Genomic DNA, 71,223 nt, shown 5'->3' with positions numbered 1-71,223 from the left:
ATTACCGTACAATCCAGCAATTTCTTTTTTGGGTATTTATCCAAAGGAAACGAAAACACTAATTCAAAAAGATATCTTCACCCCCATGTTCATTGCAACATTATTTATCATAGCAAGAGATGGAAACAACCTACGTGTCCATGATGGATGAATGGAAAAAGAAGATGTGATATATATATCAGGGGTGCCAAAAAAATGTATACACAATTTAAGAGATGTTATCTATGCTCAAGCAGTAGTTCGCCATAATCAGAAGTGTCTGGACGCTGATGGTAACCACTCTGAGCACCTCTTGTAATGGCAGAAGTCAAACGTGACTTATATTCGTCTTTTATTATTGGTATATATTGACTATTACAATTAATACAATTTTTTCCTTTCTTAAAATGTATATACACTTTTTTGGCACCGTGTGTGTGTGTGTGTGTGTGTGTGTGTGTGTGTGTGTGTGTGTTGCAATATTATTCAGTCATTAAAAAGAAGAAAATCCAAGGCTGGCCGGATGGCTCAGTTGGTTAGAGCATGAGCTCTTAACAACAAGGTTTGCTGGGTCAATTACCACATGGGATGGTGGGCTGTGCCGCCTGCAACTAAGATTGAAAACAGCAACTGTACTTGGAGCTGAGCTGCGCCCTCCACAACTAGATTGAAGGACAACTACTTGGAGCTGATGGGCCCTGTAGAAACACACTGTTCCCCAATATTCCCCAATAAAAAAATTTAAAAAAGAAGAAGAAAATCCTACCATTAGCAACAATATGGATAGACCTTGAGGGCATTATGCTAAGTGAAATAAGCCAGACAAAGAAAGACAAATACCATGTGATCTCACTTATATGTGGATTGTAAAAAAAACAAAACAAGAAACTTGAACTCATAGATACAGAGATCAGATTATTGGTGGTTTCAAGAGGTGGGAGCTGAGGGGTAGGCAAAATGGGTGAAGGTGGTCAAAAAATACAAACTTCAAGTTATAAAATAAATAAGTCCTGGGGTAACGTACAGAATGGTGTATTGTGTATTTGAAAGTTGCCAAGAGAATACATCTTAAAAGCTCTCATCAAAAGGAAAAATAAATTGTAGCTATGTTTGGTGATGGATGTTAACTAAACTTATTGTGGTGATTGTTTCACAATATACACAAATATTGAATCATTATGTTGTATACCTGAAATTAATATCATGTTATATGTCAATTATATCTCAATGAAAAAAAGGAAAAGCTTTGTAACATGCTCTTCAAACTATAGGAAACAGCCCAAATTGTTATCTATTGTATCACTAAGTGATAAAAGTATGTTATAAATACTATGTTCAATATAATTCTGTTTCATAAATATGTACATACATTGTAGGGTGTGTGTACATGTAATACACATTGGAAAAATCACAGGAAAGGCATACACAAAAGTGTTAACAGTTGTTTTTCCTAAGTGGCACAATTAAGGCACTTTAAATTGTCTTCTTTTTGTCTATTAGTGACCACATATTATTTTGTATTGGAAAATAACCAAACATTTTTTAAAAAGCGTGTTACCTCAAGAAAGGCTGCCTAAGCCTGAAATTACAGAAGATTTACCCAAAAAAGACTAAAAAGAGCAAATGGCTATCAATATTTAAGAATGAATTTTACACTCAATTCTGTGAGTTTGGTTATTTTTTTTTTTTTTTTGAGGTGAAATTCATGTAACATAAAACTAACATTTTTAAAATATACAGTTGAATGGCATTTAGCACCTTCACAACGTATAGAACTACCACCTCTGTTTAGTTCAAAGACATTTCATCACCCCAAAAGCAAACCTCATAGCCATTAAGCAGTCACTCCCTATCCCCTTCCTTCCCCCCAACCCCCAGCTATCACTATTCTGCTGTCTCTGTTACGTATTCTGGATTTTTCATATCAATGGGATCATGCAATATATGACCTTTCGTGTCTGGCTTTTTTAACTTGGAGTGACATTCTCAAGGTGTATCCACTTATGGCACGTCTCAGTACTTCATTCTTTGGCATGGATGAACAATGCACCGCTGTGTGGACAGACCACATTTCGTTTATCCATTCATCAGTTGATGGACATTTGGCTCGTTTCCATCTTTTGGCTGTTGTGAATGAAGCTACTATAAACATTCATGTGCAGAAAGAAAAGGGAAATGACACCTGACAGGTAGCGCCCACTGGCTTTCATTCACTTATTTGTCCATTTGCTCATTATTTCATGTCTCTGTTCACTAAGAAACCAACTATGGAACATAACTTTATGCTTAGCACTGAGCAAGATGAAAAGGTCAGCACCAGGTCCTGTTCTGCAAGGGGTTTGTAGCAGGATGTTAAACATGAGTGAGGAAGACAGTGCATGAGAAGCCCCTCATCCCATCACAGCACCCCAACCCCAGCACACACACATATACTCAGAGCTAAAGGAAGAAATGCGACTTCAAGGGTGAGGAGGATTTAGAGAGACTTGTAGAGGAGAGGTCACATTTCAGACATGGAAACCATGTTTCCAGGGCAAGAGGCGCCAGGCCTGCCTGGGACAAGAATGTGCTGGTGATGGGGGGAGAACTGGTGCCTTTGAGAGGTTCTGTGCTGTGCGTTGTGTCCTGATTTTGGTTAGAATCCTCACTAGGAATGAAATGGAAGCACAGAGGGTTACAGGATGAGCCCCCCATCCATATCCAACAGTGTACTATGCTAGGGGTAGAGCTGCCCTGACCCCAGGCTGAGCCTCACTTGGGCTCCATCCTGGCCAGGATGGAGGCACGTAGAAGGGCCAAAGGGAAAATCCCCTCCCTGGAAGGGAGAGTTCGAGGTTGCCCATCCTTGACACACAACGGTGAAGGCCATGAGAGCACTGGGGTGGGGGAAGGAACACCTTCAACAACAAGCACCTGTGCCTCCCAAAGCACTAATCTGGCATCCTAGTATTCCCCCAAAGATCTCGCCCTGAACCCTAATGCCACCTGAAGGGAAGCTTTACGGACCAGCAGTTTGGCCAATCTTAGTTGTACTAAAATTTCTCCTCTCCTTGCATCTCAAATTCATTCATTCCATAAGTAGTCACTGAGCTTCTACTATGTGTAAGGCACTGTCTTAAATGGGATACAGTAGTGAGAGAAACAGAGAACAAATCAAGTCCCTTCCTCATGGAGCATAAACTCAACGGCATAGAAACAGATAATACAAATTAAAATGTATACCAGTTGGTTTATTAGATCACAATAAGAGTCACCAAGGAAAGAAAGCATAGAGACTGTTGGTGCGGGTGTCTTCTAAGTGGGGGAGGTGATCAGAGAAGGACTCACAGAGCAGGTGGTCTGCGAGTAAAGCTGGGAGGGTGAGAAACAAGCACAGCGACCTCTATGGGAAGAGCAGTGGCAGGACCCTGAGCAGGCAGGGGGCAGAGCGTGGTGAGGGACCAGGGAGAAGCCAGTGTGGGGATGAGGAGAAGGAGGTGAGATCAGAGAAGTAAGCACATGTAGAGGGGCCCTGTGGGCTGCGATAAGGGTGTGGTTTCACTCCTGGGGGTACTGTCTCACTAAATGCTTCTGAGAAGGAATCTTGGAGGTGCTGAGGAGTACAGAAATTGTCTCTGGAAATACAATCCCCCAAAGCAGGGTCCATGTCTTACTGGCCCTCCAGGACACATCTGGGCATCACCACAGTGACCGTGGCACCAGCCTCCACCTCTACTCAAGGGTCTCTCTTCTCAGGCCCATCTGTCCTTTACAGCAGGTCCTTGGGACCATGTGCTTCAGAATCTGCAGGGGAGGTTGTCATAAGTGCAGACTCTCCCACCCGGACCTACTTGGGTCACGATTCTGAAGGTGTTCCAAGCTCTTCAGTAAATTCTCCAACCCAAAACAGTCGAGTGACTAAAGTGCCTTGAATTCAGGAGCCAGTGTGGAACCTGGTCCTCCGGCCCGACAACGGGCTGTTCTCTCTCCAATCACCAACCAGGAGAGAGCTGGGATTCCCTGAGAGCTGGCACCTGGAATACCACCCTTCTTCTGAGTCCACTTCCAGGCAGCCTTCCCAAGCCCCACCCCTTTCTGCTGGGAGCCACTTTCTGTCCGTAAAGGACAGATAGACACTTATTTGCTTGTCCTCGTCCTACAAAGCCTGGCAATGTTCCCTATTCCTTCCAGCTTAAATGTTGTTAGTTTTCTTCCTCCTTCAACCAAAATGCAAATTCCAGAAAGAGAAAGACCACAGTGGATCCCGCGATAGGCCCAGCCCAGTCCCATGGTGGTCTCTTCATCCTTGTTACTGGCTCATTGAATTCTCCTTTCTTGCCAATGAGACCCAGATCCTCCACTGTGGGGCAGTACTACTTGGATAATACCCTTAATAACAGTACCTGTGGAAAGCTCAGAAGAATTCACCTGGCGGGTACAATAGGAAGATGCAACTTCATCCTGAAGTCTCAACAAAGGATAAAGCCTTGGCTCAATTATTTGTCACTGGGCAAATCCTTTTGATCAGGCTTGAGTCTGGGGCCACAGAGCCTCATCCTTTCCTACCCTTCATGCAGTCGAGTTTAATTAGACATTTAAAATATTTAACACCCTGCACAGGAACCATCTAATCAAAATGTACAACTGCTAAGTGCCAGACCATGGTCCTAAAGGGCTCCAAATACCAGTCATTTACCCATATTTGGGATGAAAAAAAAAATCAGAAAATCCTAGGGGAGGAATCAGAGCAGCTGGGTGACAGAGGCAGGCACCTGGGGGCTCAGAGCAGTCAGTCATTTGCCAACTGGTAAAGCAGTGTTTTAAGTAAACTGAATGTCTGGGGGATTCCTCCTTCCCAAGGAAGTAGGTTTCCATCTCCAAGTCTTTCACAGCAGAATATCCAGAGTTAGTGGGTCAGTTACAATTCCAATGCCCACCCCTTCTCACCAGGACAAACCCATGGTCCCAGCTCTACCTGGATCTCCCTTCTCGCCCCGGGGGCCTTCTCTGCCATCCCGTCCATCACGACCAGGCAGGCCATTCTGCGCGGGGCTACACATGACCAGGGTGCAGGCACTGGTCATTATTTTCTGGGACTCGTTCTTCATTTCCACATCCTGTGACCTCAGAGGTCCTATGAGCAGGATCAGCGTGAAGAGGGGGAGGAGAATCATGGCCTAGGCAGTGAACAGAAAGAGAAAAACATGCTCTTGGTTCTGCAACATGGGTTAGGGCTTGGTCCAGCTGCTGGAGCTCAGGAGAGGCACTTCCCTACCTCCTCTCCCCTCCTGTGGGGTGAGAGCAGCAGGACTCTGAAGGCAATTTAGGGACAAGGTGGGCATACAGTCTGGCATGGAAGAGCATGAGTTACCTAGGTGGAACTCTGATGGGTTCACAGCATCATCTAACCATTCTCCAATGCACCATTTTGTCCCTTCTAGTGCCTTCCCTTGGACACTGCTATCAGCACAGTGGCTAGGATTTAGAAGTCCTCATCAAGGCCATTTGTCACATCAGAAGGATTCACTGAGTGCCTTTGGGCAGGACCTTTCCACTCTTTGAACTGTGCTCTCCCTGTCTGTATCATTAAAGTGGTTGGCTTAGCTCCAACAAAGCAAACCTATTGCCTCTCACTTGTTGCCCTGGATAGACTAGCATTGGTGGTCTGCAGTGCTGGTCTGAAAAGGAGCCAGAGTCCTGAATGCTGAGTAACATTTGTCCTGAGCTCAAGATGGGTACATGGCTGCATGTTTGCCAGGAGATTTGTCATTCCTGGACTAGATTCTGTCTCCATGGAGAAAGTTCCAGATGGAACCCAGGTGAAATTTCTCAGAGATACTAAATTAGCAGCTGGAGAGAAGCTGGGACACCTAGAGTCCTGCCCAGATCACCTGAGAGGACTTGGAAGAGGGGTCTCATGGAGGAGGGGGCATGTGAGATGGGCTCAGTCAGGGTAAGTGTAGAAAGAACAGATGTCCAATAGGGTACCCACTTACCATCTGAGACGGACTTCGGAATTAAGTGAGACTGGTGAGTGTGGGAACCTGGTCACTCCCAGTGTTGGGCTTCTTTCCTCTCTGAGAGAAACTGTAAAGTTATGAGCATGGAAAGAGCTCACAGGAGTTGCAGAGGCTGGGAACAAAGTCCAAGGGACCTGTGCAAAGGAGAAGGGGGTCACCAGGCAGGCTGAGGTGGTGGCAGGGGAGGGACTTCCTGGACAAAGAAGTGCCTTCTTCTCCAGTTTCTGGTGATTCTGGGCAATGGAGGACCTTATTTTGCACTAGCCTCTTTCCATTTTGAATTTGTGAGGTGTGATCCAACAAGACAGTGAATGTTTAAATTTAAAAAAATTTATTATAGCAAAAGACACATTGTCATTAATCCCCCTCAAAATACTCCCCCTCACTTCAAACACACTTATGCCATCATTCTTGCCACTTTCTGAAGCAGTTCTGGAAGTCCTCTTTCATGAGTATCTTTAGTTGCACTGTCATGGCTGCCTCCATGTCCTGAATTATGTTGGCTTTGGGGAAGAGCCAGAAGTTGCACGGTGCCAGATCTGGCGAATAAGGTGGATGAGGACACACCATAATGCTTTTATTTGACAGAAATTGCTGTACCAGAAGTGAGGTGTGACACGGAGCGATGTCACAATGGAGGATGATTTATGGCACACTTTAAAACACACCTTCTCTCAACCGTAGCTCACACCCGACTGACTGCACCGAACAAGTTGAAACTTGTCACACGCTGTTACTAAGGTTCAAGGCACCGCTTCCTGTATTGAAGATCCCTGCCTTTCTGTTGGATGGCACTCAGCAGCAGCGTTCACCATATGATCACAACGGAAAGGCTCCATGTCACACATTGCTCCTGGTACAGCAATTTCTGTTAAATAAAAACATCACGGTGTGTCCTCATCTACCTTATTCACCGAATCTGGCACCGTGCAACTTCTGGCTCTTCCCCAAAGTCAAAATGACCATGAAAGGTAAACGTTTTGAATCGATTGAGGACATCAAAGCAGCCACGACAGCGCAACTAAAGACACTCACAAAAGAAGACTTTCCAGAACTGCTTCAGAAAGTGCCAAGAATGATGGATTAAGTGTGTTAGAAGTAAGAGGAGTATTTTGAGGGGGATTAATGGCAATGTGTCTTTTACTGTAATACATTTTTTAAAAATGTAAACATACACCTTACTTTTTGATCACACCTAGTACCACTTCCTCGGACATCGTGGGAGTCTCTAGAAACACCCACGTGAGCTCACAGGCCAGCAGCAGCTGCCTTGCTGCACTTGCTGTGGCAGAATCTCAGTCATGAGCACTGAAGGACCCAGGCCAGAGCAAGTGCATTGTCCCCTGGTCTGCCACTGCCTCAATTCTGGGGCCCGGAGCCCAAAGCTGGGGAACAATAAAAAGCAGTACATACTATGCCCAACAGCTCAAGAAAGCACAGAAGGCACCACAGTCCATTGTAGCCTGAAGAGGCCTTGGAGAGAGCTAACTTACAGGTTTTCGGAACTAAGATTCAGATGACGCATCTTAGCTGGGACTATAGAAGGAGTGGGCAGAGCCAAAGCCCCTCAATTCACATAGTGTTCAGTTTATGCCAAGCTTTCAGACTAAGATTTCATTGATAAAAAAACAAAACAGACTCCTTTGAAGACTGGTTGGAAAAATCAGTGACCTAGTCTAATAAGTATATTTTTTAAGTAAAACTTTGAGGCTAATAGAAAAGCATGTTTATCCATGTCCCACAGGCAGTTGGTACCAGGATGGGCTTAGAACCAGGCCTGTGACTGTCTGGTCTGTTTCTCCTCCACCACACTTCTTTCTGAAGAAATAGCAGATGGAGAGGAACCGAGAGAGAAAAGGAATTGCATTTCCCACTGAGGCTTCCAGACAACGGCATCTGGGGTCTGGGTGGGTATCACATCCTATCACCCACCCTCTCTCAACCCAGAAAGCAAATCTCCCACTGAGCAAAGCAAGCAGAGTGAGGGGCAAAAGAACGCTCCTTATTACCCCGCTATGCCCCCCACCTCCCACCCCCATACCTCCTAGACCACAACAGCTACATAGACCCTTCCTTCCTCAGCACCAGTAAAATATACCACCCATAGTGGGGCAGGGGGTTATGCACTGGACATTGGGAAAACAAAATGAGAGGCAAGGACAGATACACTCACAGCTGCTTCTTCTAAGACTCCAGGATCTCCAGGCGAATTAGCCTTTCCTTGGCAGGCACTGTCTATTTATGCTGCCCTGTAATCTGAGCCACCTGTCCAGGTCTTCTGAAGAACTCTTTAAGAACCCGCAGTTTTCTTCCTTATTGACTCAGTTACTCTCACCCCAGCTGGATTCTGGAAACCTGCCACTGATATTCCTAACACTACACATATTATCGCCTTAGATTCACAGAGCACCCTCAGTCCAGGGTCTTATCTGCACCTCACTGCTGCTCTGTGAATTAAGGGGCATCATCAGTGTCCGCATTTTACAGATATCCAGGATCCCAAGGTACTGAGAAGACCAGCAAGTTGCACAATGACTTGCAATGATTGCAAAAGCAACCTGCAACTACAGATTTCAAGAGCCATACCTGCTATGCCCGCTTTTCTTCCTCCTTCACCCCAACATTACCACCCAGATCCTGGGAAAGAGCTGGAAGCTTCTTGGCATTTCTGGGCAGGGCTGGGGCTGGTGGAGGGGCTGCAGAGGCAGCAGCCTGTGGGGGACGTAGCTGGGGAGCTACCACCTGGCAGAGGTCACTCTTTTGCTTCCTGCTCCAGATCTTGGAGAGCTCTCCACTTGCCTTTTGTGGGATGGACTTCCCTTAACTTCCTTGGCCTCATCTCTCCACCTCCTTAACTACTCTAATGACCACTTTGCACCCCTGAGCTGCTGATACACTTTTGCAGGCATCCCCAAGGCAACTCTTAACTTCCAGTGACAGTGGGGCAGCTGCCTGCCCTACCATCCTTGCTGTCATGTCTGCTTGCTTCTAGATCCCTGTGACTTCATCTCTTGCAATAACCCTTTGGTCAGGTCCACATAACAGCAGCCCCATGCCTCCAGTCCTTTCCTTTGCCCGTCCCTTTGGTGGTGCTTCCTTGCTCCTGGCTTTTGATGCTTCTTGTGGCATCTTGTGTATACTGTAGAATCTGTAATGCCAGATTTCCTCAACTAGTAGGAAAAGGTCTTCTGTTTCCCGTATTGCAATTTTTGAAGCAGGATCCCTAATGATAAGGCTATTTCATTATTGACATAGAGCCATCCCCATTCTAGGATGTTCATGAGCCACCTAGAGATCAAGATCAGCATGGAGGCTGAACCAAACCATTGCTCTCCCCTCCCCACAAAGCCTGCATATCAAGTCTTAAACGGTGAGCACAGTGGCTTTCACGCAGAGGACCACTAGACCAGCCTATCTTCCCAAGATAAGGTCCAGGATGACCACACAGTTGCTTTGGGAGTTGGACACTGATGCTACTGCAGTGTGGGGAGCCATGGTTGCAGATAACTCTGAGCCTTATAGAATGGCTCGGTTTATGCTTAACCTAAGGCATTGTCTCTGCCTGCACCTGGAGGGTGCTTGCAAGCTGCTAAGGAATGTGGTGGGAGCGGCCAGTTCCCAGACACAGAAGACTGATGGCAATTCAGGGTAATTGATAAGATAATTACTTTTGGGAGTTTCAGTGATTTTGTATCCTCTATGAAAAAGTTAAAATTGACATTTGTTAAGGTAATGCATGCTTTCTTTGTTAAGTTGCACGTACTCAAACTGCATATATTGGTGAAGAAAAATAAACTCGGGGCTTCAGCATCACTGAAGACTGGCCGCATCAGCATTTGTATGAGTGTCTTTTATCCATTCCCACTCCCCCATTTAGATACTGATCGACTTGTGGCGGCTGGCCCGTCACACTGCAGCCTCAGTGATATCTGCAAGCCATGGTGGACTTCATTAGCTGCACTTTTGTCAGCGCTAAGCTGTGGCCTCTGATATTTGGCTTACTGGCTGCTCACCCACATCGCTGTGGAAACTCCGAGCTCTGCGGGCCCATTACATGTCTTATTTCACTGTTAGACCATAATGGGAATTTTGGACACTAGTCCAAAGACAATAGGATTCAAGACAATAGTTCTAGACTCCCCACCTTAGTCTGATTTGCTTTAGTTTGACACTTGGCCCATGACCTTGACTTTAATTCTTGACCCATGGGTGTCACAATATTGTTGTTCTCGGTTCCTCTCCCTGATTTATGGACCTTGATGCTTCTGTTTCTGGCTTGATAACTCCCTCTGACTTCTAAGCTTATCCGATTTTTGGAGAATTTCTGGTCTCTATTCATGGCCTGGACTATGGGTCTGAAACCCAGTCCTGACATTCACCTGAGTTTGAACTGAGCCAGTATATCCTAGCTGTGTGTTTAGTGATTAGACAAGGAAATGGGAATGGATATACAGCATGATGAAAACCTGTTCAGCCTGACTTCTTGGAAATGGATATTTCAATCTACATGTTCTAAAGTCACCAACAATTGCATTAACACTAATCCACTCCTTTTCACTACCCTTGATGTAAATTTCACTGAATTGCATACTGACGTATCCATTTCTTATCCCCCGTCCACAAGCGAGTCCCCAACAATTCCAGTCCAAGATGACCACGCCGCCTCATTTTCAGTCACTCTATGCTATCTTCTTCTGTGACTTGTGTTCTCACGTTCTTTCCCTGCCTCCTCAGTGAGACTATGAGGTGATTTTTTAAACCACTTCGTTGATGTATGATTGACATACAAAAAGCTGCACATTTTTAACATAAAACAACTTGATGAGTATCAAATAAGTATACACCTGTGAAACCAACGTGACAACCAAGGCTGTAAACGTGTCTATCATCTCCAAATTTTTATTCTAATGTTTTTATGGTAAGAACACGGAAGATTTACCTTCTTAACGAATTTTAACTATACAATCTTAACTGTTGCTACCTGTAGGCCCTATGCTGTACAGGCCGCCAGGACTTAGTCATCTTGCATAATTGAAACTTTGAACCCTGTGAACAATACCTCTCCCTGTCCTCCTCTACTCAGCCCCTAGCAACCACTGTGTACTCTCTGATTTTGCTTATCACAGATTTGTGAATTTACCAATCTATGATTCATAAATCATAGTTTTATGAATTTGACCGTTACAGAGTTATCATAAAAGTGGGATCAGGAAGTATTTGTCCTTCTGTGTCCGGCTTATTTAACTTAGCATGAGGTCTTCCAGTCCATCCATGTTGTTACTGGCAGAATTGCCTTCCCTTTTTAAACCTGAATAATCGTTATACATATATATATATATATATATATATATATATATATATACACATAAATACGTAACGTGATATATATATATATATATCACATTTTCTTTTTTATCCAGCTTTACTGAAGTATTGCATAATTGAGAAATATGATTGTAATACATTTTAAATGTACAATGTGATGATCTGATACATACATTGTGAAAGAATTCCTATAATCAAATTAATTAACACAAACATTGCCTCACATCGTCACTGGTTTTGTTTTTGTGAGAATACTTAAGATCTACTCTCAGCAAATTTTTCAATTATACAACACATTATTAATTATAGTCACCATGTTATATATTAGAGCCTTAGAACTTATTCATTTTATAACTAAAGGTGTGTCCCCTTTAACCAATCTCTCCCCTTTTACCTCACCCCCAGGCCCTGGTAACAACCGTTCTACTCTCTATGGTTCAGCTATTTTCTTTTTTTTTAGATTACACATATAACTGATACCATTTAGTATTTGTTCTTCTCTCCCTGGCTTCTTTCACTTAGCCTGATGCCCTCCAGTTTTATTCATGTGGTCACAAATGGCAGAATTTCCTTTTCTATGTCTGTATATTATATATAACATATACAAATTTATATATATATATATATATATATATATATATATATATATATATATATATATATGCAGCCCACATTTTCTTTATCTGTTCGTCTGTCAGAGGACATTTAGGTTGTTCCCATATCTTGCCTATTTGGAATAATGCTGCAATGATCATGGGAGTGCAGATATCTCTTCAGGATATTTGCACATATATACAGATGTCGGATTGTTGGATAATATAGGAGTCCTATTTTTTAAAAATTTTTAAAGGAACTTCCATACTGGTTTCCATATGGCTGTGCCAATTACATTCCCACAAACAGTTTACAAAGTTCCCTTTCTCCATCTCCTCACCAATATTTGCTATTTCTTATATATTCTTTTTTATTGGGGAAGGGGAACAGGACTTTATTGGGGAACAGTGTGTACTTCCAGGACTTTTTTCCAAGTCAAGTTGTTGTCCTTTCAGTTTTAGTTGTGGAGGGCACAGCTCAGCTCCAGGTCCAGTTGCCGTTGCTAGTTGCAGGGGGCACAGCCCACCATCCTTTATGGGAGTCGAAACCGGCAACCTTGTGGTTGAGAGGATGCACTCCAACCAACTGAGCCATCTGGGAGCTCAGCGGCAGCTCAGCTTAAGGTGCTGTGTTCAATTTTAGTTGCAGGGGGCGCTGCCCACCATCCCTTGCGGGACTCGAGGCATTGAACTGGCAGCCCTGTGGTTGAGAGCCCACTGGCCCATGTGGGAATCGAACCGGCAGCCTTCGGAGTTAGGAGCAAGGAGCTCTAACCACCTGAGCCACCGGGCCAGCCCTTCTTATCTTTATTTAAAAATATTTTTCCAATTTTATCAAGTAATACTTGAGAAATTGTATATATTTAAAGTGTAAGATGTAATGATTTGGTATAATATGTATTGTAAATGATTATCAAGATTAAGATAATTAACACATCTATCACCTCACATAGTTAACTCTTTTTTGTGTGTGAAAACACTTAAGATCTAACCTCAGCAAATTTCAAAGTACATACTACTGTATTTATAACCATAGTCACCACGCTGTACATTAGATCCTCAAAACATATGCATCTTTTCTTTTAGTACTAACAGGTAAAAGACCTAGCTTTAAATTTATGAGGCAACAATGAGATTTATGACCTCCAGGGTAGGAAAGGACTTCTTTAGTCCAACAAAAAGCCACACACTCTAAAGGAAAAGACTGACAGAAAAATGCTCAGCTTCATTAATAATTGAATAAGTACAAATAAACCAGCACACACCCATATGATAACCAACAATTTAAATGTATGGAGGTGGAGAGGGGGAGAATAATAAGAATGAAAGAATATAGAAAGGCAGCATCAGGTTAGTATAAGCATCAATTGTTAGAACCACTTTGGAAGTGATTTTATTATTTACAATCAAATTGAAAGTTCACATAACCTTCAATACAGTAATCAAATAAAGGACACTTGAAAACAGTAGAAGGTTTTGTAATGAGTTTACATGAATGGCTTTAAAGAAACAGGATTCAATTACATACTGTCTACAAAAGATTCATTTTAGATCTAAGGACATACATAGACTGAAAGTGAAAGATGGAAAGAGACATTTCATGCAAATGGTAACCAAAAGAGAGCAAGGGTGGCTGTACTAGTATCAGGCAAAATATACTTTATACAGAATATAACAGTTTTCAACTGTTATAAGAGACAAAGAAGGACATTATATAATGATAAAAGGGTCAATTCACCAAGGAGAAATAACAAGTCTTAACAAACTCAAGAATATTGAAATCATATAAAGTACATTTTCTGATCAAAATGGAATGAAACTAGAAATCAATAGCAGAAGGAAAACTGAAAAATGCACAAATCTGTGGAAATAGATTTTAACTCTTGTTTAACTCTTAAACAACCAATGGAGGGTGGGGAGGAAGGTAGCTGGTTAGTTCAGTTGGTTAGAGCGTGATGCTACTAACACCAAGGTTGCCAGTTCAATCCTGCATGGGCCACTGTGAGCTGCGCCCTCCTTAAAAACAAAACAAAACAACAACAACAAAAAAAAACACTAGGTCAAAGAAATTACAAGATAAATTAGAAAATACCTTGAGACAAATGAAAATGAGAAACATAACACCAACACTGAGATGCAGTGCTGAGAGCATTTTAAAAGATCCTAAATCAGCAATCTAACTTTACATCTCAAGTGACTAGAAAAAGAACAAACTAAACCCAATCTTAGAAGATGAAGATTAGAGCAAAGATAAACAAAATAAAAAATAGGAAATAAAATTAAAAGATCAATAAAACTGATAGTTGATTTTTTGAAAGGATCAATAAAATTGAGAAATCCTTGGCTAGATTAATGAAGGAAAAAAGAAGATTCAAATAAAAATCAGAAATGAGAACATTACAACTAATGCTATAGAGATAAAAATTATTATAATACTATGAACAATTGTATACCAACAAATTGGATAACCTAGAAGAAATGGATACGTTTCTAGAATAACGCAACCTTCCAAGACTGAATCATGAAGGAAAAGAAAATCTGAGCACCAATAACAAATAAGGAAATTATTGACTCAATCAAAAACCTCCCAATAAAGAAAAGCCCAGGACCAGATAGCTTTGCTGAAGAATTCCAGTGAACATTTTAAGAAGAATCAAAGCCAATTCTTCTCAAGCTCTTCCAAAAAATTGAAGAGAACACTTCCAAACTCATTTTATGAGGCCAGCATTACCATGATGCTAAAGCCAGACAAAAATACTATAAGAAAGCTGCAGAACAATATCCTTGATGAATATTGATGCAAAAATCCTTAACAAAATACTAGCACACCAAATTCAACAGTGTACTAAAAGGTTTATACACCACGACAAAGTGGGATTTATACCTGGAATGCAAGGATGTCTCGACATACCCAAAAAAAAAAAAAAAAAAAAAAAAAAAAAAAAAAATCGATGTAATACACCACATTAACAGAAAGAATAAAAACCATATTTTCATTTCTATTGATGCTGACAAAGCATTTGACAAATTTCAGCACTCACTTATGATAAAAACATTCAACAAACTAGGAGAAGAAGGAAACTTCCTGCACATAAACAACCCACAGTTAACTGAAAGTTTTTTCTCTAAGATCAGGAACAAGGCAAGAACGTCTGCTTTCACCAGTTCTATTCAACATAGTACTGGAAGTTCTAGCCAGAGCAATTAGGTAAGAAAAAGAAATAAAAGGCATCCAAATCAGAAAGGAAGAAGTAAAATTATCTCTGTTCACAGATGAATGATATAATGTCATATGTAGGAAAACCTAAAGATTACACACACACACACACACACACACCTGTTAGAACTAATTAACAAATTCAACAAAGTTGCAGGATACAAAATCAACACACAAAAATCAATTGCATTTCAATGCACTAACAATGAACAATCCAAAAAGAAAATTAAGAAAACAATTCCATTTACAATAGCATCAAAAAAATAAGATTGTTATGAATAAACCTAACCAACTTGTTATGAATAAACCTAACCAAGGAGGTTAAAGACCTATGTACTTAAAATTACCAAACATTGCTGAATGAAATTAAAGAAGACACAAATAAATAGAATGATATCCATATTCATGGATTGAAAGACTAAATACTGTTAGGACGTCCCTACTACCCAAGTGATCTACAGATTCAATGCAAACCCTATAAAAATCCCAATGGTACTGTTTTTGCATAAATAGAAAAATTCATATGAAAATTCATTTGGAATCTCATAGGACCCTGAATAGACAAAACAATCTTGAAAAAGAAAAACAAATTGGAGATCTCACACTTCCTGATTTCAAAACTTATTACAAAGCTACAGTGATGAAAACTGCAGTGCTGGCATAAAGACAAACATGTATACCAATGGAATAGAATAGAGAGCCCAGAAATAAACCCTCACATATATGTCAAGTCTTTTTGACAAGGGTGCCAAGACCACTCAATGGAGAAAGGATAGTCTTTTCCACAAATGGTGCTGGTAAAACAGGAACGATATTGGACCTTACGCGTACACAAAAAATAACTCAAAGTGGATTAAAGAGCTAAATGTAAGAACTAAAACTATAAAATTGCTGGAAGAAAACAGGGCAAAATCTTCATGATATGAGATTTGGCAATTATTTCTTGGATATGACATCAAAAGCACAGGCGACAAAACAAAAAAATAAGTTGGACTACATCAAAATTTTAAACTACATCCAAAGACACAATCAACAGCTTGAAAAGGGAATGGGAGAAAATATCTCCATAGCATATCTGATAAGGGGTCAATATCCAGGATATAAACAGAACCCCTACAATTCAACAACACTAAAACAACCAACTTGATTTTCTTTTCATTTCTTTTTCTTTTTTTTCTGGGGAAGCCCTATACACCAAGAAATACAGCAGAATGGAAATCAAAATACCATTGTATTTACAGCTGAGCAAGTAGTGGAAAGCCCTCATGTTTAATCAAACCTGACCTATATCATGGGACCTGGAGGCAAGTTCAAGATCATCTAAAAAGAGAGAACTTGAGTGAACAAGAAATTGAGAAGAGATCCTAGAAAAAGAAAAAAAGAAAAATAGAGGAAGGTAGTTGGATTTACCAATCAACTTGATTTTTAAAATTGGCAAAGAACTTGAATAAATATTTCTCCAAAGAAGGTATACAAATGGCTATTAAGCACATGAAAAGATGTTTAGTATTACTAATTATTAGGAAAACACAAATCCACCATGAGATACCACCTCATACTCATTATGAAGGCTATTATTAAAAAGTAGGAAAAAACCGTGTTGGCAAGAATGTGAAAAAATTGGCATTCATGTGCAGTGTTGGTGGGACTCCAACCATAGGGTGTTTTCATAGGGTGTAACCACTATGAAAAATAGTATGGCAGTTTCTCAAAAATTAAAAATAGAATTACCATAAGACCTGCAATTCCACTTTGGGGCATATGCCCAAAAGAAGTGAAAGCAGGGACTTGAACAGAAACTTGTATGCCCATGTTCATAGCAGCATTATTCACAGTAGCCAATTGATGGAAGCAACCCAAATGTCCATCAGTGGATGAATGGACAAACAAAATGTGGTAATACATACAATGGAATATTATTCAGCCTAAAAAAGAAAGAAAATTCTGACACATACTACAACACAGATAAACCTTGAGGATATTATGCTAAGTGAAATAAACCAGTTACAAAAAACAAATATTGTATAATTCCACTTATGTAGAGTAGTCAAATTCATAGAGACGAAATAGAATGGTGGTTGACAGGAGCTGAGAGGATAGGAGAATGAGGAGTAGTGTTTAATGGGTACAAACTTTCAGTTTTGCAAGATGATAAGAGTTCTGTGGATGGATGGTGATGATGGTAGCACAACAACGTGAATGTACCTAATGCCACTGACCTGTGCACTTAAAAATGGTTAGGATGGAAATTTTTCTGTTATGTGCGTTTTACCACAATAAAATAATCCAAGAAAATATTCCAGAAATAGAAGACCTGAATATAGACACTGAATGAATTCACAGTGTACTGGAGAAAACTGATTCAAAATGATTAACTCCAAGATATATTCTAGTAAAACTATTTGACTAAAGATAAAATTTCCTCAGGGTCTTCAGGAAAGGAAAAAAAAAAAAAAAAGAATAACTTACAAGCCAGTGAATTAGAATATCAGATTTATCAAAAACACATAAATTAAGGCAACATCAGTGCAGAATTTAAGAAGTTTAAGGAAAGAATATATGAACTAAAGATACTATGAGTCAAGCTGTGGGAATCAGCCTCCTTCCTTATCTGAGACCCTGGCAGGTACAGTGCAGAGAATCCCATGTCTGGCCTGAAGGTTAGATATGACCTCCATCCTCTGCCTCTTTCCGTTCATACCCTTGGGTCTTCCATCTTCTGCTACTTCCTAAGGTAAAAGGTAAATAATAACTTCCCTATTCCCTTATATGGAAATTATGACCCTTGGAGCAAATAATTTATGGGAGAGCCCTCTGTCTCCAAGGGGTGACATCACATGTTCATGGTCACAAGAAATGGAAAAGGTTTGTCCTAGAAAGGTGAATTTTGCAAAACTGGGGCTTCTTTGCCTAATTGCCTCCTGACTTTTTCTGATGATTGTGGGGTTGGGCTCAGCAAAAATGAGATTAACATTTGCTGAGGGTTAATTAGTCTCGTTTGTGCAAGGATCACTCCATACTGTCCTCATTTCCTAATCTTCATTGAGGAAACATTTAGGGGAACAGGAAGGAATTTACCATTATTTGTGTTCACAGTACATGCCTTGCCCACATAGTAGCTAATCTAATCTTCAAATGCCAGCACATTGAAATATTTGAGTCTTATTACAGGTTGTAAGCTATTCACACTAGGCAACCCCCTCACTGCCGACTGAGAGGCTCTGAATCTGTCTCGTCGCTTGCAAAATGAAGAGGAGCTCTTAACAAAGTGGATTTAGAAATTCCAGGATAATTTTTTCTCTGTAAACGGTTCTTATTCTTTGTCAATTGCTTTGGGATTACTTCAGACCTGGTTAGGGAAGCCACAGTCTTCTTCCACAATACTGAGCTGAAATGAGGAGAGAGACAGCGGGGTCACGTCTCTTCCATATCCCAGTCTTGGAAAGTTCCAAATTATTTCTGAATTTCACGGAATAGCAAATCACTTGTGAACTAGGGGAAAAAAAACCCAGGGCCACTTCAACAATCTTTCAGTATAGCGCTTTTTTTTTTTTTTTAAGATTTTATTGGGGAAGGGGAACAGGACTCTACTGGGGAACAGTGTGTACTGTGTGTACTTCCAGGACTTTTTTCCAAGTCAAGTTGCTGTCCTTTCAATCTTAGTTGTGGAGGGTGCCATTCAGCTTCAAGTTGTTGTCCTTTCAGTCTTAGTTGTGGAGGGCGCAGCTCAGCTCCAGGTCCAGTTGCCGTTGCTAGTTGCAGGGGGCGCAGTCCACCATCCCTTGCGGGAGTCGAGGAATTGAACTGGCAACCTTGTGGTTGAGAGCCCACTGGCCAATGTGGGAATCGAACCAGCAGCCTTAAGAGTTAGGAGCATGGAGTTCTAACCGCCTGAGCCACCGGGCCGGCCGAGTACAGCGCTTTTCATTTGCGGAAGGTTTTTGTTTTGTTTTCTTTTACTTTTTAATCCTGTTAATTTAAAAACATACACAAAAGTAACAGAGAAAAGTATAATGAACCTGATGATTCTATCACTCAACTCTAATATATAGCAATACATGGCTAATCTTATTTCATCCGCCTACCCAGTCCACTCATCTCAACACCCCCCTCTTTATTCTGAAGTGAATTCCAGACATATTGTTTCACCCAAAAATACTTTCCTATACAGTAAGTTCTCACTTAAAATTGTCAATAGGTTTTGTGACTTTCAGTGAAACTATGTTTAAGGAAGCCAATTTTAACATAGACTAATTGATATAAACAAGAATTAAGTTCCTACAGAATCTCATCAACGTTATAACCAAACTACGTTGAATGAAATATTATTCGAGGAGCTGATGTATATCTCTAAAATATAAGAACTCTTTTTTCTTTTTTCTTTTTTAACTTTTTTATGCATTTTAAGTGTGTTTTTCCAGGACCCATCAGCTTCAAGTCAAGTAGTTGTTTCAATCTAGTTGTGGAGGGCGCAACTCACAGTGGCCCATGTGGGAATCGAACAGGCAACCTTATTATTAAGAGCACCACAGTCTAACCAACTGAGCTAACCGGCCGCCCCAGTACTCTTTCTTTTAACCAATTCCATATTATTGGAGATTTATTTAGGTTGGTTCTACTTTTTCTCCCCCACCCCCAGTTTTATTGAAATATAATTGATTTAAAAATCCCTTTAAATGTAAACAAAAGTTTATTTTTAAATTCCTGAGCCCCTCAGAAAATCCTACTGCCCAATTCCACTCTACGGAAGCCACAGACAATTACATCAGTGACACGAGTTCTCCCCAGCCTATAAACCTGCTCTATTAAGAAATGAAAGCTGTGGGGACAGAGTCCCAGAGAGCAGTTTCCAGGCTCTCTGCCTCACGTGGAAAGGTGCTGACTCGGGTAGTAGATGGTCATCAACTGTGACTAGTTGTCCATCAGCTGTGACTAGTTAGCCATTGGCAACTGATATAACTACCGTGGCTGAACTAGCAAGCGTGGCTTGCAGTTAACAAGGGGTTCATTGGTTGGCAGAGAAGCGGAAGGAGGATTGTGTATTGTGTGGCTCCTGCTTCCTGTGTCTCCAACCCAGCCGCCATCGAGAATATAGTGGTATGACTCCCCTATCTGTGGCTCTGTTGGTGTTCCTTTTTGGCCTCAACACATCCTGTGTTCTTGTGTGGGAAGCAGGACTAGAGTCCCTGCATGATAAAAGCTCAAACCCCTACAAAACTCTAGTACATCAGATAGGCTGCATCTTACCAGAGAAACTCACCATTGGAAGCCATGTTGACTCTCTAGTCTGGGGTCATTCTGAGTGATAAAGTCATTACCTCTGGAATAGCATTAACATACTCTGGTGCCGACCCCAGACACACCTCCCTCACCCCCACACACAACTGTTGATCACTTTACCTAATCCACCTTTTCAAAACCTAGCTTTCATTCATTGAGCACCAAATGAATCTAAGTTTCTTATTTAATCCCAATAACACCCTTATAAAGTAGGTACTATTTTATCCCCATGTAACTCGAGGACACTGGAGCACAGTGGTTTAGACCACAGGGTGAGCCTCTGACCTCATGCTTGTCACTATCACCTTATATTGTAGACGACAGGCAACCGTGAGGACAGCTTTGTTAGGGCCAGAGATGATCCACATTACTTGATACATCATGACGAAGGAATACTGAGATTGGAAGTAGGAGAGACCAGAAACTAATACTGACTAAGGATTATGGACATTAGATCATTTGCAAATTTACCTTATCCTTAAAACAGTCCTTTGAGATAACCCACATTTACCTTAACCCAAAACAGTCCTTTGAGATAATCCATTTTACAGATAAGCAAACTGTAGCCCTGTGGGGACAGAGCCAGGAGTGCAGTTTCCAGGCTCTCGCCCTCACGTGGAAAGTTGCTCACTCGGGTAGTAAATAGCCATCAACTGTGATTCAATGGCCATCAGCTGTGGCTAGTTGGCGTCAGCTGAAACCAGTGAGCCATTGGCCACTAATATAACTGCCCTGGCTACACTAGCAGAAAATGGGGGCTAGCAAGAAGATGGTGGCTGAGCTAGCAAGAGCAGGTTGCAGTTAGCACGGTGGATTGCAGTTAACAAGTGAGGTTGGTTGGCAGAGAGAAGTGGTCGGCAGGTTGCGGATCCTGTGGTTCCTGCTTCCTGTGTCTGCAACCCAGCCGCCATCGAGAATATAGCGGTCTGACTCCCCTATCTATGGCTCCATGGGTGTTCCTTTTTGGCCTCACCGTATTCTGTGTTCTTAGGTGGGGAGCGGGACCAGAGACCTCACATGACACCCTGTATGACAAGTCCTTTGGAGTTTTTTTCACAACTAAAGGACTTTTCATCTTCCCATTTGTGGGAGAAGGGTTTTTTATGCTCCACATATGGAAAATACAACACATGCTTGACAGCTATTTCAGATGAATTCATCTGAATTCAGAGGGATCCACATATCCCCTTTCTATTTAAACAAATTGCTACAAATTTATGTGACAGGCCCAAAGAAAAGATCATTCATATATTACCTTACTTAAATCTTGTAGTGGCCCTATGTGGATATATATTACTTACACTCATTATACGTATGTAGACACCGAAACACAGAGAACTGAGGTTAAACTCTAAGAGGAAAAAGCCTAGAGGAACACAAAGCAGGTGAAAGTAAGGTTTTTGACTGGGGAAGTTAATGGCTGAGGTGAAGATGACAGGAGAGCCCATTATTCTGATTTGATTCCAGCATAGATTATGCCTCACCACTGAAAATGAAGGAAAACAAATGAGGAACAGACTTGATGGGCAGATGAAATCATAGGAGGTCATGTTAATGAATGTGGACTGTAGAGGGTCCTATGCTATCAGCTTGGGGTCAGAGGCCTTGATAGCTTAACAAGTCTTTTGGGTAGTACCAGGTGCTTTGAGGTAGTCGAGGGGAATATTTGCAGAGCTGGAAGTGTTGGAGGAGTTTGGAAATGAAAAGAGCAGAGTAAACCAAAATAAGGTTGAACCTGAACTAATTTCCCTAGCTTTTTATTCCCCCACAGTAATCCAAAATTCAGATATGCTTTTTTGGTTTTATTTTTTTCTCAGTACATTTAATTCACACTAGGTGGCGACCTTCTCAGTTCCTTCTCTTTCAGGCTGCTTTCAAAAACCATTTTTACCAGACCTTCACTTCCTTGCTTTACATTCTTTTCTCAACTCCAGTCAGTCTTGCCTCTGTTCCCACTCCATTGTCTAGACGTCACTGGCAAAGGTCCACAAATCAGCCCTTAAATTGCCCAGTCTTACGGTTAATCTTTCTCCCTAAGTCACCAAACTTTTATTTTTTTCTTGAAAACTCTTACTTTAGATTCTTTATATTAAGCTTGGCTTCAAGGGATATAGACTAAGCCCTTTATGCTTTTTAAAAATACTTCATAACAATAAGAGCCCAGTATATACCAGATGTGTACTGAGCCCTGTGATACAGCTGTGAACAGTAAAATTCAGCCTCTGCTCTCAGAAAACCAACATGACATGAACTTTAAGAAGTTCTTAACTCCCGACAATCATCGGCAAGAAAAAGTTAGAACTTACTAGAATGCCTAACAGGGAGTTTCATGACCTGGCTACCACTTCCCTTTTAGCTTCACCTTTGAGACTCTGTGCCCTCCTGCAAACTCTTAGCTCCAATTAGGCTATGTCATTTCCAGCTACTGAGATACTCTCTGCCATCCTGGTCTATACGTCTGCTTCAGGTGCTACAAAGAAGAGTTCCAGGTGACTTTAGAAGAAAATCATTTAGTCAAAAGCAAGCTGATCAACACAGCAATTTAATTAAAACAATCTGGTTAAAAAGAAAAAGGTGGGCCAGCCTGGTGGCTCAGGTAGTTGGAGCGCCTGCTCCTAACGACAAGATGGGCAGTTCAATTCCCACATGGGCCAGTGAGCTACACCCTCTACAGCTAAAATTGTGAACAGCAGCTCTCCCTGGAGCTGGGTTGGCATGAGCTGCCGTGAGCAGCCAGAGGTTGGCGTGAGCAGCCAGAGGTTGGCGTGAGCCAGACAGAGGTTGGCGTGAGCCAGCCAGAGGTTGGCGTGAGCAGCCAGAGGTTGGCGTGGGCTGCTGCGGGCTGCGGTGGGTTGCTGTGGACTACCGTGTGCCACCATGAGCGGCTGGCAGCTGGCGAGAGCTGCTGTGAGCTGCCCTGAGCAGCCAACTGACAACCGGTGACCCAACCCCTGGGGAGGGTGGTAGGGAGCAAGGCTCATATAATACCAGCATGGGCCAGGGAGCTGTGTCCTACACAGCTAGACTGAGAAACAACGGCTTGAACCAGAGTGGGGGGGAGGCAGAAGAAGGGGGGAAAGAAAAAAAAGGCAGCAATAACAACAGGTGAATTTAAGAATTTGATGTTCTGTAGTTTTGTTTTGCTTTAAGTGTTTTTCTCTGAGTCCCCCCCACCCCACCAAGAATTTTGGAATATGTCCCCCACATTTTGGACTCTATGAATTTCTTTATTCATTGTCTCCATTGTGATGTTAAAAGTTAAACTTAAATGCCCCCCATATATGGTTAGTCCTCAGTTTGTCTACTTCAAAAATGTAACATTTTCCTTCTATACAGATGTTTGAAACAGAATATTTCTTTCATTTATTCATTTATTCAATAAATATTCAATTATAGCACCCTACCGTGTGCTATAATTGCTCTATGCAAATTTGGGTCGTCTTTTCCTTGTTTTTTATTTTTACAAAGATGTTGCATTTTCCTCTACGTGATACTCTTTTCTTTTTCTCTCCCAATGTATACGTTCAGTGGAAAACTACTAGGCATTTTCACTTCCTTCCATCCCTTCCTGTAGGGACCTGGCCCACAGGCAAATGAGCTGGCCGGCAGTCACAAAATGCTCTTTGCTTGCTGGACCTATATCACCTTGGTTCTTCTCTGCCTGCATGCGGGTCACTACCCCTCCGGCTGGCCACCACCAGAGATTCTCCCTGGTCTGTAAGTCTCAATAAACCTATGTCTCGCACTCAGCCACCTGGTACGTTCTTTGGGCTTGTGGCTTCTCAGGCACAAATCCTGGAACAACTCAGACTCAGTCCGAACACTTACCCTATGCTGAAATATTGGTTATACATGAGAAGTCCATCTCTTTTGAATTGTATGCAATGTGCAGCAGTATTCTATAAGAAAGAGTAAAATTATTCATGCAAGCATTAGAATGTCTGGGAGGCACAAGCTTGCTCCCATGTCCTAAGGCACAAGCTTAGTGGAGGTAAACCAAGACCAGGCTGAAGCGCCCTATGGGAGCCCCCACACTAGCACTGGAAGTCAACACCTGGATTTGTGGGAGTAAAATGAGGGTTTACTTTTTCACAGCTATCTCTAATCCTAACTAATACAATATACATACTACCTGAGAAATCGGCTAAAACACCTTTAAATATTCTAAAAGTCAACAAAACAGGAAATGACATGTTAAAAGAATCACAAAATATAAACAGTAAAGTCACCCGAAGACCAAAAGTAAACATGTCTGACAAAGCTATTTAATATCCCTACTGAAGCATTAAAGCCACACTCCAACAATTTGATGATTTTGGCAAACAGATGATTTAGCAAACTGGTTTTGTACACGTTGGTTTTGTTGAGATGATTTTATGTTATTACTCATTCAATGACTTGTATTTTCTCAAACTGAATTTTAGTGATCAGTTAGTCCTTTTCTCCCATATCACAGCACTCAGTTCACTAACGTGTAACAACAGTAAGAAGAATAGTTAACATTTATTTTTACTTTATGCCACCTCTAAATTAATCACATCTCAAGCACATATAAAAAAATCAGTGCCCTTAAATCCTGCACAAAATCTAATCATCATCATAATTTGAAGATTTTTAGGCAGAACACCCTGTTTCCCGCAGAGTTTCACCCCTACTGGATTATCTCTGCCCCTTTCACTCATTTGTTCATTTAATGCACTGAGGACATTTCTGTCTGTAACCCCTGAATGCAGGATCTCATACTCTAAGTTCAAAAGGGTCAGTGCATTAAAACATTGTTATGCTGTCTCTAGTCAATCCCTATTGATTTGCCTGTCATCAGAACTACACTGTGCCCAACCTGAAGCCTGGACTGCATTTGTCTTATTTACTGTTGTATCTCCGGGTCCTAGCAGTGCACCTGACACTAAATGGGTCCTCAGAAATATTTTTGAATATTTGAATGAATGACCTAACCTTTGCTCCTTCCCTATACTACTTTATCAGCCTTTCGCCTTCCCTGCTTCCTAAAATTTTACCTCCATCCAACACACATCAGACATTTTCACTCCACTGATTAAAAAAGAAAAGAAAAACTCTTCACTGACTCACCTTGGCTAAGGGAGCATTTCAAAACTTCTTAGTCTGACACCTAATGCCATTCATGACCAGGACACTACCTGCCTTTTCAGCCTCAATTTCCTTCACTAATTTTCAATGTTCCTTCTTGCAACAACAAGTTGCTCCTAATTCTCTGGACACACAATGTTATCCATATTTTCATAAATTTGTTTAGATTGCTCTCCTCCCACACGCATGATCCTAGAAAAGTGTGGGGGTTTTTGCTGCAGCAGCACATGCCCATCCCATGCTAGTCATTAGAACTTCCCTAGGGGGACTATTGTCTCTGTACCTCATGATACTGTATTATTTTTTTGGGTGTTGAGTAGAGGGTAGAATTTAAAATATTTTTTCCAAACAGATAACCAATCATCCTAAAACAATTTAACAAATAGTTCATTCTTTCCTCCTTAATTTGAAATGTTAGCTGTATCATAAAATAAATGCTTGGGTGTATGAAAGATCTACCTCTGGAGTATCATTTTCCATTGACTTGTGTTTCAAATACCAAATGCTTTTAATTATAGTTCTTCATAGTGTCTTGCTACCTTGTAGGCCAAAACAGAATCTTATTTTTGCTCTATTTTGCACATCCCAAATTGCCATTAAGGTTGAACATCTTTTCATGTTTCTTGGCCATTCAAACTTCCTCTTTTAAGGATGTTCCATTCATATCCTTTACTCATTTGACTATTACATATACTGAAGAATTACTTTTTCCAAGTCCCTCAACTTTATGGTGCCTTTCATCAAAATGAAGTTTTAAATTTAGATGCAGTTAAATTTTCAATCTTTCCCTTCTATGGCTTGTAATTTTAATAGCTTGCTAAGTTCCTTTCCCCTCTGTCAAAGGTTGTAAAACTCTTCTTCCGTATTTTCTTCATTGTTTTCAATGTTTAGGTGATTAATCCATCTAGAGGGGAGAGAGATAAAGTATAATGGGGTGAGAGATTTCGCTACCAATCCAGAAGGGATGGCAATACGGATACCTAGAGGGTAAAGAATGTAGCCACTCCTGTCACATGTGGAGAGGGTGTCAGAAGAGAAATTAAGGCACAGACAGGTTAGGTTAACCAGCCTAAGCGTACGCAAAAAGTTGGTGGTAGACCATGGCTTACACCCAGGCAATGTATTCCACAGCCCCTGTTCGTAACTGCTGTGCCCCATGGTGCGATACATCTAATGAAAAGGAAGAGCATTATTTCTCAGAGCACAGCTGAGCTGAAGCTCAACAATTAGACTCGTGGTTATTAGACTAGTGCGTAAACCACCACCTGTTTCCGACACCTTTATCTTAAACCCAGGAAAGTGACACTCAGAGGGGGTATCCCTTGCAAGATGATGTCCAGCCGGGCAGCCCACGGTCCAGCAAGTCTCGCTCCCCGGGTTTTGGAACCGGAAGAATCTTCTCCCTCCTCCGCTGAAGGTGAAAGGGAGTAGCGCTCGCCGAGGCCCCGCCTCCATCTCCGCGCGAAGGGGTGCCCTGCGGCGCTTCCCAAGGCGTGTGCTACAGCGATGGGGTCGACAGGAAGCGATAAGGCTTACTTCCAGAGGGGAAGTCTGCTCTGGTTCGCCGTCATCACCCTCTCCTTCGGCTATTACACGGTAAAGGCAGGGAGGGGAGTGAGCGCTCCTTTCAGCGCAGGATTTGCGCCCGCCAGCGAGGACAGGTCGCGCAGGCGCAATTCCAGCCCCCGCGCGCTCGGAATCGCGGGAGAGGGGACCAGACCCAGGAAGATGCTGGCGCATTGGTCGGCCCGCGCCTTTCGCCTGTGCCCAAAGTCCTGAGAAACCGGCTACTCAGGCTTTCCCTGTATGGGGGCGGGGACGGCTCCCAACCCGACGACTCTGTGTTAGATCGCTCAAGATGGTGGTGGCGAAGTCGGAGGCCGGCAAGGCTGGTACCGCCTACTTCCGTACAGCCAGACCCTTGCCCTCGCTTGTCACCGTGCTGGGGCTGGGATATTTTGCGGTGAGGCGTTGGAGAGGGCGGGGCATCTGTGTTGGGCCCACCAGGCCCTCGTAGGGCAAGGGGCGCTGTGGGAGCGAGGTCTTGCGCTTGCGCGCCTGGCGGTTGCCTAGGTTACTCGTGTAAACGGAAGTTCGATGGCCTCGCGGCTTCACAGTGTTTCTGCCATTGGGTTCTCGCCCCTCCACGGTTACCACGACTTAACCGAGTCTGAGTGGAGCTCACCCAGGAGAAAGCCAAGTTGGCAGACTTTTGTAGGCCTTCGAAATCAGGATAGGGCTTCCGAAGCGGAATGTTTAGAATTGCTTGGAAAACGGGGATAAACCTAAAGGATGGGTAGGATTTAATTGGTAAGGGATAGAGAGGATATAAATGTTATGGCGTAGATGTGGAATCAAGAAGGTAGAGGATTCTCTACTGAGAGGAGGAGCTACTTTTGTCTGGCTGACAGAGTTCGTTTAAAGGATAACGGGAAAGACTCCCGGAAAAGTAGGGGGACTAAGTTGTTGTAATTTTGAACGAAGGCAAAGCTATTTAGATATTTGCCTCGGAGATCCTGGAGATTGGGTATTAGAAGTGTATTTGTCCTGTCCACGATGTTGTTTGTCGTTGTGAAATCCGGCCTGATTCCCTTTGTCCTGATTTCCCCATATATAAAATGGAAGCGTTGAGCTGAAAAAGTGCATTTCTGTTCTGTGATTCTGCGTCTCTGATTAGTTAGAATATAGATGGAGGAAAGCTTCAGTGACTTCAGATTGGGATATTGTGGAGTTGGGAGATGCTGCCCCTTCCATTCCCCTTGGTTTTGGAGGATGCAGTGATATTTTATGCTATATTTAAATGTTAGGCGTGTAACAACATAATGAGAGAGATAAGACTGTTCTTGGCTGAGATCTGAATGGGACAACAAATTTTGGACCTGTTGGGTCTTAATTATTCTCAGAAAAGCCTAAACTGACACAGGTTACAACACAGACTGAGGGAAAGTTGGTAAAATTACAAAAACCTTATATGATTAAGTAGTTGCTGTTAGCACTTCACGAGCCTGATCTCACTTATTTTCCAATTTTGTACAGTGGATCAGTCCCAGTTTTAGAGGTAGAAAAAGTGAAAGAAGAGAAGGGGATTCTAAATTAAATGGGAGTTTGGCTCAAGCCGTAGTTTCTGCAGTCAAGAAGCTAGCCAGAGCACATAAACTCTTAAAATTTGTTAATAACTTATATAAAATAATGTTTTTGGTAGAATTCATTCATTAAGAATAAAAGTCATCCAACCTGGGCACTGAGTCTGAAAACCACAGTTTCCTCAGCATAAATCTCCCACCAGAATAGCTTTTAGAAAATAGAAGTTGAAAGTGGAAGCCTAGATGATTTAGTTCAGAGTTTCTTTGGTCTGTTCTTATTCTTGTAGAATCAGGATTATTTCATAGCCTCTCTCAAAAACAAACATTTTCTGATTTAAGTGACCTAATAAGTATTCTGTGCCTCTGGTTCTCTTTCAGTGGGTTGTCTTCTGGCCTCAGAGTATTCCTTATCAGAGCCTAGGGCCCCTGGGCCCCTTCACGCAGTACTTGGTGGACCATCATCATACCCTCCTACGCAGCGGGTAAGGAGAGCTGCAGAGTGGGCTGTGGACACTGCCGCTCCAGGCTCACTGTAGACCTGGGAGGCCTGCACTTGCCTTTATATATCTAAGAGTGGTTGGTGCTAGTTCACATTCAAGCACCTTTCTTTTTGAGGTTTCTGTGTTCGATTTCATCATCAGATAACCATCACCTTAAACTAGATTGACCTTTGTTTCAGGTATTGGATTGCTTGGCTGATTCACATTGGAGAGTCATTGTATGCCATGGTATTGTGCAAGTAAGTGTTTTTAATAGGTCTTTGTCGCTTTTCTCTTGGTATCTGATATAAGTTGAGAGTAGCCACATTTAAATAATTCATGCACTTGTAGGCTGAGAGCACACTCAGGGTAGAGTTGAATCCCCACGGCTAATACGGAACCTAGCCCAAAGGTGTACCCAATAAATATTTAATGAATGAATTCATTTCATTTGTGTTTGTTAATCGGTTATTTAGTTACTTCATTCAGATGATTTTTCTTATTTTTTTAAAAAATTCTCTGCCTAGTCCCAACTAGAACAAAAGATTAGGAGGCTGACATCTAGCTTGAAAAAGCGCTGAGTTATAAACTGAGGCCAATGATTCTCAATTCTAGTTTCACACATGAATCGCCTGAGGAGCTTTTTCAAAATACACAAGTCTGGTTTCCAGACCCACCAATCCTGATCTGATAGGCCTTGCTTTAGAAGTGGGAATATGTTATTTTTACAGGCTCCACAGATAATTCTGCGATGCAGTGCAAGTTCAAAACCCCTTGACTAGAAGCTACTCAGCAGACGCCAGTGTAGGTGAATACTATGTGAGAGTGCTAGAAAGATTCTCTTTACACCTGTACCTTATGTAGCATACAGAGAAAGTATGGTGTAATGAAAGAGTTGGTTATAGTAATGCCAAATTGCTTTGCATTTTTTTTCTGGTCAAGATTAACTGTCACCTCTATTGTTGTATTACTTCTAAAAATAGAAAATGAGGTACTTTATTACTAAAAGGTGTTTTAATAAAAATAATTAATGTATATTGGGTGAACAGTATGCCAGACACTGCTAAGTGCTTTAAATAGATTATGTTACTCTATCTTCTGGTTGATTAAACAAGCTGGACTTTCCAGGAGAGGAGCAGAAAGCAGTTTTGTTCTTTCTCACCCCTCTCCAAGAACCCTGTTTCCACGAACATAAGACCTAGCCAGACAATCAGCTCTATGTCTTTTGGAGCAAAAGCCAGTCTTATATAATATAAGACCGGATCTTATAGTAAAATAAAACCGGGTCTTATATAAATTTTTGCTCCAAAAGACACATTAGAGCTGATTGTCCGGCTAGGTCTTATTTTTGGGGAAACACGGTAAATTCACCCTGTGGGTTGTTGTCTGCCTCCCACCCCAACCCTGGATGAAAAGAAATCTTAAGCAGTTCCGTAGGTTTTCCTGTGCTATTATCCAATCTAGTCCAATCTATTCATTGAAAGTATAAACTTAGCTAATTCAGAAAGTCTGTTCTCATCCGCTGGGACTCTGGAGCCTGCTATGGGGAAGAGAGCACATTTAATGTCTTCTCTCTCATTCCACCTTTTTTCCCTACTCACTAGCAGCTGCTTGTGGCCCCTTGGGATGGTGAGAGTGGTTAGGGGAAACAGGGTACAGTCTTGCCTTGTAAACAGGCAGCTGGGTGCTGTGGATACTGCATACCCAGTGTTGGCTCTTCTCTCCAGAAGTGGATTTGGGGAAAACCGCCCATCACTAGGGATCTCCCTTCTGCACTTCCCCTAAGGACCACTTACAGTTTCCCCTCAGGATCAGTGATCGGGATGGGGGGAAGCTCCTTTATAGAGGTCTTTCCTACCCTTAGGTTAGGCCTCTGTGGTGGGGTCCCTTTTACGCCCACCATGCCAGTGCGCTTCCACAGGATCTGTATGGCTCACAAAAACAGCTTTTTTGTCCCTCCATGGGATAAACCTACCGGCGTGTGCAGTTCCCAGTACAGCCATGTATCTTCGCTCTCCCATCAGGCAAGCAGACCAGTCTTTAAACTTTTGAAACAGATGTTATTCCCTTCCCCCAAATTCCAGGGGACTCATGTCAAGCTCTCCAACTGGTTCTGTTGAAGCTGTTCTTTGGACTTGACTTGTGATAAGAAATGCCTCAGCTTTAGTCATTTACTAAAATGACCTCTGTCCAATGTCCTCTTCAGCCTCTCAGTGAAATCTCAGCTTGGAGGTGTGTGGTCCAGCCCCTCAACTTACATTGTTGGACTGCCTGACACCTGTTTTGTTACTGTTATTTGGAGCCTCCAATGAAAACCAAATGACTCAAATTGAATATCCTGCTCTCCAGTGTTTGAAGGCAGAGGGCAAGCAGGCATATAGAGGTTAGGGCACTATTGTCATGTCCTTGAAATCATTTCTTTATGGTCTAACATGTTGCAGTGTAACATTGGTCACTATAAAACAGAATCAATATTCCTTTTGAATTACGAATGAATAAATTTAAGTGAGTGATCACTACACAAAGACATGTAGTACATTTGTAACGTCCCAAATCCCACTATGCAGCAGCAAAAAGGAACTGATGAATTCCATTTAACCAGAGATAAGATTGGACTATATGTTTGACTTTATAGCCACCATAATATATCTATATATACATATAGATATAAAATATGCCTATTTTTCCATGTCTACCTATAAGATTACTCATTCATTTTATTAGTGCATAGTATTTTGTCCTATGGATGTGCCTTAATTATTTACATATTTACAAATTCCCTTCTGATGGGCTTTTAAGTCTAATTTTTACTATTATAAGTAACACTGTGTGAACATGAATTTCTCATGCATCCTGGCCCACTTTGACATATATTTCATTTTTTTATTGTTTGCTGGTAGAATGTATGAATGTAGTCGATTTTTATCTATTGACCTTACACCCAGCGGCCTTGCTAAATTCATTTGTGAATTCTAATAGTTCATCTGTCGATTTTTGTATTTTCTAGGTATATAATTGTGTCTAGAAAGAAAGACAGTTTTATTTCTTCCTTTCAATTCTGTGTATCCTTTAATTATGTGTCTTTCTTATTGCACTGGCTAGTGCCTCCAGCACAGTGTTTATTAGAAGTGGTGAGAGTAGGCATGCTTGCCTTATTCTTCATCAAAGGGAAAGCTTTCAACATTTTGCATCATGTTTTTTTCTAGAGTTGTGTAGATCTCCTCTATCAGAATAAGGAAGTTCCTTTCTATTTCTAAGTTTGCTGAGAACCTTGATTCAGTATGGATGTTGAAATTTATCAATGCTTATGCATTACTTAAGATGATCATAGGATTTTTCTCCTTTAATTTGTTAGTGTGGAAAATTACGGTTGATGGGTCCACTTATAGGCTAATTTTTTTCAGTGAATACAGTCGGCCCTCCATATCCACGGGTTTGGCATCCATGGATTCAATGCAGATGTGGAGGGCCGACTGTGTGCATTGTTCTACGTCATTTTATATAAGGGACTTGAGCATTCTTTGATTTTTTTTTTTCGTATCTGCAGGGGGTCCTGGAATCAATCCCTTGCAGATACTAAGGGCTGGCTGTACTTAAGTTTTGGGGGAGTTGAAAAGTTAAACGCGGATTTTCAATTGTGTGGAGGGTCACTGCCCGTAGCCCCCACATTGTTCAAGGGTCAACTGTATATCGTTTTTACATATGTTGTAGTTAAATTTTGTTTTAAATTAAAAGTCATCCATATGAGGCTTATTTATATACAGATGAGACTGTAAAAATCCATTCACTTCAATTGGGTCATTTTCTTTTGAGCTTTGTTTTAAGCAGTTGAGTACAGGTGTTTATTATTACTATATGCCAGGCCCTTTACTAAGTATTTTGTGTATGTTATTTTATAAATCATCTCAAAACTTGATGAGATAAATATTATTATTCCTATTTTTCAGACAAGAAACTCGTTCTGAGAGAGAGTGAGTGATTTGCCCAAGGTCACAGCGGTCCAAGCTGGGCTTTACATTGGTCTATCTTTAAAACATTTGCTCTAAAGCCATCCCACTCCTTTTTTACCTCTATCCACTCATCAAAATCACGCTAGAAACAGTTTTATAATACAATGCTCCGGGCAGTAGCCAGACTGCTTCTCAGGGATGATTGTGCCATTCTAAATGCACACACAAAAAATGAAAATAAATGAACTAACCATTCGCGTTAAGGAGCTGGAAGAAAATGGCAAAATAAACTCAAAGTAGATAGAAGCAGGATATTTTTTTAAAAATTGAAGGCAATAACTCTTCCGAGGACATAACATTCAAATTCTGGTGGTTAAATTTTTCTTTTTGTTTTTTAGGTCTAAAGGCATCACGGATGGTCGGGCTCGACTCCTCTGGTTCCTGCAGACTTTCCTCTTTGGGATAGCCTCCCTCTCCATCTTGATTGCTTACCGACCAAAACACCAAAAACGAACTTAAAGAAGATACACAAAAGCTTTCTCTGCTCTTTGATATCCAATCTCACCTTTTTTTTGGGGGGTGCTGTATTTATTCCATCTTTCTATCTTCTAGAAAGTTAAGATCCTCTAGCTATTGATTATATCATATGCTCTGATTGAACTTTAGTAGATAACGGGAAAAGATTTTAGCTTTTCTAATCTGCACACTAGCCTATTTGGCAGAGGGCTTCCAGCTACCTTCCTGATTTCCCAGGCTATGTTGGTGCTCTCTCCCTATCATCTGTTTTAAGCCATCTACTAAATTTGCTTATTAGTAGACCTTTGCTCCCACCTTCTGACCAAAACACGGTACCCTTCCCACCACCATCTTAGCTCTCCTTTCCCAAAATTTTTTCTACCTTTCTGGACCCAGGTGGAGTGACCCGTCTTCCACACACATTTATTATTAGCACCTGTGAGGCAGGATCTTACCATCTCAAACTTCCATTTCTCACACTGCCGAGAAAGACAAGGAAGATAAGCAAGTCCCTGGAGTGGGGTGGGCTGAGCATTTACACACAGTCACAAAGGACAAGCTGACACCCAGGAGGAGAGGACTCAGGAATGCCTTTCCTGATCCTGCCAGCCAGAGTGACCCTTCCCTCCACTTGTCCCCTGGGACAAAGTGCTGTGTAGTGTACAGGGCTCTGGTGGCCACTGCTGGATTGCTGCTTCAAGCCAGCACCACATCTCAGTCAGCTTTATTTTTCCTCTAGCACCTGCCCCATGGCCTTGCACACAGGTGTTCTATCAGTGTTTACTGAGCAAAGGAGGGAAACTCTGATTTCACTTTCCAGGATCATTCCAATTTTTATGTGAAAACTGCAGAACCCATTCAGGGTACCCTCATCTCAAAGAAAAGCAGGGGACAGCTCACGAATGGTAGCACCAAGTTGCTTTGGGTTCCCTGGTGGGATACCTGTATCTTTTTCACACTTTCCTATTCTTGGTCCCTTTCTCCAGACTCTGTAGATGTCTCCCTCCAGCTTTGTCTTACTCCAACTCAGACGTTCCTGTCCTAGGGATTCTAGCCCATGGGTGATCGAGCTGGTTACTGTCTCTCCCATTTACCTCATTATACCTTATTACTACTGATTGGTTGGGGCAGGAGGTTCATTGACTCTGTCCCCGACCCTGGTAGAATGACTGTCACCTCTAGGAACCATGAGGGCTCCTTTCCTGGAGAACCACCTGCTTGTTCACTAGGGACTAGACCTTTTCCTTCCATGATGCAATAGGGCGTGTTATTTTCTTAAGCAAAATTCATGAGAAACAACCCCCTCCCCGTAAAAAGAGGCCCCAAGAAAAAGCACAATCCTGAAAGGTTATGGACTAGAATTGTTTCTGGTGGAGATCAATTTCTACAAATCTCAGTCTTTCTCTGTTTCTCTTATGATGAAGGGGTTGCTTTTTGATAAGGGAAAAGATTTTAGAGTTAAACATCATGGAAGTCCAACCCAGATTTTTTAAAAGTATGGTCCTTTCCAAGGGAAATAATGACAATAATATTAATGGTTCCAGGAACAATATGGCCGATTATTGAATGAAATTGATTAACTTAAATAAAATGCTATGAATTGTCTCTTCAATCAGTGCTGTTTTTGTGTGTCAGTTTGGATATATTGTCACACATCTGATTCTGTCTTTTCTCAAATAGACACTATTATGGAACTGTTAGTCCAGTTTAGATACCAGGGATTTTTTGTTCACTGATAAATGCAGAATGCCCTAGCTGTGGGGCAGACACTCCTCATGCTTATAGAGCTGTCTGCAGCCCACTTAAGTCCACACACACACAGCTACAGGTGGACATGAATGTCCCCTTTCGTTGTAGGATTGTCCTCTGGTTTCCATTTAAATTTCATTCAGCATTTGACACAGTCTAGCAGCAAGTGAGAGGAGCAGCCTTGACTTTATAAATGCCAGGAGTGTAAAGTCCTGTGATCTCGTTTGGGGTATGATCATGGTTTACAGCAAAAAGGAATCTTGAGGGAGCAAATGGTGCAGGTCTTGACGCATGAACTGCATCCCATCAGGTAAAATAACATCACAGAGACAGCCCAGTCTCTAACTGATCGTGTGTTTCTCCCCTCCGTCACAGCTCATGAGTTTAGAAGTAAGTCTGTGAAGCAAGAAATAAACAGAAAAATGGAGACATCTTGGCTTTGTATTGCAGTCACAGTGGTGATATAGTAGAAACATCTTTATGTTGAGTTTGGATGAGAAAAGGCCAGAGGCATTTTGGTGGAAACAACCATGGAGGCCAAATAAACTAGACTGTTTTGTTTCCCACCTCTTTCCCCCACCCCAAAGATGTCAAGAGCATGTATAGTTTGGAAGAACAAAAAAGGTCCCATGGAAGAAAAACAACCAAAAAACTAATGATCTCACTACTTAAATAATAACAGTCCAGATTTATAAACTAACACTATTTTCCTATATTCAATGTGTTTGTGACTATGCAATCAGTCTAAACGTTTCATAAGCCATGGTTTTAAAACAAGTCTTGGGTTTAAGAGGCTATATTCCTATTGAAGACGTTATACATTTTGCTAAAGAGGTTCTTTAGCAAAACAACTTGCTGTTTGAGAGCCGGTATTTACATGGGGAGCCTGAAAACACAGAAGCTGGAGAACCTGCATTGAGGTTAAAGAACAAAGTGCAGTCACATTTTTATCTGCCCCAGCCCTTCCTGGAGCCTTATTAATGAAAGCCCTTAGTCTAGCAGCCTGGGTTGTAAGTATCATTTATCCTTCTCTATCTTATCAGCACAGACAATAAAGGAAAGAAATGCCAGTGGGGCAGCTGACTAATAATATTTGAAATCTGTGAGACCCTTCTCTCTGCAGGGTCCCTTGTCCACATCAAATTGGGAATTGTGGTTCTCTTTTCATTAAGGTTGGACAATGAGAGTCATTTCACATTTTTCTTTATAAAGCGGAAATCTATACTCTGATTCCACAGTGGACACTTGAAAATCCTATTCAAAATACTGTATTGGCAATTTCTATCAACAAACATTTTAAGATGGTTCCTAAACTTTCTTAATAGGGTTGAGAATACCAATTGCTTCGTTTCTGTTTATAGTAAGTCATAAAGTGGGATTAGGGAATATCTTTGGCATACTAGTACTGTTCAGGGAAATATTCATGAAATAATTCTTCCTTTTTCCTTTGACCAACACGTGGCACAGGATGTTCCTGAAAATAAAAATTACTCAATAAAAATTGCCACTAAAATTGAAATTTTGACAAGCAAGAAATGAGAGGAATGGCACCTATGACATAAAGTAGGGAAATATTCCCAAAACTCAGGTATGTAGGGACCACCCCCACACTAGTCACAACTACACTACACCTGAATTCACTTAAAAAAAAAAAGTCATCCTAAGTAAGAATAGCTATGAAATGCCAGGTCTAGTTCATTATAGTTTTCTCTAATACGTGTGAGAATAAAGCATATGATTACCTAAAGTCACCATGCATACTAATGATGCATTCAGCACACTCTTGATAATCAGAAGGTATTACACTACTAAGACCGAAGTGGGGGGTTTAACCTGGCTCTAGGATTTTAGGCAAGTTCCTTACCTTCCTGGACCTCAGTTCCATCATTAGAAAGAGTATGAATAATTTTACATCGTGGCTGGAATGAAACCAGGATGGTAAATTTAAATGAAATCATCTAGATAAGGCAACTTTGTAAACTATAACAGGAGAAGAGTTTTACGGGAAGGTTGGTAATTGCAGATAACACATCTTGTGCTGCCCAGACTTGAGCACGCAGGTGGATCACATGAAATCTGGTGAAAATGCAGGTTTCGGTGACGGTGGAGAGGGTGAAAGAGTCTGCATGTCTAGCAGGCTCTCTGGTGATAATGTTGCTGGTCTGCGGACCCCTTTGAGTTTTAGAGAAAATTTAGGAATCCAACTGTTCGGTTCCGATTTCATGAGGCTTGGGGTTGATTTCTACATGTGCCAACATGTTTTTGTCAATAAGAAAAATGGCTAAACACCCTCACTAGGAGCTCAGCATGCAAGGCAAACAACAACTGATATAGAGCAGTGGTGGGACTAAAAATGCTGATGAAATTAGCCAACTGGCTTGCTCCTCCCTCCTTGAAAATAAAAGTTTGGGACTGAGGTCTTTGAAAGTAAAAAGAATCTGATACTGTTCAAATACTGATTTTGATCTAGACACTGATCCTTGAGCATAGAAGTGGGCGGCAACAGTGGCCAGGGCAGTGTCCTGTCAATATCAGCAACACAAAAGCCCCACAGGGGGGGGGGGGGGGAATTCATGAAAATACTAGACACAGGCATTCACTTCACCATGGTCCTGACCAAATCACCAGGATTTCAGATTATGTTGTTATTTCTTCCTAAAGGTTTTAAAGTGAAACTTCAGGCAAAAGAGTGACCAGTGGGAGGCAGCTGGACCGCTCAGTTGGTTAGAGCGCAAGCTCTCAACAACAAGGTTGCTGGTTCAATTCCCACATGGGATGGTGGGCTGCACCCGCTGCAACTAAAGACTGAAAATGGCAACTGGACTTGGAGCTGGTCTGCGCCCTCCACAACTAGATTGAGAAACAATGACTTGACTTGGAGCTGATGAGCCCTGGAGAAACAAACTGTTCCCCAATATTCCCCAATTAATAAAAAAAAAAAGAGTGACCTGCGGATTGGCATCAAACAGATTCATTAAGGGTTCTGTGGTTCCTGGATTCTCATCTCTAAATCACTGATTCCAACACAGACTGCACCTGGCCTCAGCCCTCCCCCACTGCATATTACCAGACATGCTGGTTTGATACCCCAGGAAAAAATGAGCTCACAAGCCAAATAACTGGACAGCCGAGGACGAGTATGTGCTGAGCCACACACATTACCTGAAAGACAAGTGTCGGAACAGAAGGCTGGGAATCTAAAAATGTTCCTTAAGTAGGAGATACAGAGTTGATAAGAGAAAATATTAGCAATATGGAATAAGAACAAGAAGTCATTTTTTAAAACTAAGTGAAAATATCAGGCATGAAAAATAAAATAGTTGAAATAAAGAATCTAATAAATGAAAAGAGAACGAGTGAACTAAATGGATGGAGTTGAAAGAATTTGTGAACACAAGATTGAGGAAATCTCACAGTAGGAAAATATAAAATATGGAAGAAAAACTTGAAAATGTGATTGATTAATATAGAAATGCAACACCTGGGCAATAGTTCCAGATGGAGAGAAAGGTAAATGGAGTAAAAATATTTGAAGAAATAATGGAAATAAATTTCCCTTAAATGACCTTATTTGAAACGGCTTAAAAAGAGCCAAACAAATGAGATAAGGAAAAATCCATTCCTAAACAATAAAATTTAAGAATAATAAGGACAAGAGAAAACTCTAAAAGCTTCCGAAGAGAAAGAGCAGATCACCTCTAAAGGAATGACAATGAGATGGATATCACACAACGGTTACCGGAGAGTGGGCCCTTCTCAGTGCCATGTCCACGTTCTTGGCGTCTCGAGCAAAAAATTGAACGAGACACAGAAATACAGTGGTGAAAGAGCAGTTTATTAGAAGTGAAAGTACACTCCAAAGAGATAGGAGTAGGCCCGAGCACAAGAGGATGCTCAAGGGCCGTCATTATTAGAAGAAAGTGTACTTCAAAGGGATAGGACCGAACCTGAGCAAAAGCGTGGCTCAAGAGACACTGACTGGTGAGGACTTGGAGTTTTTATTTTCTTTCTTTCTAGAATGGACTTCTCCTCCCTAGGTGTGGGGCCACTTGATCAATGCCTGTGATTGACAAGAGGCTATTACCTCATCTTTTTAGACTGTGCACGTTCCTTTCCAGAATTCAGTCTGTTATAATGATATTAATGAACTTCTAGTCATATGCATATTATAATGATGGTATAATGAGGCTAAGGTGAGATGAAGGTCATTGTAGCCTTCACTGCTCATGTGTGAGTGACTGGTCTAATCTAGTTAGGTAGTTTGTGCCTTCTGGTGTCCTCATAGTGGTTAATGATTATGGTAGATAAGGGGAAAATTTGGGCATAGAGGGGAGGTTTTGGTAGGTCTTTGGGAGGTCGCTCTCTGTGGGCCGTGTTGAACGTGCAGGAATGTCTGGAGACTCTATTCCTATCTCTAACTGCCTGCTTCATTTTCCCCTGAGAGGTGTGATCCCCATAAATCTCTATGGGAAGTTGAGGGACAGGAGGTCTATTCTTCTGTATCTGCTTCCTGCTGAATGTGCTCGGTGCCCCTGCCTATCGGGGATTCATGGGACTCTCGGCCTATCTGATCTTAGATGAGAGGAAGGGGTCTTGAGATCCGTCTGGGAAGACCACATTGGCCTCTGTGGGGACAGAGCCAGGAGTGCAGTTTCCAGTCTCTTGGCCTCACATGGAAAGATGCTGGCTCAGGTAGTAAATGGCCATCAACTGTGATGGGATGGCCATCAGCTGTGGCTAGTTGGCCATCAGCTGTAACCAGTGAGCCATTGGCCACTAATATAACTGCTGTGGCTACGCTAGTAAAAAAAAAATGAGGGCTAGCAAGAAGATGGTGGCTTAGCCAGCAAGAGCAGATTGTAGTTAGCATGGCGGATTGCAGCTAGCAAGTGAGTTTGGTTGGCAGAGAGAAATGGACGGCAGGTTGCGGATAGTGTGGCTCCTCCAACCCAGCCGACCGCGAGAATATAGCAGTATGACTCCCCTATCTATGGCTCCGTGGGTGTTCCTTTTTGGCCTCACCATGTCCTGCGTTCTTATGTGGGGAGCGGCACTAGAGACCCCGCATGACACCCCACGTGACACATAGTGCAGCGAGCAGGGTACGGTGCTGGCCAAAGCTTTCTGAAGGGCAGTGGAGCAGTTTGTGCCTATGAACACTCAGTCTCAGGAAGACCAAGAGAAGCAGCTGCCGGAGAGCTGGACCCCCGTGGAGGGGTGGGAAGACATGGACGGTTCTCCAACCAGCATAGGCCAGAGAAAGCAAAGGTAGTTGTGGCCCTGGGGCTGGGAAGTTCTTGCTGAGGCAGCCCGGGTGCAGGACTTGTAGTCCCAGGAGGAAATGCTGCTGAGTCCTCCGTGGGAGATGAGGGTGAGGTCAAGGTCGTCCCTCACCCCCAGGACAGCCCTGGCGAATGACTATGGACTATGGGGAATTGCCTTCCATCCCTAATTTATTGGACCGCTTGACTGTTTGCTTGGGAATATACCACCATATAGTGACACTGGCGGTTGTTTGCTTTTGTGTCTTGACAGGCCGTCATCGAGAATATGTAAGCACCTTGACTGTGAGTCGCTGTTGTTCCAGCACGGTACCCTGAGAAACCCTGGCTGAGCCCAGGAAGTCTGGCTGTGCCCAGAGAGAGTGGCAGTGCCCTGAGAGGGCCTGGCTGTGCCTGGGGAGACTGGTGGTACCCTAAGAAGCCCAGGAAGTCTGGCTGTGCCCAGAAGGACTGGTGGTGCCCTGAGAAATCCTGGCTGTGTCCCGGATATTGCATTCACCTCCAGGCTCCTCGCACAGGGCTCCTCGCACAGGGCCCCTTGCAGAAGATGCTCGTCGCATAGATTGTGAGGCAAGACCCTATAGGGGTGGGGACAGAGCCAGGAGTGCAGTTTCCAGGCTCTCGGACTCATGTGGAAAGGTTTTGGCTTAGGTAGTAGATGGCCATCAACTGTGATTGGATGGCCGTCAGCTGTAACCAGTGAGCCATTGGCCACTAATATAACTGCTGTGGCTACGCTAGTAAAAAAAAAAATGGGTGCTAGCAAGAAGATGGTGGCTGAGCTAGCAGGAGCGGATTGCAGTTAGCGCAGCGGGCTGCAGATCGTGTGGATCCTGCTTCCTGTCTCCAACCCAGCCTCCAGCGAGATTATAATGGTATGACTCCCCTATCTATGGCTCCGTGGGTGTTCCTTTTTGGCCTCCCCATATCCTGTGTTCTTTTGTGGGGAGCGGGACCAGAGACCCCGCATGACACCCCGCGTGACAGCCTCCTTGGTCAGGGTGCACTGGAAGCCTTGTTGGGGCATCACTTTTATCCCGATGGCCCCTAGATGAAGAGTGATAGATTTTGGTTTATAGATTAAAAGCGCTGGCCCGAGGAGCAGGACTCAGAGTCCATTTAGCTTCAGTTCAGGTGGTGTTATTTACCCAGGAGTTGGGTCTGGAATGGCCTGGGGAGGATGCTGGGCTACAATGATTACAAGCAACAAGCTTAAGTCACAGGCTTCTAATAGTTATTTGAAGCAGGGAGTGAGAGACATTCTGTGATTCAGGCTAGGAGCAATAAACTGATTTAAAAAGTGATTAAAACCAGGGCCTAGGAAGCTAAGAAACTAGGGAAAAGGAGACTTAAATTTTCTGTAGTGAGGGGGCTCTCCTGTATCAGAATGTTTGCCACACAAAGACCCAAATTAAAAACAATTTTGGAAGAAGTCCTCACATAATAAAAGGATAAAAAGGCAGGCAATGCTGCAAGAGATGTGGGGCAAAGGCATCAAAAAAATGAAAAATAAAAGGAGATAATGTTATCAAAACAACCCTGAATTTAAATGATCTACATTGTAGACAATTTCCTTGGTGGTATATGGGGTGGGGTGGGTTGCAATAGGATAAGTTAACTGGGCATAAGAAAGGTTGAAGTAGTTGCCTTACGAATTTAAGAAAACAATTGGGATAAGTAAATATGAATTGAAGACTCAAGCACAAATGGACAAAAATAGAATATATAATCGTTTTTATTTGAAAAACTTCAAACCTTCACGAAAGTTACAAGATTCTAGGGAGCACCCATGTACCTGTCACCTCCTAGGTTCACCAGTTGTTAACGTTTTGCCACACTTGCTTTACCACTCTCTTTTTCTCTCTCCATATATATGTTTTTTCTTATTCCCTCCTGAATCATTTGAGAGCACTTGCACACCATGACATTTCGCCTTCAGTGTGCATCTCCTGAGAAGATAGGCATTGTGTTACATAAACCCAACATACTATTACACTTGGGAAACTGAACAGTATTGTATTCACAGTTCAGATCCCAAGTTCCCCCATTGTGCTGCGGCTGTCTTTAAGAATCTCATGGCAGGTGGGGAGGGAGAGTCCAGGATCACCCAGAGCATATAGTTATTGGGTCTTTTGAGTCTCCTCTAATCTGGAAGGATTCCTCTGTCTTTTTTTTCTGTCTTTTTTGTTTTTTGCTTTTGTTTTTGCCTTTAATGACTGACATTTTTGAAGAGTCCAGGCTAGTTATGTTGCAGAATGTCCCTCAATTTTGTCTGCTTCTTGGTGATCAGACTGAACTTAAACACTCTAGTAAGTGTAGTACCCAGTCACGCTGTGTCCCTTTCAGTGTGTCACATCAAGAGACATACGATGATGTTTGTCCCATTATTGATGATCTTAAACTTCATCACTTGGTTAAGCCCGTGTTTACGGTTTTCTCCATTTTAAAGCTGTCTCCCATCCCTTTGAATTAATAAGGGATCTGTGGGGTGATATTTCAATGCAACATGGCCACATGTTCCCCACCACAGCATCCAGTAATGATTCTTCTTGCCTCAGCCAATCTTCACCATGTTTGTAAACTGGTGACTTTCCTATTTCTATCATTTCTTCCACATTTATTAGTTGGCATTCTTCTGCAACGAAGGCTTTTCCTTCCCCACCTCCTATTTTTATTTATTTGTTTAATATTGGAGGTATCAGTATGAACTTATGAATTCTTTTTTTAAATTCAATGTTATAAACCATTTACAAGTATATCATTATTTATTTCAATGCTCAAATTTGGCCAGTGGGAGGACCCCCTCCAAGGTGGTTCCTGTATCCTTTTGAAATGCCCTCATCAGTTTTTCAGTACTTTTAACAAGATGTAATTTTTGTACCCTACCCCTAGAATCAGCCATTTCTCCAAACAGTTTGACTTACTTTTATTGGAAAAAAGTATTTAGAAACCAAGATCTGGTGTGTTCCTTGCTGCCAAGGGTGTCATTGCTTTAGAGCTGTGTGGTGGACAGAGCTAAGGATGTAGGTTTTTGGGTTTTTTTAATCATGAATTAATACTGATACCTTGGAATTCCTGTTGTTCCCACAGGAGATTTTTCCTCTCCTGTGTCTTCTTCTCCCACAGTGAGAACCATAGTTAGAATAACATCAACGTATTTAATTAATCACTCAATCCTACAACACAGAATCATTTCAGAATAGCACCGTTGTCAGCCAATATTACTGAGAACAACAGACTTTCTTTATAGATCTTTTAATCCTTACAATATATGTCATAGGAGTTATATTTTTTCCCTATGAGTATGCTATTAATTGGTATTTAGTTAAGTTTTAGTTTCATTTGCTCAATTGTATTCAATTTTAGGGCTTTCTTTTTTTCCCATCCTCGTTAATTTTCCCTTACGTCCTTTAATGTATAAGACAAAGTTCAAAAGGCAAAACCATATAAAAAGGTAACTCAGAGAAGTCTATTCCCTCCTCTGTCCCTTTCAGCTCATTCACATTCATCCCTACAGATAACTGTATTTATTAATATTTTAAAGTCCCTTGCCAACCCAGAAAATCCTCTCCACATACGTAGAAAAGAAAGAAAACAGTTTTATTATTGAATAAGCACTAAATCAGACTGCTCTGTGTGTCAGGCAATCTGCTGCTGAGATTGCAAAGACAGAACTCTCACCCTTCCGTATGGCCCAGCAGATACAATCCATTCCATCTATGTGCTCAAGATAAACGATAGCTAGTCCTCATGTAAGAGGACTTGGCAGCACCATTTGCTGTATATGCTTTCCTGCTTTCTCCTAAATTCACCTAGTAATTGTGGTGCCATCTATATTAATTGTCTTCATATCCTAAGGAAAGACACAACTTCTGTCTGTAAGACAAGCAGATAGTTACAGCTTGGAGCAAGGCACCGAGGCTAAGCTCCCTAGGTGACAAGGAGTCAGGGTGCTGCCTTCCTTGATATTTACATTTCAAAGCGATGGCTCCCAGGCCCTTAAAAACATTCCTTGGGTGGTAAGGTTGTCAAGAAGCTTATTAAGCTTTTATATGTATATAGCGCTTAGATGTATGTAAATGACAGGGAAAGTACTCATAAATATAGTTTACTCATAAATAAAATTATATTATAATCGGTGACATATTATACATATATTATTATATTAATTATACAGTCATAAATACAATTTCTCAAGGACAGTCTCTAAGAAAAGAAAAGGGAGGGGAAGATCTCTTTTTCCCTTTAGGCAATAGGGAAAATTCTATCTTATTTTCATTTACCTTTATATAACAAATATCATTAATTTCTGGTTTATCCTTTCTGTGTGTAATTTTGCAAATTAAAGCAAATACCTAGGAATGTTCTTATTTTGCCTTTTTCCCTAGGTGTTAATTCCTATGATAGGTGCCATGATAGTGTAGATTCTCTAGACAAAAATAGGCAGAGGCTCTTTCACAAAACACCTGATGTAATGTTTTCAGTTCCCATCCCTGGGAGAATGGTATACCAGGTTAAGAAACAAATTTTGAAACGTTTTCCACTTTCTAACCCTCTAGAGTCCTCTAAAATCTCCATGAGCTGGAATAATTTACTCTGAAACGGTTTCAGAAAACCTGAGTTGAATTAATTTACCTTACCTTTTGTGCAACTGGAAAATGAAATTACCCCCAAAATATGATCTGATAGAGAAAGCTTCCTAAGAGGGAATCTTGCAGGTACTTTACTTTCCAAGGAAAAAGTAAAAACAAAGCTACTCTCTGAGAGAATTGATAAATTCATATCTCCATCGTTTGTTGTTATTGTCTTGTTTCCATTAAGAGCAAAATGCAGCAGTGTAATGGAATAGGGTCCTTGGCTTTTGAGTGGCAGCTCTATTCAAATTCTTACCCACTACTTACTATTAGATTGGTGCAAAAGTAATTGCAGTTTAAAAGGTTGAAAATAATGGTAAAAACCACAATTACTTTTGCACCAACCTAATGGTTATATTGATGTAGGTGATGTTGGATCTGTCGACAGTTTCTGGGTGTGGGCCAGGATCGTCTCGTGAAGCCAAAGAATGGACACACGGACCAGGGAGAGGCAAAAAGTTGTAAAAAGAGGACAGTTTATTGAAAGCAAGGGGTCAGAGCTCCAGAGCGGGAGGGTTCCTGAATGGGGGTGCCCAGTGACCAACGCAAAAGCTCTTACTTTTATACCTTCCCTTGTCTGCTTAGGGAAGGGGGGTGGAGCATTCTAATGAAATTCATCTGTTAGGTTTGTCCTGTTTGCTCATCCTGAAGGGATTAATGAAATAATCCATTCCTATCTATCAGATCTGCTCCTTTGTCCTGCCAGAAGGGATTTGAGATTATTTATTAACCTCAAGGCGTATTCTCATGTCCCTGTCCTGGAGTGAAGGAGACATTCCAGAACCTGGAGTTTCAGGAAATGGCTGTTTTTTTGTTTATTCCACCAGGGACCTTTCTGTCTACCTAACATGCTAACTAACCTGTCTCAATATCACCTTAGGTAAATTTCATCTTTTCAGTGTCTACTCCCCTCTTGATTTGTTCATTTCATTTTATCCCCATTTTCCTCCTGCCCCCACTCTCAGGCATCAATTCCAGTGTGTTTGCTGTGCACAGATTCTTGCAAAATGTACATTGTTCTTTTGTGAGCATGTATTTTTAATTTAAATAATGTTGTGATATATCTGACTTAAAGACCCAATCGAGTTGCAAGATGTCAACTGTGACTAAACTTTGGCATCTTGAGAGGGACTCTGAGGACAATGAGTTTGGTAATTTAATCTGATTTTCATTTAATTCGTGACAATTTGCTAACAAGAGCTGAGTTACCCACATTCCATGTTGCTCCCTTGGAGAAGGAAAAAATATCTGTCTCTAAGACAGCGTGAGAGCCAACTGGAACTTACGAGGTTTGTGAACAAAACAGAGCACAACAGAAAAAGAATAATGCAGGCTGGCTAAGCAGCCAAGCTCATCTTGGATGCCTCCAAAAATCTATCTTAATTTTGCTGGACTTAGCCAGAATTGCATTAAACTACACAGGATATGAGATTAAATCATGTTTGTGTCCACGTGTAATGAGGATGCTGGAAGGGACTGCAGAGATCTTCAGATAGACCCCTTCATTTTACACTGGGAGAAATTGAGCACCTACAAAGCAAAGTAGCCACCAATGTCACACAGCCAATTTGGTGGCAGACCTAGGTCCCTGACTCCTCGATATTTCACCAAGCTTCTTGTCAGTAATGTTTGGATAAAACATCCAAAGCAATGTTCTCAACAGCATGTCTCACCTCCCAAATATTTTACAAATAGTATCCAAGAATGACCCAATAAGAGTGAGAGCAGTTTCCATTATTGTTAGCTGCGCTAAATCCCTACATCCTGTTCATGTTACTGGCGCCTGCCTTTGTTACTGTATCCCTAGCAATGGACAAATGTCACAAACACTCTGCAGACCTAGAGGTTTTCTTACTATTGGTTAAAGATGCAGCAGTAATATGTTGCACATATACACAGAATAGGACTGTTTCTAACATATATGAAGCTGTAACATCTGCGCAGCTAGGGAGTTTGCTGGGCTTGTGTTCTGGGTGTTACAGAGTATTTCCTAGGAAACTGAAAATAAATATATTATAAAATTTCAATTTTCAATGTGTCACTAATATTGTCCTGGCATCCTGTCATGCCCATTGCAAAACACACTGTTGGCCAGAGACCATAATGTAATTCCATTATGTCCTCATTTGAATCTGCAGGAATCCCACGCAATGCCTCTACGTTAATAGTAGTAAGAGCAAACATTAATTGAACACTCACTATGTGCCAGACATTATGCTTAGAACCTTGCTTGCATTTGTTTCACTTAATGCTCATTTTAACCCCTAGGGGGTAGGCGCTGCTATGCCATTTTTCCAGTTAGAAAACTGAGGCCTAATGAAATTAAGTAGCTTGTTAACTACTAGAGTTAGTATGTGGGAGAACCAGGAATAAAACCTAGATCCCTGTGACTCCAAAGTCTGGTTGTAACATGTGTTTGTGGCCTATTGCTTGTAAATTGCAGGTGTAACCATAGTATAAATCATTCCCTGGCATCAATATATTCACAGTGAAGTACATGACTCTGTGAAATACATGGTTAAAATGGACTCCACCATCTAATTCTTTATATAGAAATTATTCCGTTTCTACTTCAAGCAAGGGAGGCAGTTGAAATGTCTCTTCGAAGTGGCATCTAGTAGGAAAATACATTTCCATCTGAACATGAGTCTGAGAAGGACTGGGTAGAGCAGCCTCCTCTGAAGCCACTGGGAAACTGCAGCAGAAGCTCGGGTCTTGTAACAGATCACAGTGAGGCTCGCTGACTTCTCACTCTAAGGAGTTAATTCAAGGGGAGGAGGAGGAAGAGGAGGAGGAGGATAGAGGGCCAACTCAGGAGCACAGAGCCAACCATGCTCTCTGGTTGGGAGGCAGGGTTGATGTGGCTAACAGGCATGATCCAAGGTCATGTCAGTGACCTTGGAGGGATTCTGTAGGTGGGAGTGGCCAGGCCCTACCACTGAGCAGATACCATGCCATTCTGTGTGTGTGTGTGTGTGTGTGTGTGTGTGTGTGTGTGTGTGTGTGTTATTATTTTTTTAGTTTTAGGTATAAAAAAACCAAGCCATTCTTGCATGGTCACTTCCAGAAGATAACCCCAAGCAAGTCAGCTGCTACATCCGGACTACATGGAGCATGTAGGTAAATAGACATTGGCCTTCAGGATCTACAAGTCAGAGACCAGGAAGCTTTAAGCAGGATCAAGGTGAAAATTAAGCGGCCCCTGGGACTGGAGTGTGCCCAGGAATGGGGCGGAGCTGAATCATCCCTGTGACACGGGGGTGGAAGGGAGAGGATTGTCTTGCAGAATGTAGAAAGAAGAACCCGACCTTCATCATTTAAACGTTCTAAAATAGAGGTTCTTATCCTGGGATCCATCGATGGGTCAGTAAAAATTTGATACTGTCTGGAATTCAAAGAGGCCCAACAGACAGATAGTTCCTCTTCCTCTCTTTTGGATATTTTTCATGGTTCTTCTTGACTATTTTTCTATACGAACTTGAGAATCAGCTCGTCTGGTCATAAAAACATCCCACTTGCATTTTGTGTGTAGATTATTTAATTTATAGAATGATTTAGGGAAAATCAACATTTCCATCATCTTGATTCGTCCTGTCCAAGAACACGCTGCGTCGTTCTATTTGTTTAAATTTTCTTTTGTGTCCCCCAATAGCATTTCCAAGTTTTCTTCATAGAGATTGTATCAGTTAGCTCTTGTCATACAAGAAACCATCCCCAAACTTAATGGTTTTAAACAACAGCCGTTATTTAGCTCATGATTCTGCACATTGTCAATTTGGGCTGGGCTCAGCTGGGTGGTTTATCTGCTGGTCTTTGCTGGTCTCAGGTGGGCTCACTTACGAACCCGTGATCAGCACCGTGTTTGGAAGGGCAAGAACGACTTGAGACTCTACATGGTAGCTTACCCTCCAGAATGTGAATTGGGGCTTTTTACATGGTGTCTCATCCACTGAGATTATGGATTAGCTCTTGGAAATTGTATGCAAAATTGCATCTGCATATGTGCGAGTATGTGTACTCACGGCACAGGTCCCCTGCTTGTATCAAATACTACAAGGGGTCCATGATCCAAAAGAGATTAAGAAGCAAAGGCTGTGATCCTCCTGCACCTTCAGGAAGCAGAGTCAGCTGCTGGCTCTTACTTGGTCAGCAGTTGACTTTCCTGACTCCTTGAAAACCTTGAACGGCCCCCCACCCCACCCCACCCCCCAGGGCCTCTGTAGGCCTGGCAGGCATTGCTCACACCCTTTCTACCCTCAGGAAACTCCCAACCTGCAAATAAATAAGGCAAGGAAAATACAGTGACAGGCTTGGAAAAACTTGGAAAAGCAGGTCAGAGGCAGGCAAGGGAATTCACATTTTCCGCTTAGGTAGGTGTTATCGTTGCCCTTCTTTGCTGGTGAGGAAATTGAAGCTCAGAGAGAGGAGGTGACCTGCCTAAGGCCACACAGCCAGTGGATAAACTCAGGACTTGAGCCTCCCCTCACGAGGGATTTTAACTGAAATGCTTTGAGCAGTCAGCCAAGCCTGTCCTCTGACAGTTTACATTTTACCCCAACTCCAACCTCAAGGAGGAAAATGAGATGTCCCTAGAAAGCATTGCAGACAAGGTTCTCAAAGGGCTGCAGAAAATGCCAACTGACTCACTACCCACCCACCCCCAAACCCACCAAGGATCCAGAATCATGGATTAATGCATTCTCAGGAAATGTCAACCGCTTATGATTAATTGAATCAACAATAAGCAATGTGAATCTGCGCAAAAATACCTCAAAGCCGAGCAGGCAGGCTGCCTTGCTAGACCCCATTAGGCCAGTTTCCTCCACCTTAAATGTGGATTCATCTCTTCAAAAAACACCGGGAAGCTGCTATTGCTAAGCTCTGGGATAACTGCAGAACCCACCCCATACAGCAATAGCCAAGATTAATTGAGAAACAAAGCACATGGAACTTTGAATAGTGCATGACACAAAATCAGAATCAATGAATGTTGGCTATTAGGACTATAATTTTTGATAGCAAAATTGTTAATAATAAACCCCTACCATCCTCCCACACTACACTTCTCCCTGTACCCAGCAGATTTTCCCACCTTCCTACAGCTTCCTTACCTGGGAGGACTTGGCACTGCATGCAAAAAAGGGGGGAGATTTTTTTAAAAAACAGAAAACTTCTTAAATCTCAACTTGTCAAGTCCTCCCTCTTCCCATCCCCCAACAGAGACATTTATACACATATCCACTGGTTTGCTTTCTCTGACCATAACTTGTGTGGCCCTGGACTCGTAGCCCCTCCATCTATGTGGAGACGGGGTGGCCTGGCCCACGCAGTGCTAAGGGCTCTCCTGGACCTGGTCTTGCCTATGCCAAGACAAGAAGACAAGGAGTCTTTGTGCAGCTCCCAGCCTCCCAGCCACCAAGACCCTTTCAATGGAGCTCCCCCCACCTCCACCCCCAGAGACATGGCCAGCTCCTACTTCCTGTTTCCCTGGCCCCCAGCCAGACTCCCCACCATTTGCCCTTTCAGCACAACCAGGCTGGGAGGTGGGTGGGCATTGTGCAGCATTGCCTCTGGAAGCACGGGCACCCTAGGAGCAAATCCCCACATTTCTACATAGGCACCTCCTAATTTATCCAAGCCTCACACTATGTTGACTGTGGGTCTTAATGCGACCTGCCAGGGTGACAGGAACATTAAATAAAAGGGAAGCTGTGCACATTACGTCACTTAATTTCTGCAGGCGGTTATGGGTGGGCTCCTTCTAACTGCTAAGAATTTGCCACTTTGAGCCCACAAATAATCCATTTGTCCTTTTTTCACCTCCACCTCCCTCCAGATTCCCTCACTACCTAGCTACTTCCCGGGTGCCTGAGAGTCAAGAGGCCTGAAAATGCTTAACAGCATGGATTTTAGAACAAGATCTAGCTGCTTCCAATCTGGAATCTGCCACCCTTTGACCTTGATCAAATACGTGTGCAGTGGTACCTCAGTTTTCAAACGTCTCCATTGACGAACATTTCGGTTTGCGAATGCCGTAAATTTTATGGATCTATGGTATCATTAGATAGTAAAATTCATGCTATATTTGCAGTTTTAGGGGTTGACTTTAAAGGTCTGGAACGGATTAATCCATTTTGCATTACTTTCTATGGGGAAACCGTGCCTCGGTTTCAGAACTCGAATGGTCTTCCAGAACGGATTATGTTTGAAAACTGAGGTACCACTGTATATCGTATTTGAAAAATAGAGCTAAGGATACCTAAACTTAAAAGTTTATTGGTGCAAGGATTACATTACACGAGATATCACAGGTATAGCCTTAGCACAATACTAGGTTCAAAGAAGTTTAGCAAATAATAGAGTAATGATACATAATTATACTTATTGCTATTAGTTCCAGCTGGCCACCAACCTGCTTCGAGGTCTGGCATGTGGGTGGCATATTTTCCTATTTCCTGGCCCTGATGCCAGTTTCCCCTATTTTTAGTTCCATTGGTCATTTCTAGAGAATGTTGGAAGGAGGGCATTAGTTAACTGAGTCCTTACTATCCTCATGCCCAGAAGTTTTCCTTTACGTGTTTACGCTGATTTCTGTTGGTGTAAAGAAATAAATTGATTTCTAAACACACCTTAACTTCACCCAGTTTATGGAGTATTAATTCAAGTAGTTCTTCTAGTTCTACTGGGTTTTCTAAGGAAGCAATTGAACCTTCCTCTGTCTGCAGTATTTTGTCTCTTTCATGATACCTCTTCTTTTCATTTGTGCTTCATTGCCTTGACCAGACCGTAGGTAATGAGTAGTGGTGATGGTGGTGTCTTTACCTCATTCCTGGCTTAATAAAGAACGCCTCTGTCCTTTTTCCAGTATAAATGTGTAAAATACTTGTTTAGATAAAAGTAGTTAGCTTGTTAAGAAAATGCCCCTTTATTTCCTTTATTTCTACCTCTTAGAGTTTGTGGTTGTTTTTAAGTCTGGGATGGCTATTTAATTTAATCAAATAATAGTTTTAGTATTTACTGAAATTATAAGTTTTCATTTTTGTTTCTTTGACCTTAAAATGGAAATGATGGCCAGAGATTTTCTGGAACTCCACTGGGGAGTGAATGCTAACCAACAATTTATTTTACATTCAAATTAGTGGCTAAAGGAGGAACTATGCAGTGAAGAGCATTAGGATATTTAGATGTCCATTTGGGAAGAACATTTAAGTTTGAATCTGTCCTTGCAACCACATAAAAATTCTAGATGGATTAAAGATTATGCCTTTTTTTAAAAAAATCTTTAAACTATTTGAAGAAAATATTGAAATATATTTTTATGGTCTTGATGTGAGGAATCATAAACAAGTTGTAAAACCTAGAAGCTATAAAAGAAAATATTGAGAGATTTGGCTACCTATTTAAATATCTAAAACTTCTGTATGATGAAAGACACCCTAAAGAAAGTTGAAGACAATGGTAGAATGGAAGAAAACGTTGCCAATATATAAATACATAACAGACACTGACTTAATAATCAGAATATGTAAAGACAAGGGGGAAAGAAAAAAAGTATTTGAATACGCAAATAAAGCTCAACTTCACTCATAATAAATTGCAAGTAAATGAAAGCAACAAGGTAACATTTTTCATCATCAAATTGTCCAAAGTTTAAAAGATAGATATCCAGTGTTGGAGAATGCACAAGGCTGCTAGATCTACAACTTCAGGTCTCGCCTCTAGAGAAGTACTTTATGTAAATAGCGCCCCCTGTGGCACACAGAATGGGATCCAACACAGAATTGGATTAATCCGGGGCCCTTGGAGTAGGGTTCTCAGGGCCAGGCCCTGTGTTGCGGCTTAGTAGCAGTTTGGGACATATCTAGCAAAATGTAAAAGGCCCTCTGACTCAAAGATTTCTTTTCCAGGAATCTAGCCTTTCAGAAATCCATGAATATGTAATACGTACCTAAAGATACATGCAAAAGGATGTTCATTGAAGCATGATTTATATCTGGGATGAAAAAAGAAACAAACTACATATCCATCAGTAATGGATTGTCTGACAAATAATGGTCCATCATTCATGAGATATTTTGCAACTTTTCAAAGGAATAAGTTAGATTTATGTGTACTAATAGAATGATCTTCCAGATTTGATGTTATGACTGAGATAAACATGAGTGTGCAAGCAAAGCCCCAAAATGTCTATTATTCAATCCCATGTACACATGTTTGTGTCTGAATATATATTAGATAGATAGGGAATGCACAGACAAGGAACTGAAGCATCCACCAAGTTGAGGGGACTGAGCTGGAATTGCTGGGTAGGGGGAGTTAGTGATGGGGAGGAGTTTCTTGTTTTCCTCTATCTGCTTTCTGCCTTTGTGACTCTACCACAACAAGAAAGTATTATATGTGTGTCGTTTTTATTGCAAATTCAAAATATTAGGTAACCCACTGGTTCTGAGCTGCAAGAATCCCTGTGGGTTTGGCTGTTCCTTGTCAACTGTCCCACCTGACTTACTGAGGAATGTCCTACTGCCAAGTATGAGAAATTCTTGGCATTCTTGTAATAAATCCTTCTTCTGAACCAGCCCATCTGGGCATCCTAATCCCCATGAGAGTCTGCAAAATTAGATCCAAGATCTGCTGACTCAGAATGGGAATTTCTGTGCCTTAGACTGTTACCTTGGAGGAAGAAGTGAGAAGTGAGGGTTTCTGGTTAGTGTAGTAACTGTCCGGGACAACTGCACAGCCACAGTTGATAACAGGAAATGCAGAGAGGCAACATTGATCTGCAAGGGCTCCAGTTAACCCTGATGGGGGCCCTTGCTGGATAAAGACATCCTCCTGGGCTTGGTGATGAAGGTGCTTGCTCCACTGGCACTCAAGGCTCTGCAGCACAGATGTGAGGGCTGCTTTTGTTTTCACACAAACATAACTTTTTTTTTGCAGTTGTTGGGTGGGTGTTTCTCGTGAATGAGGGTTAGAATTAGGTTCTAAACTGGAGGGAGGTGGATTTGAAGTTCGCTGAAAAACCCATCCAGCTCTTATTCTTGGCTTGCTTAGAACGAAGAAAGACAACCGGGGTCTCAGGGACGCGGTTTATATTATTATCTAAGGGCCAGCCTATAGAGGTAGCAGAACTGGATTCAAATATGACTACATTACACCAGCTGGTGACTATCAGCAAGGTTCTTAACATCTCTGACCCTCTGCCCTTCATGGAGTTGCAGTGAGGATCAAAGAGGGGGTGTATACAGAGGTAAACCGATCAAAGTTTATTAATATTATGGTGGATAATAGACGGAACTCCTTGAGGGCAGACATGTGTGAATAGTCTCCTGGCTGGAATCCCCGCCTGTTCTCAGGAATTTTTTTCGCTTTCCCGTTCCCGAATCCCGAGATATAAACTGTTTTCTATTCTTCACAATGAATCGTTTCCTCAAAGTGATGGCCGATACTGCCAACCACCTGGGTTCAAGGGGCCGATTTTCCCGATTTCCTGACCAACTTTTCTCTGGAATTGGGAACGGTAAAGTGAAAAGAATTCCTGAAAACAGGCGGGAATTTTCACCCGGAAACCCTAGCAATAAATAGGAAAAATGTCTAAGAGATACATTGTGAGTAGTATGTTTATTTCCCATTGTGGGTATTACTGGGTTCAAGAAGTCGATTTTCCCAATTTCCCGACCAACTTTTCTCAGGATTTGGGAACGGAAAAACAAAAAATCCTGAGAATGGGCGGGGATTCCCGCCTGGAAACCCTAGATGTGAATATGAGAATTCTTTTGTTTCCTTCCTCCCCTAGATTCTACCTAACACTGTCTCAAACAGACGGTAAGTGTTTGCTGAACACTCTGATTCTGATTCTCATTCTATTAGGGTTCTGGGCCTTTCTTTGCTCTTAAGCCATTTTACAAGTCTGTAAGTCATAAATAGCAAAGCAAAATAATTTTTCTATAGGTATGCAAATTATTCCTTTTGTAGGTTCAATTAATTCTCCCCTTCACTGTGTGGAAGAAGCCAGTTTTACCTCTATTTGCACATTCGCGTCAATATGCCAAGTCTGTGTCTATCCTTTGAGCTGGTTGTCACCTCTTACTGATCCCCTCATTAATAATGAGTTAAGTAAAATCTTCAGCACATGCTCATTTTACATCTGTATGAAAGTCATGATTTTACCTTTTTTTAAAAAATTACCTTCTAATATTATTACACCGTTAGCAGACCAGAACGTTTCTATAGAAGGCAGATACCACTTCTCAAGGCCAGACACTGTCCCGTGCAATTAGAGTTAAGGACTTATATGTATGCGGTCAGAGAAAAGCTTTCACACTCCGTGCAGTCAGGGGTGCAGTGCCATAGCTGTGGGTAACCGGAGGAAGGCACTGCTCTCTAAGCTTCAGTTGGCCGGTCTGTAAAATGGGCTCATAACGGGGACTCCAGGGAGGCCCCTTCCCGGGCAGGCGCCCAAGGCTGGCATGTCCGCCCTCCGCCCGCAGGGTCTCTGGGCTCCGCGCGGGGTGTGGAGGGGCCTCTGGAGGGGGCGGGTTCGTTTGAGCCAGAAAGCCCGGAGCCGCCCAGGAATTTTGGCTGGGACTGCGAGCATTTCCTCCCGGGCGGACCGGCGCGATCCCGGGGAGGGTGGCGGCGGGCAGACGGCACCATGCGGCCCCTGCTCTGCGCGCTGGCCGGGCTCTCCCTGCTCCGCGCCGCGGGCGCCGACGCCGGTGAGTGGGGCCCGGGCGGGCGGGCTCAGGGGAGAGCGTGGTGAGGTGGGAGAGAGCTAGAGAAGGAGGAGGGAGTAAGCTGGAAACAGAGCCAGATGGAGAGAGAGGGAAAATGGTGAGAGAAAACAGGGAGAGAAAGAAAAAGGCAGAGAAATAAAGGCAGAAAGACAGAGAAGATTGGAGAGAGGCGAGAGGGAAGACTAAAAGGAAGGTAGAGGCTAAGGCGGAGAGACTTTGGAGATAAACAGATGGGTGTGAACCATGAACTGTGATAGGAGGTAGAAAGAAAAAAGTGTGAGAGGCAAACGGAACAAGAGGGAAAGCAATAGAGCGACTAACATGGCAAGAGGTGAGAGAGAGAGAGAGAGAGAGAGAGAGAGAGAGAGAGAGAGAGAGAGAGAGAGAGAGAGAATTGAGGGAAAGAGAAAGATTTGAGAGACCAAAAGGAAGAGAGTGTTGAAACCCGATTATTGAAGGTGAGAGAGGAGGAGACTAGGATCACCCTCAGGGTGGGGCAGCCCCCACCCCGCCCAGCCTGAGCTCCTTCCCGAGGGCGGGAGCCAGTGAAGGCGCCCAGGCCTGGTAAGCCCTTGCCTTGGAAGCTGAGCTCCAACATGCAGATGCCCCAGGCCTGGCCCAGCACGGCCAGTCAAGGGCCAGGCAGGTGGCCCCAGGATAAAGGCCACAGCTTCACTTCTCAGGTGGCCTGAGGAGCTCTGCAGTTGGGGTGGGGAGGCCAGTCTCCAGGCTTCCAGGGTTCACCAAGGGCCTGAGCTGCTTTGGGCAGAGAGGGAAGGGATTCAAGAGGGAGAGGCCCTCGGGGTGCTGTGCTGGCTGGGTTCTTTGTCTTGTACTATCCCCTCTGCTCTCCTGCCAGCAGTGCTAGTGCTCAGGTGAGGCAAGTGTACTTACTGTCCACACAGATGCTCAATCCTCCACCCTGAGACTCTGCATATTGTACAATACTGAAAGTTTACAAGCCACGTTCCCAGTTACCCAGCGTCTCACACAGGTCTTCGCCAGAGGCAGCTCGTGCTCATCCTAGTTGTTCAGGTGAGCAGAAGGCTCGGGTCCACAGTGGTGCCCAGAGAGAGCATCCAGACCTCCTGCCCCTTCAGTCAGGCCCTTGTCCCCAGGCCAGGCTGCTCCCCCATCACCCTGGAGCCAGCGGGTGTTGAGTCACCCAGGCAAAGTGCTCCGCTTTAGGATGGAAGCCCCACCTGCACCCCCCAAGACCACCTCAGGGTACAATGAACTGTGGGAGTGAGCACAGGGAAAGAATGGAGGCCAGTCCTGACCCTGGGCAGCCTCTGGCTGAGTAACCTTGGGTAAGGTGCTTCACCCCTCCGAGTCTGTTTCCTCCTCTGTAAGTTGGGGAGAACGATCCCCATCCCACAGAGCTGTCTGCGGGAATTGGACAAAAGAGGAAGCACCCAGCATGGAACATGTGTCAACACACTGGCTACTTCTCTCATCCCTTCAGCTCCATTGATCTCTCTGAGCCTCAGTTTCTTCACCTGTTAAGAGGACCTCACAGTCTGGGTGAGGAATGGCTCTGCACAGTGCACGTCCTTCTTTTTCTTTTTCTTTCCTTTACCCTCACCCTCCCCTGCAGCCCCCACCTTCTGGAGCAGAGGAGACAAAGCAGTCTGTGTTCCCCAGAGGGGAGGAGCTGGCCACTGCCCACAAGTGGCTGACTTTTTGTGGCCCCTTTAGCCATGACTGGTACATACTCTTTCATTTAAAACCATTTTTAAACTTTATTTTCTTTCTGATTATGAGTGCTCATTGCTACAGAAAAAAAGAGGAAAGTATAAATGTGTTAATGTAATTTCATATTGAGTTCACACATTCTTGTGTATAATCTTTCAGACTTCAGACAATATACCATTGTGTTTCTTAACTTTTGATTATGAAATCTTTTGGATATAAAGGCATACCTTGGCGATATTGTGGGTTCAGTTACAGACCACCACAATGAAACAAATATTGCAATATAGTGAGTCACATGATTTTTTTTGGTTTCCCAATACACATGAAAGTTAGGTTTACACTATTCCGTGGTCTATTAAGTGTGTAATAGCATTGTCTTTAAAAATGTACATACAATAATTTAAAAATACTTTATTGCTAAAAAATGTTAACCATCCTCTGAGTCTTCAGCGAGCTGAGCCTTCAGTGAGTCATATGTTATCTTTTGCTGGTGGAGGGTCTTGCCTTCAATTTGTAAAAAACGCAGTATCTGTGAAGTGCAATAAGGTGAGGTTTGCCGGCAAAATAATATAATGAACCCCATGCACCTATTACCCTGCTTCAACAAGTATCAATTCATGGGCAATCTTGTTTCACCTATAATTCCCTCCTTCCGATGATTTTGAAGGAAATTCCACACCTCATATATTTTCATCTCTAAATATTCCTTAACTATCTCTAAAAGCTAGGTAATCTTTTAACAAACATAACTACAATACCATTGTCACACCCTAAAAGTGGACATATTCATATCATAAATATCTAATCACGGTTCAAATGTCCCTGATTGCATTATGTTTTTACATTTGTTTTGTTTGATCCCAAGAAAGTGCATATGTTGCTTTTGCTTGATATATCTGTTAAGTTTCTCTTAACATAGTTCTCTACCTCCATCCTTTTTTTCTTAAAATGTATTTGTTGAAGAAACTGGGTTGTTTGTCCTATAGTTTTCCACATTTAGATTTTTATCTGATTGCATCCCCCAGGTGCCATTTAAATGTTCTTCCCTCCCCTGTATTGTCTATAAACTGGTAGTTAGATCTAGAAGCTTGATCTAATTCCAGATTATTATTTTTTTTTTTTTGCAAGAGTACCTTAAGATGGTCCTTTTGGCTTTAATTTACATTTCTTTGATTACTACTGAAGTTGGACTTTTTCTTCAAATGCATAGTGTTCATTTCTACTAATTCTTGTGAATTCTTTAGCCTTTTCAATTGTGGTATTGGGAATTTTTTTTAAATTGGCAAATATTGGGGAACAGTGTGTTTCTCCAGGGCCCATCAGCTCCAAGTCAAGTTGTCCTTCAATCTAGTTGTGGAGGGCGCAGCTCAGCTCCAAGTCCAGTTGTCGTTTTCAACCTTTAGTTGCAGGGGGCGCAGCCTACCATCCCTTGTGGGAATTGAACTGGCAACCTTGTTGTTGAGAGCTTGCGCTCTAACCAGCTGAGCCATCCATCCGCCCCTCCAGAAGCTCAGCAGCAGCTCATTGTCTTCAATCTAGTTGTGGAGGGCGCAGCTCACTGGCCCATGTGGTAATCAAACCAGCAACCCTGTTGTTCAGAACTCGTGCTATAACCAACTGAGCCATTTGGCTGGCCCATGGTATTGAGATTTTTTTATATGGATCTGTAAAAGGTCTTATTAAGTGAAGCAAACTGTTTTGTGTCATTTGCAGAGAATTTTTGTTGTTGTTTTAAGTTAAGGCTTCAGCTGATTTCCTTTCCTATTTGGCTATCAGAAGGATCTGAAGTACTACAGCCTGGTCCTTTCAGCCAGTGTAATCATTCTCACTCATGCCTCAGTGCCTTGGAGAAGCTCTCACTGTCCACTGCTGACCACTCCAGGTCCTGTGAATATCTATCTTCCATTGCGATTCTGCTTTTTGCTGTGGGTGAAAGAGGAAGATGCTGAAGGGCTTTTGTGAGGATCACAGAATATCTTCTCACAAAAATAAATGTTGCGGGGAGTGAAGCTTCAAAGACAGTTGGATCCAAGGCACACATTTGGGCTTTTGTGGGGACTCAAGACAGCTGCAAAGGTGTCAGGTGTATAGGTCCCCTTTGGCCCACACCTGTCCATCCCCTCCTTTTACAGAGGAGGCTGCTGAGGCCCCAAGTGGGAGGCCCTTAGTTTACAGAAGGTCACACCACTGCCAGGGCATAGTATAGACAGTGTCAGGCAGATTCAAATCTTGTCCCCACCCCCTGCGAGCTGCATGATCTGGGGTATATTACTCAACCTTTCTGATCTTTGCTTTTCTAATCTGTGAATAAAAGATATAAGCATACTGAACTCACAGAATTAAATGAGATAATACATGTACAGACTCAACATAAACCTTGGCACATAATAAGTGATCACAAATCGAGAGTAACTTTGAATATAGAGTATGGTTATGCTCATTCTAAAGGTGAAGAAAACAAGAGTCCAGCAAGTGGGAATGGCTTCAAAGAGCGCGGAGAGCCAGGTGCTGCGTCCTTTGTGTGCTTGATGGAGAAGCCCCTCGCAAGCATCACTTGGACCCCTGCATGGGTTTAGTTCTAGAGCAGATGCCTCCCTGTCTTGGGGAGAGCTGGTTGGAGTGATCTAGCCAAGAGCACTGGCTCCATGTGGCGAAAGGGAGCCATGAGGGACTTGCACTGCTTGCTCTGTCTTCAGCTCACTGGTAAACGCCCCTACATGGCATTTCCCATCACTTGGCAATTCCAAGGCATCTTCAAGTGCAGGATCCCGTTTGAGCGACACAGCATTCCTGCAAAGTAGACAGAGCAGGGCAGATCCCTTGCCAATGCGGAAGGTAGTGAGAGGCAAAGAATGTGGTCGGTAAGAGTGGCGGTGGGACTGCGTCTGACTCCCAGCCTTGTGTTCTTTTCAGAGCGCAGAGAGAGGTTTATCCTGGATGGCTTCTTAGACCCTCTCAGCATTGCGGGAGTTTTGGAATGTTCTAGTACATTATAGCCCAGTGAATTAAAAACATAGGATTCCAAGATAGAAGGAATCTTGGTTTCTGTACAGCCTCATGGAGCATAGCTGCCTGCCAGCCCTGACCACCAGCCAGTCTACCTCTGAACTGATACATGAGAAAGAAATAAACATGTGTGTAATTGAAGGGGGCTCTTTGTTACAGCAGCCTAGCTTGTATCAAGCAAAATACTAACTTAACCAGATACTGAAGGTCTTGGAATAACATTTCTAAGCTCTCAGAGTGATTGGCTGGGCTCAAATCCCATCTGGAAAACGAACAGAAACCAAGGGAGCAGGACAGGTCTCTCTCCCAAAACAAAACAAAACAAAAATGTTCCTCAGAATCTGAGCTGTCTGTTTGGGAGCCTGAGGGTCCCTCTCCTGTTTCAGCCAGAGCAGTTCCACAGATTGAAGTTCTTCATATAATTGTTTGAAAATAATATTCTTCTGCTTAAAATAATTTTTAAAAACCACTGATGGTTTTGAATGAATCACAAATTGTAATACAAATATTGAATGTGGTAAAATTTTATTATTCTATTATATTGAATGTGGTCAAATATAATTAACCCCCAAGTGAAAAGAGTTGCTGGTCAAAGCAAAGTGCTTTTGATGATTTAGGAGGCACACTAGCACCTTTCAGGGTCACCAGAGAAAGTATTTGTCATCACCAGCATGGCAGAAATCCTGTGAGTTGTGGGTGCTTTCTTAGTGTTGGAGTCCTAGATACAAAGAGTCTCCTCTGCTTGTAATTGAGAGTGAGCCATACTTCCTGCCTCTAAGGGGGACCCAGTGGCCATGTCTCTTTAACTGGAAAAGTGAGCCCAGTGCCTCCCCCTGGGCCTCTGGCCTCCACTGGCAGCCTGTTTTCACCAGCGCACAACGTTCCACCCTTGGCCACCATCCAGGGTGCAGAAAGGCCCTGAGTGGGAGCCAGGCCAGAGAAAACAATCCGGCATCCAAGAAAGTGCATTTCCCAACTGGCTTGGGTAGGGAGGGAGGGAGTGAAGGAAGGAAGGAAGAGATGACTGGGTAACTACAACCTCAGCTGCTCAAAGTTGGTCAAGGTAATCCTTCGGCCTTCTTCATTCCTTCTCTTGTTTGCACTTTCTAAACCCCGTGAAACAGGTGTTATCATGAGCTCCTTTCTGCTGATGAAGAAGCTGAGGCACCAAGACGTGTGTGTGGTACATGCACAAGCTGAAGAAAAAGAAAAAGAAAAAGGCAGGCACACCCCAGGTCTTGCCTTGGTGGAGCTTCTGGTTCAGGAAGCAACTTATCCTTGACTCATCCCATTTCTGTCCTTGTAGTTAATTTTTGAGGCCTCTCGGCAGGCTCTGAAAGACAGAGCAACATCATGGATGAGCTGTATCTGGGCAGCAGTGCCTCAGATAATAGGCCTATCCCACCCGGTTACAGAGGAGGCAGCACAACGTGTCCCACAGGCCCACACCAATTCGTGGCTGAGCTGGGCTGAGAATGAGGCTGTCCACCGTGTTTTCTGCCACCATGCATTGAGGTCAATGCCATGGGGACCCACGTGGGGGAGAGCAGCAGTGCAGAGCCCTGGCCCTGGCTCTGCCCCAGCTTTCTCAGATGAGCTGGTCGGGAGGCTTGGATGAGCTCATGGACAGTGGGGCGGTGGAGCTCAGGGCGCAGTTCTATCCAGATGTGAGAGATTAGTGCTGTGTGATGTGGAGAGCAACCTCAGCCCAGCCTTTTCCCTGGAGGGGCTTTGGAGCCAAGTTAGACCTCAGCACAGACACGTAAAGAACAGTATGTTTTAGGCCAATGGGGGGAGCAGACTCATGCTGTTCATGACTTACAAAGCTGGCAGATCCCCACTTGGCCGGCAGGGTCACAATGCTTCCTCTTGGCCTAAGCTGGGGAGATGGTGAGGGGGGAAGAGTAGGTTAGGGTCTGAGAGAGGCCAGGTGAAGCTCAGGAGAAAAATTTGGCCAAAGACCCCGGGGCAGAGCCTGCAGAGGGTGGGTGTGGACACAGACCCACACTGGAACAGCCATCTTGTCTCTGACAGCCCTCCCTGTGGGCCAGAAGAGCTCGTCCTGGCCCCCTTGAAGTTTTTCCTCTCCAGGCTGAGCACCCCAGTCCTTTCAGCTGAGACAAATGAATCAGAATTCGGAGTCCCTTCACCCTGGCCAGCTCTAGACCTGTTCAGCCCTCGAAGGCCTTCTCAGGACACATGGCCCAGAATGAAGCACAGCCCTCCAGGTGGGGTCTCTCAGACCATCCCCCCTTCTTGTTCTGAACATTTTACATTAATGCATGCAGCCCACAATGGCTTCTACTTTTTGCTAACAACCCATCAGGCACCTGGCTTTTATTATGGAAATTTTTAAGCCACATACACGAAAGTAGAGAGAAGAGTGCAGTGAACTCCCATGTCCCATTACCCAATTTCAACAATTACTAATCTTGGCCAATCTTGTTTGCTCTGTTCTCCCATCCATGCCTCCTCCCACACCCAGCTCTTGTTTATTTTAAAATAAATCTCAAGACATCATAGCATTTCATCTGTAAATATTTCAATATGGCTCTCTAAAAGACTCCCTTAAAACAAAAAGTAACCCAAGGCACCACTATAACATCCCCCTCTTTTCCCAGAGTCAACATGAAGACCATTGTCCTTTGAAGGGGCTTTTTGTAAGTTCAGTGGAGGGGAAAAATGAAATGGAGAATGTAAAACACAAACATGTTCTCCTCAAAAGATGCTCAGAGTAGAAGGAAGTTTTGTCTCTGCTGTTGGTTCTCACCCCTGAGTGGAAGAGCTGGGATCCAGACAGTTGGAACCAGAGAATCTCAGGGCAGGGGGACTCCAGCAGAGCTCCAGAGGGAGGGGTCAGCCAGCTTGCTGAAGTGGGGTCAAGAGAAGGCCAGGGTGCTTGGGGATCCAGTCATTTGCTGATTGTGTGACCTTAAGCAAGTCACTCAACCTCTCAGAGTGACACACTCATCACCAGCAAAATGGCTCATCATCTCCTTCCTGACCTCAAGCCCTGCCAACCTTCTGGGCAACTTGAAACGTCCTCTTGGGCAATACAACTAACACCAAGGTCTTACAGTTACAAGAGTTTTGTACCTTGAGCAATCAAGTCCAGTAACTTTTAAACCCTCTCTGCGTCAGATGGCCACATCCATGGCCAGAATCTTGATATTGCCAATCTGAAGCTACTCCGCCTCTAAAAGCTGAAGTTGCAGTATCCCTTACCACTTTTGCCTTTGGCTCCTCCCATCATCGCATCAAGACCTCCAGTCCCTTCAGCCCCTCCGTTTTCCCCAATTTATTGACCCTCTTATTAGCCTCCTTCCTTCTTATGCAAGCTAGACTCCAGAGCTCGTCCCCTCAACCCTGTGCTGGCCAAATCTTCCATTCCTTTGCTCTCTTGCTCTCCACCACATTCATCCTGCAGACTCCCAGGTTTCAGCTCCATCCAGCCATCTGTCTTTGCTGCTCCACCCAGCGTGCTGAGCTGCTGGGGGAGGGCTGGTGCTTCCAACGTTCCTCATTGATGTTAGGTCCTCCTGCACAGTCTCCTCGTCCTCCTCATCCCTTTTGGAAGCCCTCTTTTTATTTCCCCCCTTCTTCCGCCTCCCACCACCCACTCCCGTTGAAGCCATTGTTTCTCAGTTTAGTTGTGTAGGACACAGCTCCCTGGCCCATGCTGGTATTATGAGCCTTGCGCTCCCCCGGACTGAGGCAGTCAGTCGGCAGTTGACCATGGGTCGCTCATGGCAGCTCTCGCTGGCTACTGGCTGCTCACGATGGCTGCCAGCCACTCACGCTGGGTACCGGCGGCTCATGGTGGCACACGGTAGCCTGCGGCAACTCACACCAACCTCCAGCTGCTCACAGCAGCCCAGCTCCAGGGAGAGCTGTTGTTCACAATCTTAGCTGTAGAGGGCGCAACTCACTGGCCCATGTGGGAATCAAACCTGCGACCTTGGCATTAGGAGCACAGTGCTCCAACCACCTGAGCTACCAAGCCAGCCCGGGAGCCTTCTCTTTATTCAAGCCCCCTACTCAGTGGTGTGCTGGTGGACTGGCTGTAAACAAAAGGAAAAGAAAAAAAAATTGCCAATTTTCGTGGTGTGAATTCTCTCACTATCGCTCCCATTTTATTGGCTGTTGTGGCTGCTAATTCGCGGGTTGTGAAAGTATTCATGAGGCAGTTAGAAATACAGAAGGAAGATTTATTAAAGTAAGAGGAGGGTCAGCTGGGCAGAGTCTGCTCAGAACTATTGCACAGTCTTTGTTTCCTCCGAAGTTTTATATTTGCTAACCAGAATGTAACTTGCTTCAGCCTGCAGTGGAATTTTCAGTTGAGTTCGGCTTTGTCCACTGAGGTAGGGGAAGGTGGAGTTAAACTGGTTATCAGAACCTTTGTATATGTTATGTAGATTTAAGTTGGAACCAGGAGTGGATCCCATACAGGTGCAAAACCTTTCCCAAGTCATAGGGCCTGCATGGCCAAAGTAAACAGAACCATTGAAATTGGTATGCATATTAAATGTATAGTAAACAGAGTCATTAAGGTTTTTCAGAAGGAAGGAAGGCAAAGAAAAGAGAAAAAAACTTTCTGAAAGTCCCAAGCTAAATTACACTTGTTAAATTGAATTATACCAGAGGGCCAAATCTCAAAATAGAAGATTTATTAATAGTGCCACCATTACAACCCCTGTCTTATCAGTGGCTATGTTTAATAACCCACTCACAGAATTCCTGAAAATTCAACAACTAGCTCTCCTCTTTCTTAACCCTACATGAATTTTCAGCAGATGATTCTCTTCATTTTACAGGATGAATAGAAGCTATCAGGTGGGAAATCACTCAACTTTTTGGCCCTCTACGTAGAACTTTTTTACCCATTTTTGCTGTGTCCCCTCTCTCTTCCTTCCATGTATTGCCCCTAACCCCCACCACCCTTTCTGGATTCTGTGGCCTCTCATCTCTTCAGGAAATGCCTTCCTTTAGTTCTGTCTTCTTCCTGTCCTTCAGCCTATAAGCATGGCTGTGTTTCTTCAATGCTTAAAACAACAGAAACGACAACAATAAACATCCTCTAGACTTTGCGATCTGATCTCCTTTCCTTCACAGCCATGCTTCCTGAAAACGTTTTCCAGGATCCAAGTTTCCACCTTCTGACCTCTCCTTCCTTTCTCATCCCACTGCAGTCTAAACTTTGCTTTGCTTCTGTCGATTGGCAAAAAATAACTCGTCAGAAAATTCACCAAAAGAACGGTTTATTCGGGAAAAGAAAAAGAAACGAGGTCACCCCAGGAGTACAGAGGCACACTCACGACGAGTGCTCCCACTGACCGCCCACGTGAAGAAGAGTCCCAAGTCCAAGATGGCTGTTCTATTTATTAGCATCTCTCGCCGCCCCCCCCGCCCCCCCCCCCCCCGAAAGTTACCACAAAGTTTAACAGGAAGTCAGGACTAGAGAGTTAACAAGGGACCCAGGTCCACCCATGGTCCTCCCAGCTCTATGGTTAGTCCTCTTAAGATGCCAGTTCACTTTTATCACTGCCACCACTTCGCTGAAAGTGCTGGGGTGGAATTTAGCTGTAACTTTCCCATTGCTCTGTTTTTCCAGCCTTTGCTATACCTCCATGATGCTTTAGATCATGCTGTCCGCTTCATCTTCTGTAAAGCTCTTTACTTCTTAGTTTCTGGGACAGTATCCTTCACCCTGAGTGTCAGCGGTCTCCAAGGTTCCAGCTAACTGATACCCTGCAGGCATTGCAGAGCACCAACTCTGAAACCTCAGCTCAGAACTGTTACCATGCAAAGGGTTGGCTGCTTGCCACACAAAAGCCAAGACTCAAGAGGTGAGGTTGGTGGAAAGAAAAGCATATTTATTCCAAAATGCCAGCATAAAGGGAAGGCAGTGGACTCTGTTGCATAGATTGCCTTCCTGCTCTTAATATTGCCAAAAGGTTTTATAGGCATGCAAGGAGAGGCAGAACAAAGGAAAGGAGAAGTTGGCCAGGTAACTCCAGGAAAAAAGCACTTCCCAGAGGCTGGTGTGTCCCAGGGACAGAAGTGGATCCTGTGCAGATGCAAAAACTTCATGTCACTGGGCCAGGCATGCACATGGCCTGGAAGTAAAGAGAACCATTGAAACTGGTATGCAAAATAAATGTATAGTAAACAGAATTATTAAGGTCTGGCAGGAGGAGGAGGGAAGCAAAGCAAAGAAAAACTGAAAAAATGCCAAGCCAAAGTACACTGGTAAATCGAATTGCACTAAAGGTTTAAATCTCAAAATAGAAGATATAGTGTCACCTTACAGAACCAGGGCTCTAAGACTACCCGTGTGAGGGTTGGCGGTGCCAGGAAGAGCCAAGGGGGAACCAACATTGGGGAGAAAAATGATGCATCAAGGGTTGAACCTCAAATCTTCCACTTACTAGCTGAGTGACATTGGACATATCATTTCACCCCTCTGTGCATCAATTTCCTTATGTGTAAATTGGGGATAATAATAAATTGTTGTAGAGGTTGATTGAGTGAACCTATTTGTTTAGCATACTATGTGGTATGTGGTAAGCACTCCTCAAATGTTGTTACTAACTGGTCAGCAATGTCAATGCTACCACTGAAATATCTCCACTCAGTTCCTTCCTCTCTATTCCTACTGCTGCTGCTCCCTTTCATCACTTCTTACACTGATTACTCCAGCAACCTCCTCCCTTCAAAGACACATGCCTCCAATCCATTCTCTGTATTTAAAACATCCATATAAGACTATGTGACTCTTCAGTTAACATAAACCCTAAAACAAACATCGTGATTGTTTTTTAGGGCCTCAGGCTTTGCTTCCATGATGCACCTCTCCAGTGTCATCTCCCACCACCTGTAGTTTCCAGCCACTCCAAACTGCCGAGGGTTTGTACACTGAGCCATGCTAACTCATGCCTATCTTTGCACATGCCATTCTCCCTCGAGGAGACTTTTCCTCCCTCCCTTACCTTACCCAGTTCAGGCAGCACCTCCTTCAGTAGGCTCATCTGGGTCTGCAGGTGACCATGGCCAGACCCAAGGGGGCAGCTCCATACTTGCTCCCTAACCCCCACTTAGCCTTCTTTGTTTTCTCTTTGTGACCGTTTTCACTTGAATGCTTTATAGGAGCTTCCAGTGTTACAGGGAAACCGAGGGCCCTATAGTGACTAGACTTGTTTTCCCACAGCTCCTGAACCCTTCATCCCCTCCCGAGGAGACTCCACTCGAAGCACAGGGTGTGACACACACATGGCTGTGCACGGCCGTTTAGACGTCATAGAGGAGGTAATAATAAGGGTGACCTGGGAGGACCTGCAACTTCACGGCCACCTGCCAGGCTGGTGGCTTTATAGGGCTCTGGCCAACCTTGCGTTAGAAAATTGGGGAAATCCAGGCCAATCTAGTTCCCTGGCGACCGTGTTAATCATCTCCCTGCCCTACCTGGGCTGTCAGCTGACCAGCCCGCAACAGACCCCGACGCCTGTGGCCTTGCTTACACCCACCAGAGATCTCTGCATAATGACCAGACAGGGAGGTGGAAATTCAGTCACTGTGTTTTGTTACACAGCCAGTTTGTAACCTGAGGTCCATAAAATTGTGTGTGTGGAGGGGAAATTGTTCATTGTTTTAAAAAACCTTAGCATAGCATCCCATTCATTATAAATACAGACACCTAACCATAGTAGTGTTAAAAGTATTGTGATTTTTGTCATCAACAGAAATCAGATAATTTCATCCCATTATGGTTGTATATCTCAACATATCATTTATTCTAATAAGTATATCAAAGTTGTAGTTGTTAGACCTGATGTTAGGTCATGTTATTTAATGAGTTAATAAATACATGAATTTTTACATCAAAATTTTAATTTTTAATACTTGAATAATATTTTAATGCAATTGGTGTCCTTGTAATTCCTGTTTTATTTTTTTCAATTAAATCATTTTTCTGAGAAGGGGTCTGAAACTTTCACCAGACTGCTAACTAATGGGGTTCATTTAAGAAAAAAGTTAAGAACCCTGAATAAAGAAAATTTCAAAATCCCAAACCTGTCATTTGGCAGAGTTGCCACCAGGTGGCGGGGCAACAAAAGGAATGTGAGCTCCCCGTGGTGAAGAGAAGACGAATCCTAGAGCCGCTTCTGGCCGAATCTAAGCCTGAGAAAAACCGCTGAGCGCCAGAACCAGGAGTCGACTTAGAGAGCCGGCCCCTAGGATTCTGTGATCTGGGGAACTGAGAAGCAGGCAGGGGCAGATACTGGACGAGGAGGACTCGGGTCCCCTGGCACCCAGTTCTCGTCCCACTGGATCACCAGCTGCTCCTGATTAAGCAGGACTTGGCACCACTCTTGTCCTTGACTCTTTCTGCCCCCCACCCCACCCTGTTCCCATCTCTCCTTGTTCTAGACGGTGGAGAAGACAGTGGAGCACCTGGAGGCAGAAGTGAAAGGCCTGCTGAGCCAGCTGGAGGAGCTGGCCTGGAACCTGCCCCCGGGGCCCTTCAGCCCGACCTCCGACCTCCTCGGAGATGGTGAGCAGCTCTAGTGGCAGAGATGACAAGCTTGGGGTTGGGGATGGGTGCTCCTCCGCACGGGTGTAGCTTGGACAAGCCGGGAGAGGCTCCAGCTCCTCCTTGGGACAGAAGTGGGAAGGCATCCCCCCCAGCTCACCCCAAATGTTCTCTGTTCCCACCCCTACCCTGGGTTTGCTGCAGCCCAGCATCAGGTCAGGGTTCCTGGAAGAGCCGGCCCCGCTTACGAACCTAACACAGAGCAGATGACTCCTTCACTGGCCATTTTCATCCCTCCAAGCTCCTCAGTTCCTCTCATCTCCCTTCCAAGGAATACCACTGTGCCAAGACTGGCATCCCTCTGACCGGGCAGTGGAGGGATTGCCACCCTGCTTTCTCCTTGAGCTGTTCCCTGGCACAGGAGTTCCCGGGGGATTGGGAGGGGAGGGCAGGGTGCCTTCAGCAGCCCCTGCTTGCTCACACTTCTTTCTTTCAGATCATTTTTGAGCACCGGAGCCCGAGTTGCCCAATATTGGGAAGTGACAAACCTGCAGAACAGCTCTCCTCTGAAACAGAGCCGTGCATCCTGGCTGTCCTTCCTTAGCTTTGTGCAAAATAAAATCTACTCCTTTGGTCCCCTCTGTGTCTGCTAACAGAGTGACCCCCATAGCTGCAGCCCCTTCTCCATCTAATCCCATGCCCTGAGGCCCACAGCTCCCTGCAGGCTCAGACCTGGGAGCCCCCAGTCCGTCCGTTCTTCCTTGCCCTCCTTTACAGGGGCGGACAGGGTAGGGTTGGTTCGCAGAGGTGAAGCACCTGAGACCCAGAATCCAAGGTGACACAGTGGAAGGGCCCTTTGGGTAGCCTTGTTACTCAAACGACGGCCACGGATGAGCAGCAGTAGCTTCACCTGGGAACTTGTCAGAAATGTGGAATTTGGGGCCCCACCCAGACCTCCTGAATCAGAATCTACATTTTAATGCGATCCCCAGGGGATGTCTGCACACTAAAGTTTTTAAAATTTTTTGAGGTAAAATTCACATAGCACAAAATTCAAGTTGTTAACCATTTTAAACTACACAAATTCAGTGGCTGCAGTGTTGTGCAATCGTCACCACTCTCTAATTCCAGAACATTTTGTTCATCCCAAAAGGAAACCCTGTACCTATGAAGCATCACTTCCCATTTCCCTTCCCACCACCCCTTGGAAACTAATATTTCTGTCTTTATGGACTTAACCTATTCTGGACATTTCATATAAATGGAATCATAGAATATGTGGCCTGTGTCAGACTTTTTTCCATTTAGCATAATGTGTTCAAGGTTCATCCACGTTGTAGCCTGTATCAGTTTCCCTTTTATGGCTGAATAATGTTCCATTACACGTTGTTTGCACTTTTTGGCTATTATGAATAATGCTGTAAGCATTCACAGATGTTTTTGTGTGGACATGTTTTCATTTCTCTTGGGTCTATAACTAGGGATGGAATTGCTGAGTCAAATAGCAACTCTTTTTAAGTTTTTGAAGAACCACCAAACGTTTTTGCACAGCAGCTGTACCGTTTTATATTCCCAACAGCAATGTATATATAAGGGTTCCAGTTTTCCACATTCTCACCAATATCTGTGTTTTTGATTATAGCCATCATACTAGGTGTGCAGTGGTATATCATTTGTGGTTTCTAGTTGTATTTACCTAATGACTAGTAATACTGAGCATCTTTTCATGTGTTTGTTGGCTATTTCTACGTCTTCTTTCTTTTGGAAAAATGACTATTCAAGTCCTTTGCCCATTTAAAAAATTGGGTTGCCCTTTGTTGTTGAGTTGTAAGTGTTCTTTATGTGTTGTGGATACTAGGCTTCTATCAGATACATAATTTGCAAGTATTTTCTCCCATTCTGTGGGTTGTCTTTTTACTTTCTTGATGTTCTTTGAACACAAGTTTTAATTTTGACGAAGCCCAATTTATCTATTTTGTTGTTGCTTGTGCTTTTGGTGTCATTCATATCTAAGAATCCATTGCCAAATCCAAGGTCATGAATATTTATTCGTTTTCTTTTAAG

General features: G+C 43.1%; 3 protein-coding genes across 10 annotated transcripts in view; 2 read left to right on the top strand and 1 right to left on the bottom strand.

Annotated features, from left to right (window-relative positions):
- SFTPD (surfactant protein D) overlaps nt 1-8,745 on the bottom strand; it is a 14,323-nt gene extending 5,578 nt beyond the window's left edge. Inside the window, exons 1-3 of one of the 2 annotated variants that reach the window (XM_019749480.3) lie at nt 8,565-8,745; nt 5,955-6,112; nt 4,934-5,135 (exon numbers count right to left, since the gene is read on the bottom strand). In XM_019749480.3, the coding sequence (XP_019605039.2) occupies nt 4,934-5,135; nt 5,955-5,957 (205 nt within the window). In that variant the 5' untranslated portion in view covers nt 5,958-6,112; nt 8,565-8,745. Of the gene's footprint in view, nt 1-4,933; nt 5,136-5,954; nt 6,113-8,151; nt 8,288-8,564 lie in introns of those variants that run through there. The other variant, XM_019749479.3, reaches the window with a different exon arrangement.
- An 18,193-nt stretch (nt 8,746-26,938) lies between these two features.
- TMEM254 (transmembrane protein 254) lies at nt 26,939-35,142 on the top strand. 2 transcript variants are annotated; one of them, XM_019749504.3, is made up of 4 exons: nt 26,939-27,098; nt 28,964-29,067; nt 29,265-29,324; nt 33,413-35,142. In XM_019749504.3, the coding sequence occupies exons 1-4, from the start codon at nt 27,009-27,011 to the stop codon at nt 33,531-33,533; spliced, it is 375 nt and encodes a 124-aa protein (XP_019605063.1). In that variant the 5' UTR covers nt 26,939-27,008; the 3' UTR covers nt 33,534-35,142. The 2 variants fall into 2 exon arrangements, with proteins under 2 accessions (XP_019605063.1, XP_019605062.1); XM_019749503.3 differs by having other exon boundaries at nt 26,982-27,465.
- Nucleotides 35,143-55,599: 20,457 nt separating this feature from the next.
- On the top strand, nt 55,600-70,436 carry PLAC9 (placenta associated 9). 6 transcript variants are annotated; one of them, XM_074339684.2, is made up of 5 exons: nt 55,600-55,910; nt 57,394-57,452; nt 67,837-67,934; nt 69,057-69,180; nt 69,364-69,644. In XM_074339684.2, exons 3-5 carry the CDS (start codon nt 67,899-67,901, stop codon nt 69,522-69,524), a joined length of 321 nt encoding a protein of 106 aa, XP_074195785.1. In that variant the 5' UTR covers nt 55,600-55,910; nt 57,394-57,452; nt 67,837-67,898; the 3' UTR covers nt 69,525-69,644. The 6 variants fall into 6 exon arrangements, with proteins under 6 accessions (XP_074195785.1, XP_074195784.1, XP_019605070.1 ...); XM_074339683.2 differs by lacking the exon at nt 57,394-57,452 and adding an exon at nt 56,834-56,963; XM_019749511.3 differs by lacking the exon at nt 57,394-57,452 and having other exon boundaries at nt 55,639-55,910; nt 69,364-69,634.
- The last annotated feature ends 787 nt before the right edge of the window (nt 70,437-71,223 follow it).

The sequence above is a fragment of the Rhinolophus sinicus genome, chromosome 15, assembly GCF_057876585.1.
Source record: "Rhinolophus sinicus isolate RSI-liver-muscle chromosome 15, RSI-T2T, whole genome shotgun sequence".
In the NCBI taxonomy this organism is placed as follows: Eukaryota; Metazoa; Chordata; class Mammalia; order Chiroptera; family Rhinolophidae; genus Rhinolophus; species Rhinolophus sinicus.
The sequence above is the reverse complement of the archived record's forward strand: the minus strand, read 5'-3'. Positions and strand labels throughout refer to the sequence as shown.

Coding starts and splice junctions, on each gene's coding strand:
- TMEM254 (XM_019749503.3), top strand. CDS start 27,361: ATGGTGGTGGCGAAGTCGGAGGCCGGCAAGGCTGGTACCGCCTACTTC. Junction 27,466..28,963: donor TGGGGCTGGGATATTTTGCG/GTGAGGCGTTGG, acceptor GTTCTCTTTCAG/TGGGTTGTCTTCTGGCCTCA. Junction 29,325..33,412: donor TATGCCATGGTATTGTGCAA/GTAAGTGTTTTT, acceptor TTTGTTTTTTAG/GTCTAAAGGCATCACGGATG.
- PLAC9 (XM_019749511.3), top strand. CDS start 55,847: ATGCGGCCCCTGCTCTGCGCGCTGGCCGGGCTCTCCCTGCTCCGCGCC. Junction 55,911..67,836: donor CGCCGCGGGCGCCGACGCCG/GTGAGTGGGGCC, acceptor GTTTTCCCACAG/CTCCTGAACCCTTCATCCCC. Junction 69,181..69,363: donor CTCCGACCTCCTCGGAGATG/GTGAGCAGCTCT, acceptor GGTTTGCTGCAG/CCCAGCATCAGGTCAGGGTT.